The sequence below is a fragment of the Phoenix dactylifera genome, chromosome 15 (assembly GCF_009389715.1).
Source record: "Phoenix dactylifera cultivar Barhee BC4 chromosome 15, palm_55x_up_171113_PBpolish2nd_filt_p, whole genome shotgun sequence".
In the NCBI taxonomy this organism is placed as follows: Eukaryota; Viridiplantae; Streptophyta; class Magnoliopsida; order Arecales; family Arecaceae; genus Phoenix; species Phoenix dactylifera.
Window position 1 is genome coordinate 1,297,154 of NC_052406.1, and position 71,772 is coordinate 1,368,925.

The 71,772-nt window shown below is 38.6% G+C and overlaps 4 protein-coding genes, 1 long non-coding RNA gene and 1 pseudogene across 7 annotated transcripts; 2 read left to right on the forward strand and 4 right to left on the reverse strand.

Moving 5' to 3' along the window:
* Nucleotides 1–839: 839 nt before the first annotated feature.
* LOC103719785 (protein Dr1 homolog) lies at nt 840–9,208 on the reverse strand. The gene is made up of 5 exons (XM_008809179.4): nt 8,884–9,208; nt 6,944–7,033; nt 3,323–3,417; nt 1,345–1,413; nt 840–1,248 (listed from the first exon to the last, which is right to left on the reverse strand). The coding sequence occupies exons 1-5, from the start codon at nt 8,936–8,938 to the stop codon at nt 1,093–1,095; spliced, it is 465 nt and encodes a 154-aa protein (XP_008807401.1). The 5' UTR covers nt 8,939–9,208; the 3' UTR covers nt 840–1,092.
* A 10,912-nt stretch (nt 9,209–20,120) lies between these two features.
* Nucleotides 20,121–20,521, forward strand: LOC120113235. The gene is made up of 2 exons (XR_005515023.1): nt 20,121–20,199; nt 20,296–20,521. It is a non-coding gene; the product is annotated as an uncharacterized LOC120113235 (long non-coding RNA).
* A 15,223-nt stretch (nt 20,522–35,744) lies between these two features.
* Nucleotides 35,745–43,489, reverse strand: LOC103695865 (histone deacetylase 6). The gene is made up of 5 exons (XM_008777294.4): nt 43,388–43,489; nt 42,313–42,422; nt 42,092–42,219; nt 37,064–37,189; nt 35,745–36,984 (listed from the first exon to the last, which is right to left on the reverse strand). The coding sequence occupies exons 2-5, from the start codon at nt 42,343–42,345 to the stop codon at nt 36,807–36,809; spliced, it is 465 nt and encodes a 154-aa protein (XP_008775516.2). The 5' UTR covers nt 42,346–42,422; nt 43,388–43,489; the 3' UTR covers nt 35,745–36,806.
* A 7,951-nt stretch (nt 43,490–51,440) lies between these two features.
* On the forward strand, nt 51,441–56,156 carry LOC108511943 (40S ribosomal protein S29). Of its 3 annotated transcripts, none has more exons than XM_017847042.3 (3): nt 51,441–51,586; nt 52,398–52,497; nt 55,187–55,536. In XM_017847042.3, exons 1-3 carry the CDS (start codon nt 51,525–51,527, stop codon nt 55,193–55,195), a joined length of 171 nt encoding a protein of 56 aa, XP_017702531.1. In that variant the 5' UTR covers nt 51,441–51,524; the 3' UTR covers nt 55,196–55,536. The 3 variants fall into 3 exon arrangements, with proteins under 3 accessions (XP_017702531.1, XP_017702532.2, XP_038989966.1); XM_017847043.3 differs by lacking the exon at nt 55,187–55,536 and adding an exon at nt 55,812–56,156 and having other exon boundaries at nt 51,446–51,586; XM_039134038.1 differs by lacking the exon at nt 55,187–55,536 and adding an exon at nt 54,905–55,135 and having other exon boundaries at nt 51,446–51,586.
* Nucleotides 56,157–60,608: 4,452 nt separating this feature from the next.
* On the reverse strand, nt 60,609–64,382 carry LOC103695866 (scarecrow-like protein 32). Its single transcript, XM_026800689.2, has 2 exons — nt 62,727–64,382; nt 60,609–60,862 (listed from the first exon to the last, which is right to left on the reverse strand). Exon 1 carries the CDS (start codon nt 64,125–64,127, stop codon nt 62,757–62,759), a length of 1,371 nt encoding a protein of 456 aa, XP_026656490.1. The 5' UTR covers nt 64,128–64,382; the 3' UTR covers nt 60,609–60,862; nt 62,727–62,756.
* Nucleotides 64,383–70,907: 6,525 nt separating this feature from the next.
* On the reverse strand, nt 70,908–71,025 carry LOC120113368 (annotated as a pseudogene).
* Nucleotides 71,026–71,772: the final 747 nt, after the last annotated feature.

The window sequence follows — 71,772 nt, forward strand, 5'->3', positions numbered from 1 at the left end:
TTCAACCACCCCCAAACCCATTCAGACTTCATGTAGAGTGCCAGTTCTCTTGAATAATGCTGATCCTCTCCTGCCATTTAGTAGAGGAAACTTTTCATATACATGAAATAAACTCCCCTATTCTACGAGGACAAGATGACAAACATGTTTTATTAGACAAATTAATTACTTAGAGAGAATATGATGTCACAATCTTCAACAAACCTGGCTCTAATTATCATGTTACCTAACTAATGAATCCTCAAAGCTTGATCTTTTAAGAATAATAAGTCAGTGATGAGGGATAATCTATATATTTCGAAAACATAATCTTGAGAAGAAACATATGTTATATGCATATATAACATTATTTTTGTTCTCATGGGAAGAGTACTTGTTCAATAAGTAGACAGAACCCTACTCCTCTCAAAAGTTTTAAAAGCTCCCTGCCAGACCCCAACTACAGGGACATAGCTCAACACTTATAATGGACTTGACCACCGGTTTGATAGCTTTTTAGACTTGAATCAAGACCTTCAAGGGTGACGCAAGCTTCAGGATGTTGTCTCGCTGAACATATTGGCTGCAAGTGAAGGCCTTGAACTACACCAAGTAAATCAACTTGGATGTCCATGGAGGATACAATAACCTTGCCATGTAAGTGGAGCATATCTCATAAGAGGAGGAAAAGAAAAGGGAATATCGCACAATACCAACAGCCGATGATAGAGTGGATCAGCTAATTTTGATCGATCGCATCTTCCTGCACCGAATACATCTTAATCATGATTTTCTCTTTTCCAGCTTGCTCATTTGGAAGTTCAAATGTATCATACTGCTGATGACAGAAAGAGCATCACTGGAGAAAAAGGAGAAGAAAGTCCACCAAGCTCCCAGAATGGAGCAAAAAACAGAACATTACATGCATATATGTACTTTGAAAAAAGCAGTGTTCATGTCTTGGTGTATCTGAACGTACTGAGAGAGCATCCAATTTACCAAGTTCATAACTAGGAGCACAGAAGTGCAATCCAAAAGACAGGCACATACCAAGTTTCATCGAAGCTATGACCAAAACACTTGATAGACAATGTACAATGCTGGGGTTTAATATTAGCTGTCTAAACTGCGGTCTGAGTCTGACTGCCTCTGCACGCTAACTCCATTGTTCATTCTAGCACGAGCCTCAGCAAACATCCTTTGCTGCGCTGCCATTGCTTCTTCCTCGGTCATCTCTGATCCTCCAAATTTACCAACTTTTGGCGAGTCCTGCCAAACAAACATTCACAAAATGTGGAGAGACATTAATTGCAATATCATAAAGATCAGAAAAACTAAAGAAAGCTTGAATGGATGGACAGGTACCAAAGTGTCAAGCTTATGTTGTTCGTATGCTGCATAAACATCCTCAATGTAGTCCCCAAAACCGAGAACCTGGAGCCATCCCAAGTAACATCAAATATATTAGAGCTTACAGCATAGAGGGAATTATGGCTCAGCTAACTGAACCATACAAGACATGCTAAAACAGCCTTTTCTGCAACACAGCGCCCGAAATATATAAAATGTAAGCGGTCTACACTTAGGTTGTAACTTGCGGAAGAAAAAAGAGCTATGCACCCTTGTAGGATAGGGCACCTAAGCTGAATCAAAAATCTTATCATTTCTTGGAGGTAAAAAATATAAAAATATAATTTTATTTTCTATTTTTCATTTTGCAAGCAGGGGTGGGGTGAGTGCACATGTTGGAGTTATCTTCATTTTGGGTGTGCACCGAGGCAAGTATCGAGTTGAATCCCAGCAAGTTAAACAACAGCACAAAACAGAGAAAAGGATAATATGACAACCAAGGATGGCCATATCATATCGTATGCTTATATGCTCTCTGAGAAGTCCGGAGAAATAACAAACCAGGTCCAGGTTACCATCTTTCATCAATAAATTTAACAATTCCAAGAGGGCAAAATTGAATTTTTCTTTCTTTTCTCTTATTTTCTTTTGACAGATCTAAAAGAGATGAAAGTGCAGGCTCACACTTGGATCTTAGGGATAATAACGGGTTATGAAACCAACACTGCCAAAAGCCATTGAAGGTTTATATGAGATGGAAGAAGAGAAAAATATTGGGAGGAAGATAGCCATATCAGTACCAGAAACCCTGGCTCTGGCTGGGATTCACTCATTGATCCAAATTTTGCCAATCGGTGATCAGAGATAATAGAAAAGGTGTTTCCTTAGCAAACCTTCCAACATTGAGAAGATAATTATTGTTCCTCGCTACAACCAGCTTAGGTGATTGAAAAGATCGACGTCCCTGTGAAAGTTTTTTTTTTTTTACTATTGCTTAGAGAACTCTATTCTAGTTTGAAAATTAATTATAAGGACGTTAAGAAAAAAACATTTTTGAAAAAGGAACAGCTGTTCCAGTAGAGAAAACAGCTGCCAGATTATATAGAGAGACAGAACAAGAACAAATAACAAATCGAAGGAACGATCATAAGAAAATCATCTCATGAGTGCCCAAGGTTGTCAAGTAGCTCCCAAGCACACCAAAAATGGCAGGGTGGTGCCAAGGCAGACCACCTAGTGAATTATGCAGTCTATTTAAAGGAAACACTATAGATTTGTAATACCACCATATAGTCTGAACATGTGGGATGAACATGGCATAAGTTCAGTCAAAAATATTTTAGTAGCTTTCCCATAAATTTAACTGACTACAGCTTATTCACCAAAATTTTGAACTGAAAGCTAATTCTTATTGGAATTCCAACAACCTCTAATTATATTATTATGTTTTCAAAACTCAAATTTTCTTGAATTTCATCTTCTTCTCTCTCTCTCTCTCTCTCCAGCCTTGAAAATGTTTTTGCACACCAAAAACTCTTAATGGTTTCTTCTCCCTCTCCTCTCTTTCTTTCATGCGCTCTTACAGACATATAATCATTTCTTAAAACATGAAATAACAGCAGCCAAACTGTACTATTTATATACAGTAGGTATAGTTTTTTTTATTGTAAGAGATGAGAGTTTTGAGAATGAGGGGAACCTACCAACACTGTTTGAGAAAAAAAAATGTTCTTCAAGTGCCTGTTTTGTTAATTGTCAGCATAAAGTAGATAGTAAGGATTCCCTAAGTTGAACTCCCATGTCCTAATTTGGAATTTTAAAACCATTGATTGAAATCAGAAAACTGAAAAATAAGAGCATAAGGATAAAAATTGGCTTTGGAATACTAATGATGCTCAACAGATCATCTTGATCATACAAAACAGGAAAACACGTTGGCAAATAAAAATTTAACAAAATTATGATGCAGGCAAGTGAATTGTAGAAGCAAAACCTCTAGAGCCTTGAGAACATGCTCAGGGGCAATTGTTCTTTTTTCCTCTCGACTGCAGACTTCATTAGACTCGGAAGAAAGAAGGTTGATGAATTCTGCCAATATATGGTAAACAAAAGAAAGTCAGCAGCAATTCAATTGACAAGGCAGTAATGAAATGAAGGATCCAGTCTTTACTCTTTTTTTTTTAAAAAAAAGAAAAGAACAACTGCAACCTTAATGGAAGGAATAAACAAGAAAAAATAAAAATGGACATTAGAATTCTTTCTTATTACAGTAGAAACGTAAAATACAACAACTAGAAAATTGTTAGGAGCTGGAATATTATAAAGAGCATACTCAGAAAAAAAAAAGAATAGAAGTAAAATTTGTGAAAATCCTCCCAACAAATCTAGCAATGCAGAAATTCAACAGACAATGGAAACAGCAATGCTGTACTCCATCCAGATGCTCTTAACTAATACCTTAAGACACTCGCTGGAATTGATCGATCTCCTTAAATCTACGGATTTGAACTTTATAACTCAGCCAAAAAATGCCCTTAAATAAGCCAATCAGAACACTCTTTCTCCCTTCAGTTATTTTAGAACATTGTTTTGTTTAGAGACTGATAACCACAAAGTACCACACTTATAGAACTCGATCACATCTAATAATAAAAATGGAATGTAAAATCTACCTAGAAAAATTATCAACAAAACTTCTCTCGAAAGTTGCAACTAACCCCAATTTTTCACGTTTTGTTATTGGGCCAGATGAGAAATGGGCTAAGGTTTAAGATCAGGTCATAAAATCAACTGAACAATTTCTCTCCAAAGTTGACACCAACCCCAATTTTCCATGTCTATGCTAATTGGTGCACATCAAATGAGCTAGGGTTTGTACTTAAAACCCTGAATCATCTGCAATTATTTCCCTGACATAACACATTATGCCAGTACAAGCCTTCATTAGTTAAATCTTATTGAAGAAAACTCATCCTGGATTTCTGATGTGTAGATGTGGAGTGTTTTAGCCCTGGTAGAAAACTTAAGATATCTGGAGAGACAGGAATGTTAATATGATGTGTGCAAAGTGAAGCAATTTTTTAATATGCAGAATAGCACACACCTAATGACAGACCAAAATATGATAAAACAAGTTGAACTAACATGAGTTGAAGTAAAAGCATATCTAGGCAGCCTACAAAGGTCATACAAGTTTGGTGATTGTACATTTGTGATTGAATGAGCAAATACTACCAAGAAGCTTATAAGACTAAGTATCTGCACAGAATTGATGCTGATATCTAGGTCCCCAAGGATCAGATAATGAAGCTTGTAGAAGTATTCAAACTAAAGATATACCACCACTAGCAGTCTATCTTTTATGTTCCTAAGTAGAACATGTTTGCAGGAACTACTTATTGCTTAAATTAACTGTAGAAGAAAAAACCTACTAAAAACTTTCATGAATTGCTGTTTTTTTCTGTTGTGATCGAAGTCCTAGAAATTGAATTTCCAATAATAGGAGTTGCTACACTTTTATGGTTAACAAATTTCATCAGAACTCAGAGTATTCTTGGTTATATCAATGAGTAAAAGTCAGATGTCCTTTCTTTTTAACCTTCATTTTATTTACTGCACAAGTGCAAGGTCATTGAACTGTCTTTGATAAGAACTAAATGATTTTCCTTTCCTCAATGAATCTATATGACAAAGAAAGTGAAAAATATCCATATACAAGATTTACTTAACAACACATACCTCTCCAGCTTATTTAAGCCATGCCTTTTTTTTCAAAGAGATTATTGTGATGTTGTTTGCAGCACTACTATACTCCTTAGATGATGTTCTGATTTGATCCGTCATCAATTAATACAAATGCAAAGTTTCCTATTAGCCAAACAATCTGAATAATAGTTTCCATGAACAAAGTTATGCATGAAGTTTCTTGATTACTATTTATTAAACTCTCATCATCATATGAGAAGCCATTTTGTCCACAAAAAAGGATCATCTTGGTTCACATCAATTTCCTAATTCTCTCAAAAAGAATCAATTTCCTTAGATATTCTTCTCAAAAAGAGGAAGAAGAAGATTATCCTGAGTGATATCATGTTCTTTGAAATTAGATAAATGGTTCCCTGATTTTCAGCACGAGAAACCTAAATAGCAAATGATGTTAAAGTTATCATTGCTATGTGTAAAACATATAGAAGTCCCCAAATTTATTCCAATTTCCATTACAAGAAACAGAATCTATTCAAAGGGCTATGACCAATTTACTAGGCTACTCCATCTACATTTTCCACATCCCCAACCAAACTGAACCCACTGGCTAGTCACGGCTTCTCCACCTTGTTGTTGCACCTTGACTGTGCAGGTTGAATAGTCGCATCACAAGAAAGTAAAATATACTAGTTCAGCTGGCCCTCAATCTCAGTAGCTAGAAATTTGACATGTTAATTCAACTCAAAAGAATATTAACATTGACTTTCAGACCTGAAGAATCTATTTCTGAAGGGCGCCTGACTGTTTAAAATCATTGGATGTGCTAATATAATAAAAATTCTGAAAGCCACATAGATGATGCACTTGCAGGCAAAAATTCCCAAGTCCTGCAAAGCACGTTGCCACTCAACGAGCTTCAAGGAAGGCAAGTGGCTCGACCTTCTAAATTCACAGCAAGGATGTGACTTAAAAATACAGGGAAGTTCCTTTGCAAGAAAATGGTTAAAAAAAGGTGGTTACTTCCTAGTAGATGTCTCTTTTGAGAAGCTGTAGAAAAATGCATGATAATTTATTACTGAGGTGAGAACTAACAGGAATACTGGAGTTGGAAGTGACAGTTTGAACTTGATTTCGTTAGTTGTAGCCCTATCAGTAGGCTTGTTGGATACCGCTGCTGGTTTTTATTCTAATATTTTTCTTTTTCTAAATAAAAAGAAGGGAAATCAGGGAAAAGGATCTTTGAATATGAAAAGCTAGAATTTTTAGTAGTTAAGAACATGCCAATAAATAACCTGATACTGTGTCAATAATTGGCACTCTCCTCTACCTAAAATATGGCAGGAAAATTATCAACGTAAGAGAGATAATGGCATTTAATGATCACGGAATCAATAAAAATAACAACAAGCTTCTGGAGAAGATCCTATGGATCTTTACAACGAAGAAAAATCTTCAAGATCGTTTTATTTAAATTATAAGAGACTTCTTCCTCTGAAAGCCCATTCACTGATTACATTTTAGATTTTCTTCTAGAAAGGTTGCTAAAAGATTCTGACTGGGTCAGAATGGGTTTGATTGTTTGTCAATTCCTTACAAGTTTACCCGGAAAGGACAGGAAAAAAAAAAAACTTTGTTAGATAAAATATGCATGTATATTAAGAAACTGCACACAAATGGTCATTTTCCATACAAAATTGAGGATAAATTATCCAAGAGATTATGCTAATATTAGTAAGGCATTTTTATTATACAAAACATGATTTCTTAACAATGAGAACACAGAAAACCTTGTCTAACATTTACAGATAAAGAAGCTATACAAGAAGGACAAGGTCCACTTGAATAACATGGATGAAATCAAATGCAACTTAACAACAAAGGTATATGTATGTTCATTATGGATTATTACCTACGCAACACTCAACAAGAAGGTCCTGAGCATCTCTTGCTACACGAACATCAGGTGGCAGCATTTCTTTAATAATCTTAAACATGGTTGCTGTAAAAGTATCAAGAAATATATGTGAGTAGGATACCATAGTAAAATCACTTTAAAAAAAGAACTAGAAAATTTCTTCACCCTATCTAACAAAGGGTGTTCTTGAGTTGCAACTTGCAAGCATATAGCTAAGGTTGTGGTCTTGAATGTATACTAAGATATTTATTTTGAATGTATGCTAAGAGATTTACTTCAAAATTGCCAATAGAATCCAATTAGTATAATACCCTGGTTTTTGTTAGCATAGGTCTCATGCATAAATACATGCAACTTCGTAAATTATAAGATTCTGAAAAAAGAATCTCTATAACAAGAATTTTTACTGAAAAAAAAGAGAGAATCTAATTCATGCACTAAAAATGCAATCTGCATAAGAGGATAATGTCTCAGAGGGTGGTGGACAGCTGGGGTATTGCTAGAGGGTAGCAATGGATGGTACATTTCAATTGTCCTTCATATCTCTTAGCTTCAAGCTTGAACTTGAAATTAAGGTGTCAGTGGAATTATATCTAAATTTGAATCCACAGTTTTAAAACATTTGGATACATGTTGACATCAACATAATCAAGAAAAAACAACTTGGGCTGGACTACTCTCAGTGTTACCCAGGAAGTTTTACTACTACTTGTTAATTCGGTTTTCCCATCAAAGTTTAAGCTGCAAAGAGCAAATTTTACTGCGATGATTTCTAACAGGTTAATTTGTTAAAGAAATTAACATGCATTAAGTATAGAACATCAAATATCCATATATTATCGCATGGATGGAACCTACTGATGTCACACAATCTAGTAGAAAATAGAAATTATACCAGTAAAAATAGCAGCTTTATACTAATGAATTGATAAGATCAAAATTTTTTAATATAACAAACAATTCACCTATTTATATTGCTTTTATTCAACCAAATGCACAGATTTTAGGTCTCTCAATCTTTATTTCTTCTTCCAGAAATTTAATCATTTATAAACGAATGATCATTTGTTACTTGTTAGCAACCAAATGCTTCAAACTAAAGGAATCAAAATTACAAGATAAACATATAAATATCCTTTGAAATGTGAACATCACCATTCTTCATCTCTAAATTGTCTTAATGATGTTATACAGAAATCATGTAAACCCTGCCTAAAATACCTAGTTATCTGCTCATTTTCGGAACATGTCCATTAACCCCAGTTTGGTTAATTTCAACCCAAATGAAGTTCACCACTCACCAAAAATTTGATCCACTTTTGATATTCAGCCATCAACATGACCAAACCAAGAAATCATGTGTAGAATACACCTTTCTGCTATGAGATTGATATGCAATAGCAAAGCATACAAGATAGTGATAACCCTAAAGCAATAGATATATACCACCAAAACATGGCAATACAAGAATGTCATCACGAACTTTCGTATAGATGAGCTTAAGCACTCACTCAATATAGTGATAATGCCAATATACTTCGTAAAAAAGTTGCAACAGAAGTGTTAAATTAGCCCTTCAGACTTCCAGTATCAAAATCTAAGCATGTATCATTCAATCAAAATGAGTTTCCAATTGAAGTGTAGGATGACAAGATATGTTTTTTCGTGCCAAAGTTGAAATTTTCACATAGACCTAAGTCTGACAACTACAACAGGATTCAAACACTGCAAGTTAGAAAATACCAATCATATCAAAGAAAAAGAATCCAAGCTTTTTCCTTCATAAAAGACCAAGATGTTCAATGTATAACAGCACAGTAAGTAAAATCAACCATAGAAATTAAGAACAACAAAACTATCAAACTCTTGGAATAAATCAACCAACTGATATGTTCATTTGAGGTTCGCCAGGAAATAAAGAAAAAAAATTACACCTTTAGGAAGCGAGACGTCGTCTTTTGACTTCCCGACGATGTCCATCGGATCCATCTCCGAGATCGATCCAATAGAGATTGAATCCTAAACAGTTTACGGATCTCGATCAAGTCAAGACGGCAGATGCGAAACTACTCAAGGAAACAATAGGAAGCGCCGATCGAGAAGGCAATTCGGAAACTTTGGGGGTTCCAAAGGTTCGAAATCGATCGGAAAAACGGCGGATTCGAACGAAGTGAAGAGATAATGAGACAATATCCAGAAAGACGAAGAGATGTCGGATTAGGGCAAGAGAAGGAAAGGAGAGAGACGGAGAAAGACGCGAAGATGAGGCAAAATTACAAAAAACACCTTGGACAATTGCGGTTCCTTTCGGAGTCCTCTTTGCAGATAAACCCTAGCAAAATACTATTTTAGATTAGCCTGTCACTTTTTAGAATTTGTTAAAAAAATTATTAACATTCCTAAGGAGCTTTCTGTAAACGAACACCAGTAAAATATTACCAAGTTCTCTGCTTCTACTAATTCAGTTATTCTTTTCTCCTCATTTTAGTTGGAAAAGGTAAGAAGTACCTCCTTGTGAGTTTGAAACCTTTGGACCTCTTCAAAAACAGCTCTTAAGAAAGGGGTGTTAATGAAGTTGAACTAACATTTGTTGGTCTTCTCATGTAGATGTTTAATCTATAAAACATATTTTATATTTACTTATTAAGGATAATAAATGAATATTTTTGTAGAATAAGAGGTTTCTTGTATTTTGTTACATTCTTTCTTTCCTTCTTTTTTTTTTTAATAATGGTGTGAACTTAGTGGAGATACTATTGACGACATGATCGAAAGATGCGGACAAGCTAATTACATGATTAGAGTAGTAAAACAAGTAATTTCTGCCGTAGTTGTTTCTAGCTAGTAATTTCAAATTGGATCATTCAAAGATGTGAAATAGCCATGCACAAAAACAATAAGTAACAGAATACTATTATACAAATTAAGAGAATAACTTTGTAAGTGATTAATGAAGCAACTTGTAATCTTTAGCAAGTACCATGTTGTTAGAAGACGCAAAAGAAAAGTGGAACCTAGTCTTGCATGAAAGAGGCTTCCTTTGCTTTCAATTGGTTTTCTTGCTTCTTAAGAGACATTGCATTTATGTTTTGTTATTTGCACGAAAACTAACTTCAGAGATGTACGACACATATATCAACATGCTATGTAGAATACTAGTTTTCGTTTTACTTCTTTGTATTTCAACTTGTTCTTGTTAACAATTACTTTAGTCAATTATATTCCTTCTGATCATAATTGGGGTGGCAAACTGATTAGTAATTTCCATAAATGCATTATATCATTGTCAAATTCATCGACTAACATTATGAATACTTGATATGTCATCACCCACCCTCCATATGCCGACTTGTTCAAAAGTTGCCCACTAAAATCACAAATCTAGTGGGGACTCTATAAACCATAAAGAAGGAAATTAAATTTCTATTGTCTAGCATTCAGATGTTAGCAAAAGCAATTACTGATACACTCATTGGTAGGCAAGTAACTTACCTACAAAAATGAAACATCTGAAATTAAGAGAAAAACCAACCTTGTGTGAAGAAAATGGACTTAAAGAGCATTATGCAGAAGTAGATGATCTTGTTTAGCCAAAATAGAGCACATAAAAGTGCAGTGACTCTTCCTGTGCAAAGGGATCGGTGCTCATTATTAGTGAGCATATGACTAAAGGATTTGAAAAGGCTAAAAGATCTAAATACTAATAAGAAATTGACCTCCAGTTCATATCTAAACTAATGGCATACTCAGAAATTGCGCAGGTTCATCGGGTAAGCTTCAGACTATACAAGAGATCTTTCTATCAGATCTATATCCAAATCAAGATACATTTTGGGTATAATTGCAGATCGACTAAAGCCCAATTGAGGGAGGCCCCTTCATAGATATGTTCTCAATATTTTTTTCATTAGAGCTAGCTATTTTCCTTTTCACCAACTTGTTAAAGTTTGCTAAGCTATAAGTAAAAATAGTTTGAGATGACATAAAATCTAGTCTGGCTTGAGGATTGGAAAGGTGCTATTGAGGATTATGTTTTTTTCTATCATTCTCAAGTTCAAATTCATCGAGTCATTGAGAATATCGAATTGCATTGGGATTCACTAAAAAGATCATTAGAATGAATTAAAAGCAAAGCTATTGTAAGCAATCCAAGAAGCTAGAGAAAAATCTTCATTTCTCATTATCTGCTACCTAACAAAAATAAATTTCTTTTTGTATCAGAGCACATATTAAGGGATACACTCCAGTCTACTGATACTAAAATTAAGTCAACTATGCTCGAAAAAACTTATGTTTTGATGAGGCTTTGCTATTGGATATTCTGCTGTCTAATTGATATCACAAACCAGTGAGAGGCAAATGTTGCTTGTCCTCGTATAAAACATGTCATTGGTTATAGGATGCTCCTCGTAATTGTGAAGTCAATTAGTAAAGCATTAGGGCAAACCAATGATAAAACAACAACTATTTTTTCAAGCAATGGACAAATATGGATTGATACCCAGCAAACTTGGTTTTGCATATTGAGGAAAAGAAACAGCTATTCTCTATTATTTTTAATTTAGGTGAATGACAAACAATTTTTTCTTTTACTAAATTTTCATAACAAAGATAAAGCATACTTGAAGAATAGAATTGGAAAAGAAAAGGAGAGAAAATTGAAATGTCCCAAGCCACCTAAACTAGCATAGACACTTTATTATGGCTAACAAAGAACATGCCTTAAAAAATAGATCATATAGGTAATAAATCATTATATATGTCATGTCTACAGATGACTAAGGCAGAAGCTTAGTTTCCATCATACCCTGTTAATTATATCAAGCGTGACTAAATAAAATTTGGCATATTAAAATCCAACCACATTTTTTCAGAGATCAAAACATTGTAAATAATGTCATTGCCACGTATTATTGTTTTGGCTAGACTTTTGTCCAATTAGCCATCAATATTAGCATATATATCAGCTACTTTATTTCATTGAAACTGTTATCCCGAACTTTGTTGGCCCTCCTTTTCTGCCCCATTCCGGATGAACCAGAAAACTTGCAATCCTAGGGAAGCATTGGATGATGCATGCACGGGCATGCCATTGGTGTTGGATCCATTGGACGAATGATGATCTGAAGGGAGGATATATATTAGTACTGGTCCAGATGCCTTAATCTTTAAAGGCTTTCGTTACCGTCACACTACCATTCGAAGAAGATAGATCTGGATAGAAATGTAGCAGGAGACTATGGTAAAAATGTAAATAGAATATCCTTGATATACCTTCTCTAATTGCTTTTCCATTATACTAATATTGTTCAGCCCACAGCTGTCCTAAATATGGCAAGTGTATATGTATAGTAATAGCTAATTGTAACATTTTCCAAACTAGCTCTTGGTAGAGCTGCTTGTATTCTTTATAATGGAACGATCCCCAATAAATAAGATTGAAGAAGATTGATCTTTTTTCCTCATATATCCACTTCATATCTATTCTCATGGTATCAGAGTCAGGTTCTAATCTCTCTCGTCAAATCAGCTGGTTCTTATTCGGCATCATATTTTGGTAATTTGTGGCTGTCTTGAGCATGGTTTTCTCATCTTATGGTCTCTCCTTTTGTTGATTTGTACTCGACGTTGCTTTCGTTTGCGGTGAATTTCCTCCTTTCATCTTTTTTTTTCTCTTTTTCAATGAAGAATCATCGTTATGCTGTTAAGCTAGATGGTGAAAATTACTTCTTATGGTCTTCCTATTTTCAAAACTTCTTGGAAGGACAAGAACTATGGGGCTATGTTGATGGAAGTATCACAAAACCAAAAGATGGATCTATTTCAAAATGGGTGATGAATAATGCTAGAATAAAGACATGGATTATGAAATCTATAGAAAGTTCTATTGTTGTAAACTTGAGTCCTTTAGCTATTGCAAAAGATATGTGGGAGTATCTTAAATTAATTTTTCAGCAAAGTAATGGGCTTAATTATATCAACTCGATCAAGAATTGAGTTCTATTACTCAAAGTTCTAAAAGTGTGCAGAAATTCTATTCTGCAATGATGCTGATCTGGAATGAGATAGATATGATTAATGCTGATATTCCTGAAGCTGTTGTCGAAACTATTTGCATATTACGACATCGTTCTCGTTCTCATCAGTTTCTGATGAAAATGAGACCATAGTTTGAGCATGTCTGGGCATCCATACTCAATCGTGGAGGAAGTGCTGACTTTTATAAAATAGTTGTTGAATTACTTGCAGAAGAGACTTGTTTGAAATCTTTTTCCTCTGTTTTGCCTAAGATGCATCTCTTGATGCTGCTCTTATCGCCAGTACACACAAAGGGAAGGAGCGTGACATGAGCAAGGTTGAATACTACTCTTGTCATGAATTGGGGCACTTAGCAAGTCATTGCAAGAAGAGAGTTACAAATATCAACACTAATCTCTTCTATAAGTATTGCAAAGAGAAAGGATATTTGATTGAACAATGCAAGAAACGGCCTCTATGCAAAGAACCATCCAAAGTATATGCTGCCTTTTCAACTTCAAGTATTGATCCATATGCTCAAACTACTTCATTCGAGGTCTCATCTTACCCTTCCAATCAGTCTCCACTCACACCAGATTTTCTCCAATAAGTCATACAAGTTGTTCATTCTTCTGGTTTTGGTAAGCTTAATACTAAAACTTTTTGGATCTTAGACTCCGGTGGTACACATCACATAACTAAAAATTTAGATCTATTCAAGAAAACAGTGCCAAATGATAAAGATGAGAGAATCCTTGTTGCCAATAGACAATCCCTTGATGTTAAAAAAATTGGTTCATTATCAATTCCTCTTTCCGACTCATCTCCATTATTTCTTTTCCATGTATTATATGTGCCCAAGTTATCTGCTAATTTGATTTCAATTAGTTAACTTGTGAAACAAAATTACCATGTCTCATTTTCTTTCATTGGTTGTGTAATACAGGACCCGCAGACCGGAAAGGTGATTGGGAGAGGCTGTAAAAATGGAAAACTTTTTGTGTTGGACTTCGAAACATCATCAACTCCTCTTAAATGCTTTCTTGCTCCTTCTAGTTCTGAAATAAATTCTGCAAATAAACTTTGGAGGCTCTGTGTTGCCCAAAGAGACAACCCAAGGGGGGGGGGGGTTGAATTGGGTTTGGATTAATTCTCGACCAATTAAAAACTTGATTAGTAAATAATTAAATCTAATGCAAGCAAGTTAATTAAGCTTCTTGATGAGGAGATTGGAAGAGACAAATAGCCAATGCAAACACAAAAAGATTTTATAGTGGTTCGGAGCCAACCCTTGTTCCTATGTCCACTCCCCAAGCTTCACTTGGGAGTTCACTATAATCCCTTGGATTACAGCCGGTTGTTTTACAAGTTCACAACCCAACTTGTTGTTTTCGCGAGATCTCAACGAACTCGGTCGGTTTTCATAGGCTCACCAACTAGAACCATCCGATTGTTTTTCCGGGATCACAATCAAACCCTTACACCGTTGGTTTTAACTTTGGCTCACCAACAAACTTTACAACCCTTGATTCAATCCTTGATTGAATCAAGTAAGAAAAGTAGTGTTTGGGATTTCACATAGAAAGCTTCTAAACAAGCAGATGTGGAAACAATAAATGCAAAGTAAAGGTTAGAAGCCCTCAAATAGATTTTGGAATGGAAAGTAGGGACTTCTCGATTTCTGGATCTCCTCTGGAAAGTACTGGAGATTTGAGGACAGTAGGAGAGCCTCGAAAGTGAAGGAAGTGCTTGTCGGATGGAGTTGAATGCACCTCTTTCTTCTTTTGTTTGTATTTACTCTTGAGAACTCTTGGTAGGTGGAAATACCTTTTTACTTGAATGGAATAGCTCTCTACTTATCTACTACTATTTACTCTGGCTATTTAAACAGTCTCTTTTGAAAAATAGCCGTTAGACATTGATTTATGGCCGTTCTGCACAGTCTGCTTCTCCTGACAATGTATCCATTGGGGTCGTAGTCGACTCGGCTGTTGCTGGAGTCGACTCATGCTTTACTGAAGATGACTCGCCCACTTTCAGGATTTGAATTAAAGTGACGTCCCAACCTGGAGTCGACTCGGTTCAACCCTGGAGTCGACTCGCCAAGATCTGAAGATGACTCGGCATTTTGGAGACGGCTCATTCTCAGGATTCCAGAGATCTATTTTTCTGCATTTCTCTCTCGAGTCGACTCGGATCCTCTTGGAGTCGACTCGGCTCTCAGAGCCCGAAAAACCGATCCTCTGTCTATTGATCTGAGCTGCCTCGGAGTCGACTCGCACTTTCCTAGAGTCGACTCGGCTGACTTGGGGTCGACTTCCAATTCTCGGGGTCGACTCGTTCACAGGGTCACTGAGTTTGGTTTTCTGCCTTTCAGTCCGCTTTCCTATAAGAGTCGACTCTGGCATGTTTAGGAGTCGACTCGCCAAACGTTGGAGTCGACTCGCATCCTTCTGGAGGCGACTCGGTAACAGGGTCTAGAAAACACTTCTCTGTCTTTCTGTCTGTTACTTCTTAGAGTCGACTCGGAACCGTCGGGAGTCGACTCGGCAAGCATCGGAGTCGACTCGAAGCCTTCTGGAGTCGACTCGGTGATAGGGTCTGAAGTTCATCTTTCTGTCCTTCTGTCTGTTCTCAGTCGGAGTCGACTCGTAGTGTACCGAAGTCGACTCGAACTTGTGCCAGAACCTCTGAAATACTTAGAGTCGACTCGCAATCTTCCGGAGTCGACTCGAGATTCAGACTTTGGCTTAATTGAGTTCAACACTTAGCCAAAATTCTTTGAACCAAAGCTCGATGCTCTTAAAGATAAATTCACAGATATTTGCCTGAAACACTAGATTGAATTCATTAGTACAACATGAAATATACTCAAATGTTTTGAGCTCATCAAAATCAAAAGGGGTATAATCAATCACTCCACAATCTTCCCCTTTTTGATGATGACAAAATATTGAGTAATTGTAAAGTGAATTGCCCAACTAAGAGGTGATTTATAGTAAAGTTTTGAAATGAATTCAAATGTCTAGTCATTTAAAATTGAAAGGTATGAAACAGTAAATCCTGAAATTAAAGCTCCCTCTTTCATTTGGAATTATATAAGCCTTCAAATCATGCAATCAATTGTTTGGCTTATATGTGATTAATGAATTTGCTTTCTTAAGATTTCAGATTCTCTCCCTCAACATGTGCATTCAATTTTGTTTAAGTTTTCTGAATTCACTACCAGAAAATACGCGTATAGTGACGGAAAATTCGTGGCGGACCGTTATCAGTCACTATTTGTAACTGATTAGTGACTGACAGAAATTTGGTCACCGTGGTATAAAATTAGTGACCGATTAGTAACAGACCGGTCACAGAATGCGCGGATAGGATGGGCGCCAAAACTTAATGACCATCATAGTGACGGGGTATCTGTCAGCAATATGATAACCAAAATTGCAACCAGACAGTGACAAATTCAGCCGTCACAAATATCATAACCCAAGTATTTATAAATTTTTAAAAATTATTTTTGGCGGTGACAGGTTATTAACAAAAATTTCCATCACCAAATTTAATTTTTAATTCCAAAAATATTAAAAATATTATTTTTGAGTAAATCTAAATTAAAAAAAAGATAAAAGGAGGAAAATCCAAAATGAAACTAAGTGTGCCCGCCGTCCCGCCCAAATTTCTTCGATAACCCAAATTCCAATCGCTCTCCAGAAAACTCAAATTTCTTCTTCTCATTTTCATATCTCATGGTGTCGGCCATGACTCATTTGCACCCCTATTGCAACTTTCCTGCAATCGGATTGGATTTTGGAAGAAGGTCTGGAATTTTTTTACCATGCTTTATAGTTCAAAAATATTTTTTCCTTCGTCCAATTAGCCTTATAGATAAAAAATAGTTTGATATGAAATTTGGCTTGCAAACCGACTTAGCCCAATCAGCCTTATAGATAAAAAATACTTTAATATGAAATTTGGCTTGCAGACCGACTTAGTGGAGTCCCGAGTTAGGGATTTGGCATCGCGGCTTCCCATCTCCTCTCCTCTCCTCCACCTCCGGCCTCTCCTCTCCGGCTCCCCCTTGCCGACCATTTTTGCCTCCCCTCCGGCTTCCCATCTCCTCTCCTCTCCTCCACCTCCGGCCTCTCCTCTCCTCCACCTCCGGCCTCTCCCTCTCCTCTTCGGCTACATCATGCCTCCCGATCGCGGCTACATCACCTCGTCGACGCCCCCCTCCTTCTTGCTCGTCGGCTAGGGTTTTCAGAACCCACAACTGGGCTTCCCGGAGGTAAACCCTAACCTACCGAGGGTTTCATTATCTCTTTGCTCGGCGCCTGTGTTCATCTCCTTCTCACCCGGGACCAAACTTGTGGCTACATCACCCCGTCGGCGCCCCCCTCTTTCTTGCTCGTCGGCTAGGGTTTTCAGAACCCTAAACTGGTTCTTCCCGGAGGTAAACCCTAACCCCATTTTCTTTTACCCCATGATAACAAAGTAAAAGAAACGAAGGTGTTCATCTCCGCCTGTGTTTGCATCTCTTTGTGTTCATCTTCATCTAGTCATTATCTGGCATAGCAACTGACATAGTTCATCTTAAGAATGCAAAGGTGTTCATCTCCGCCTGTGGATCCGTCGGCGCCCCCCTCCCATTTTAATATGCTGGGATTATTCTTGATGCAACTCGAGTTGTATTGCAAGCATTATTGTTCAATCTTAAACCCATTTGTTAAGCTCTGTTATTATTGTTAAGCTCTGTTTAAGCTCTGTTATTGTTCAATCATGGTCTGTGTAAGCTTTGTTTGCAACTCGCTTGAATCAGTAGATTATTATAGACCCATTTGCAGCCCAACTTGCTTGCAACTCGAGTGGAGAGACTTGTCTAAAATAAGCTCTGTTTAAAAAATCTTAAACCCATTTGCCAGCTCTGTTGTAATTTCATATGAAAATAAGCTCATGGATTTTAGTGATTTGATGGTTTCTTCTGTCAGCTCTGTTGTAATCTTAAAATAAGCTCATGGATTTTAGACCTTTGATGTCTAAAATAAACCCATTTGCTAGCTCTGTTGTAATCTTAAAATAAGCTCTGTTGAAAAATAAGCTGTTGTAATTTTGAGGGTTGATGGGTTGGGACTCTGTAAAGTTCGTGGATTTTAATTTCTTCATCATGTTATTCATTACTACAATCATTGTTCATCTACAAGGAAAAATGGAAAGTGGTGGAAAGTGGTGTTGCTTCATGGTTGTGACTTATTTCCAGTGTGCAATCAAGAAGCTGGTCAAAAGGCTTGCTAAGAAGTACCATGCTTTCCTAGCATCAGAGGCGATCATGTATATTGACATTTGTTCTATGTGAAGCAGATAGTATTCCATATGTAAATTTGGATGATTTGACTTGTATTTCTTGTCTTTGTAAAGATTAAATGCTTTTTGAATATTGCTGGTATTAGATGAATGAACAGATAACGTGTAAAGATTAATTTCTTATGTTCAGCTTTTTGTAAAGATTGAATGCTTTTTCAATGTCAATGATGCTGGGACAAGATTAAATGACTTATTTTTGTCATGCTTATGATAACTTCTCATTTTCATAAATATCATACCAGTTTTTGTTTCTTTTACATTTTTTATGATCTTGCCTTTCATGTTTTTAATGATCCAGTTTTTCTTATGTTGTTTTCTTTTTTAATCATCTCTCTAATATTTTCTAGGCTTTCTTATGTTGTTTTATTTTTTTGATTTTTAGAGGAACTATGTCAGTTGATCGTAATTGGATGTACCACCGACTTAGTGAAAATGGTTATATAAGAGCTGAGTTCTGTGATGGAGTTAAAGGGTTCCTTGAGTTTGCATTTACTCAGTTAGAGTATTGTAGTGGTGATAAGATTAGATGCCCTTGTATAAGATGTGACAACCAGAAATTTCTTAACTGTGATACGGTCAATATTCATCTGTTGAGAAAGGGGTTTACACCGGGGTATTCAACATGGTTTGCACATGGGGAGTTACTTAGTGCAGTTGCTCCTATAAGTACAAGTGCAGTAGAAGCATCGACATCAATGGATGTTGGTTATGAACATGGTCAGCAATATAGAACCATGGTGATGGAAGCTATGGGTCCAGAAGAGGAACTTCATTTGAGGAGTGCACTTGAAGTTAATCATGAGGAAGAGCCAAACAAGGATGCTGCAGATTTTTATTCTTTGTTGAAAGATGCAGAAGTACCTTTGTGGGAAGGGTGTAAAAAACACTCTAAGTTATCTGCTATTAGTCAATTATTAAATTGCAAGTCTGAATTTAATATGAGTATATCTTGCTATGATCGAATCATGAAAATAGTGAAGAATATGTTGCCGGAAAGTGAGAAGCTGCCCTCTGATTTCTATCAATCAAAGAAGATGCTTCGGAAGTTGGGATTGGAGTATACAAGTATTGATGTTTGTGAGAATAATTGTATGCTATTCTATAAGAAAACAGAGAATTTGATTGAGTGTACTATTTGTGGTCATCCTCGATATAAACTTAGAAGAAATAATGGTGGTGGTAGGAGAAAAGATATTCCTTATAGAAGGTTGCGATATCTTCTAATAACACCAAGACTTCAGAGGCTTTTTATGTCAAGCAGAACAGCTGAAAACATGTCATGGCATGTGAAGGAAGGTGATTCAGATGAGATGGTGCATCCTGCTTGTGGGGAGGCTTGGAAGCACTTTGACCGCATTCATCCATCTTTTTCTACCGAGCCTCGTAATGTGAGACTTGGGTTATGTCGGATGGTTTTAACCCTTTTAGCCAAGCAGCTCGTCCTTATTCTTGTTGGCCAGTTTTCGTAACAGTTTACAATCTTCCACCATCAATATGTATAAAACGACCCTACATTTTTCTAAGTTTAGTCATTTCTGGACCTAAGAGCCCCGGCAAAAGAATCGAAGACAGAGCAATGGCCGAGAGCCAACCCTTAAAGCCCCTGTTGATGCAAATGGAAAAGTGATTGTTAGGTGCACAAGAGGAATGTATGAAAATATCACTTTCTTCTATCACTAATTTGAATTTATATGTTTGTTGCATTTATAGTATTTAATTTATTTTCTAGTGAATATTTTTTAAATTGCAGGTTTCTTGATTATGAGGTCAGTCATAAAGCTATTGCTATAATGCGCCAATTTTTCAATGGTCCGTGGTTGTCATGGAGGGAGGTCCCTACACATGCTAAAGTTGGAATGTGGAACAAATTTGAGGTGATGTAATTAATTTATATTTCTTATCATTAACTTTTGCCCTTGTTACACATGCCAATTAGTAAGTCTGATTACTTGCGACCTATATATTGTTAGGAGATACACACAATTCTTCCAGGACAATTGCATCATGTGCATCAAGTTTGGAACAAGCATTGCCAGCGACGGTTGACAACCTCATTAGGGAGGGTCAGAAGCCAAAAGCTTCTGGAAGCAAAAGGAGATTTAAATAGAGCCCGTGATAAACCCCCTAATTGGATCTCTAGAGAAAATTGGAATAAGCTAATTGACATTTGGATCTCCCCAAAATGGAAGAAGAAATTAGAAGCCAACAAAAACAATAGAAACACCATGAAGAATGGTAGCATCTCTAAACACTGTGGAGGATTAATTGCATTTGTCAATCATGACGAACGACTGGTACACATCTTTATTCAATTAGATTTCTATAATAATTTTTATATTATTGTTCAATCATCTCAAATCATCCCATTATATGTTAATGAATTTTTTCTTTTCTCTTTTGTAGAAATTAAAGTTAGGTAGGGAGCCAACAATAGTTGAATCTTTTAATCGGATGCATAAGACAAAGCAAGGCATGGGAGGATATGTAGATAAGAGAAGTGAAGCTGTCATGGTAAGTATAATTTTTTTATGATTCATAAATATTATTGAGCTTGCTCATGTTTATCTCTTGTTTGATCCACCATAATGTTTTTCTCTTCTTTTAAATCAACTGGCAGGCAAAGTATTCAGCTGAATACTCCAAAAAATATGGTGATGCCTCCACCTCAGATGCTCCTCCACGTGATTATGACTTGTGGTTTGAGGCAACTGGTGTCCCAACTCATGGCCATATCTATGGCTTTAGTCCCCTAGAGGATCTCACTGGAATTATTGGGCAATCATCATCCTCTTCCACCTCTACAAGTCAAGCTCCAGAGCTATACACTCATGAAGACCTTCTACGTATTCTTGAGTAGGAAAAGAAAAAATGGCAAGAGGAGGTTCTTCAAAAGATGAGAGAAGAGATTGGCTTTGGACCAAGGCATGCAGATCGGGGGAGTAATGGTGATTCTGGTTCTGCTGATCATGCTTCATTATGATTGTTTTTGCCTTAGATGATAGGTCTTTGCATTCCTAGGAGGAATGAAATCTCTGTTGATCTCTATGACATATTTTTAGACTTTGATTTAGATGGATTTAGAACATGTTGATGCCTATTTTGATTGATAATTTAAATGCTTTTTGCGTTATGTTGAATGCCTTTGCTGTTAATGATATTATTATTATTATTATTATTATTATTATTATTATTATGAGCCAATCAATGTACCAAATATACCAGGTTATTAGATTGTGATCAGTGACCAAATTTTGGTTACTAAATTGTTTACCAATTATTGTGACAGCAGTCGTAAACTTAGTGACAGGATTTTGGTTAATAAAAATTGATTTTGCTCAGAGCGTTTGTAACAAATTAGTGACGGTAACCTTGTCTTGAGAGTCAGTGATGGGATTAATGACAAATGTAGTGACAAAATGTGTGACCATGTTTGTGACGATTAAATCTGTCACTGAAGGTTGTGACAGATTAGTGACCAAACTTGTGACCATATTCTGTAACAAAATCAGTGGCCAAGTTACCTTCATCACTAACGCCGCAACTGGATAGTGACGGAAAATACGTAATTTTTTAAATATTTAATTCTTGAATTTGTAACGGCTTAGTGACGGCGGTTCTGTCACAAAGGGTAGTGACGGAAATCGCCGCCGTCACTGAGAATTTAGTAACGCATGTTTTTGTAACCAATTCGGTGACGGGAGCTCCGGTCACAAATTCCGTATTAGTAACCAGAAACACGGTATAGTGACGGGAATCTCCGTCACTATACGCGTGTTTTCTGGTAGTGATTTACTTTAAATGTTTTGAAACTTTTGAGCTTAAATTCTTACTTTCAGAGGAAAAATCTGACAATTTGTTCTTGAGTATGATTCAACTATTCTCCGAATATTCCTTGAATAGATTCTGGAGATTACTCCTTGAGGAGCCCCAACAGAGAGATAATGAGCCTCAAGGTATTGAATCCACTAAGAACAAATTATATTTTGCTTTAAGAATTTTCTTTTTAGTGATTTTCTTTACACACTAAGAACAAATTACATTTTGCTTTAAGAATTTTCTTTTTAGTGATTTCCTTTATATTTCAATTCATCATATTTTCTCCCCCTTTTTGTCATCATAGCAAAAAGGCACAAAACACAGAAAAAGATAAGAAGTCAATTTGCACAGTTTTGAAAGAAAATTTCTATTCATTGTATTAAAGTCAAATTGAGTACAAATATGAGTACATATCAGAAAAGTCCTCAAGGGACCGTACATCATAAAATCAAAAATACACTACGATCTTTTAGTAGTGGAGGATGTGGCTCTCGTACTCAGTCTAGCATGTTTCATGACCAAGCTTATCCCCTCAGATACATTCCCTAGTTGTGCGATGATCTCAGAGGTGGCCCTAGATTGTATCTCAGTTAGCTGGGTCACACTCTCCTGAATAGTGTCCAGCTTGAAGATTAAGGCATTTGCAAGCCGTTCCGCACCTTGACTCTGGCTTGCCAGCTCTTCTCTGACGCTGTCTCGCATCTTCCTTGTGTCATCCTTTATGTCGCTAAGGCTCCAGTATTGACCTTGGACTAGGCTCCTTATGTTGTACATTTCCTCCTTAAGGTCTGCTATCATCTTGGACACCGCTGCTAAGGAGGGAACGACGTCAGTGGAGGGAGCACTCAGTGGACCTCGCAGCTCTCTCAATATATCATCTCTCAGCTCCCTCACTATCTCCTGTCTTATCTTCCGGAGCTGCTCAGTGCTGATCCGGACTTCTAGAGGTAGCTGAGGTGGTGGAGCTGTAGATGGTCCCGCTGAAGTAGATGGGAATGAAGGACCAGAAGTTGAAGAAAAAGTGGGAGGAGCTGTGTAGTGGTCTTGGTCATGGTCAGGACTAGGTGAATGGTGAGTAGTAGGGTCAGATGGTGTGGATGAAGATGTTCTCCTAACCCAAACTCCCTCCACCTTGTGGAAACCCATTCAGTGGAGAGTCCCCCCACCCATGTGGTCAGTGTGTCTGAGGGAGCGAGAGGGTTCTCCCTTAGGGATAGGGACTTCTAACTCCCTAAAGATGAGTGTGAAAAGCATGCCATACGGGAGACTCAACCTAGATTTATCTAGGGGTTCACAGATATATCTATAAATGAGTTTGGAGAAATTCAGGGGGATGTCCTGTAGAATGTGGAACATCAATCCTAGGTCTCTCTCAGAAATGAAGTCAAACCTCCCGGTCTTAGGAAAGAGAGTCCTAGAGATGATACTTAGGAGGAGTCGCATTTCAGCTGAAAGCTGATTTGCAGACACCTCCTCTATGGGGGATTGAGGTGGGCTCCCTAAAATGGCCGTAAGGGCCTCAGTCCTATCGGATGGATATGTGGGAGCAATCCCCTCTCGGAAGAGATGGAGGACTCGAGCAATGAAGTCCTCCGAAATGAAAATAGGGACTCCTGCTACAGTCCTTTAGATACCACCGCCACCCCGTGTGACGGTCCCATAAAATTCTCTAACTAACCCTGGGTATGTAGGGAGGTCAAGGGAACAAAAGAACTCTAAGCCCTGGGCCCTAAGACGATGCCCTAGGGTGAACCCTTCCCGGAAGAGGAAGTCAAAGTTGACTTTCCTCCCGATAGAGACAACCCTCCCGGCGCACGGACGTGAGGGAACCGGCCTAGGCGGGGAAGGAACCGGAGGTGGTGGCCTCACGGGTTCGTTCCGTGCCTTGGACCGTCGCTCGGCGCCGCTTGCGGTGAGAGGTCTCTTCCGGCTCGGGACAACGGCTTTCCTAGGCATTTTGACCTAAAAACCGAGGGAAGGACAAGAAAAATAAGAGAAAACACGAGAGAGAAGGCCAAAACTAGGTCGGGGACGAGGTAGGAGACGACTCTAGGGCTTTTGAACAGTGGCGGCTGAAAATAGAAGTGAAGAGAAAAACATTCCGCTTAGGGTTAAAAGTCGGATTTCCGACCTCAAGTCGACTCCGGTAAGTCGCGAGTCGACTCGACCTCGAGTCGACTCCTAAATATGCGCGAGTCGACTCGCCCACGAGTCGACTCCTAAATATGCGCGAGTCGACTCTAAAATCTATTCGAGTCAACTCGAACTCTGGCACATGACCAAAAAACTCAGTTAATTCCGTGCCAACGGAGAGAGATATAGAAATCTTTAGAACTTAAGGAATGATTTGATGACCATATACGAGAAATCCTATATCCAATATAAGCTAATCATCAAAATCAATGAATTATAGGGGAGTATCACAAGAATGGATCAATCACTCCTAACCCTCTTCTAAGAATACAAAATCGATCTTTACTCAAGGGTTTTGTGAAGATATCACCAAGTTGATCATCAGTACAAATAAATTCAAGCATCACATCATCATTTAACACATGATCTCTTATGAAGTGATGTCTTATCTCAATATGTTTAGTTATTGAGTGTTGAATTGAATTTTTAGTTAGATTTATGACACTTGTATTATCACAATTTATGGGAATCTTATCTTGTTTAATGTCATAATCTTCAAGTTGTTGCTTGATCCATAAAATTTGAGCACAACAACTCCCGGCAGCAACATATTCGGCTTCAGCCATAGATAGTGCAACCGAGTTTTGTTTCTTGCTAAACCATGAAATTAAGTTTTCTCCTAAAAATTGACAAGACCCGCTGGTGCTTTTTCTATCAAGTTTACAACCAGCGAAGTCTGAATCAGTGTACCCTATTAAGTTTAAGTTTGATTTTTTAGAGTACCATAGACCTATATTTTTTGTTCCTATGAGATATTTAAAAATTCTCTTAACTGCAATTAGGTGTGATTCCTTATGATTAGATTGATATCTAGATTGATATCTAGCACACATGCATACACTAAATATGATATCAGGTCTACTTGCTGTAAGATATAGTAAAGATCCTATCATACCTCTATACAGCTTTTGATCTACTGATTTATCTGATTCATCTTTGTCTAGTTTGCATGATGAGCTCATTGTTTCCATCTATATCAAACTTCTTTAGCATTTTCTTGATGTATTTAGCTTGATTGATGAAAATTCCTTTCTTGGATTGTTTGATTTGAAGTCCGAGGAAGTAGTTCAATTTTTCCATCATGCTCATCTCAAATTCACTCTGCATTAATTCAGCAAACTCTTCGTAAAGACGATTGTTAGTAGCACCGAAAATAATATCTACATTAATCTGCACTACTAACATATTTCTGTTTTTCTTTTTCAAAAATAGGGTTGTATCAACATTTCCTCTAGAAAATTCATGGTCTAATAGAAATTTGCTAAGTCTTTCATACCATGCTCTAGGAGCTTGTTTTAGACCATAAAGTGCTTTATTTAGTTTATAAACATGATTGGGGTATTGATGATTCTCAAAACCAGGAGGTTGTTCTACATAAATCTTCTCATTAATATACCCATTCAAGAAGGCACTTTTTACATCCATTTGGAATAATTTGAAATCTTTTTTATATGCAAATGCTAGTAACAATCTAATTGCCTCAAGTCTAGCTACAGGAGCAAAAGTCTCATCAAAGTCTATACCTTCTTCTTGATTATAGCCCTTTGCTACTAGTCTAGCCTTGTTCCTAACCACAACTCCATTTTCATCAAGTTTATTTTTGTATATCTATTTAGTTCCTATTATTGAGTATTCAGTGGGTCTTTCAACTAAGTTCCATACTTTATTTCTTGTAAATTAGTTAAGTTCCTCTTGCATAGTATTTATCCAATTTACATCACTTTCATCTTCTTCAATGTTTTTAGGTTCTAAATGTGAAACAAATGCAAGATGATTATTTAAGTTTCTAAGAAAGACTCTAGTTCTAACAGGTTGAGATGGATCATCTAAGATTAATTTTTTAGGATGACCGTGAGCATACCTCCAAGCCTTTGTAAGCCCATGTTCGGCAATTACATCTTGGCTTGTTGTAGTTTCTTCAACTCGCTTGGGTTCATCCTCTAGTAGAGTAATGTGATCCATCTTTTCTTCAATTATTCCTGCATCATCATCAAATACTACTCTGTTGCTGGAGAAAGCATCATTAGACTCATCAAAAACAACATGGATGGATTCTTCAATAACAAGGGTTCTTTTGTTGAAGACCCTATAAGCCTTACTTGATGTAGAATATTCCAAAAAGATACCTTCATCAGATTTGGAATCAAATTTACCTAAGTTATCTTTGCTATTATTATGAATAAAACACCTACATCCAAATACATGAAAGTAGTTTACTTTGGGCTTTCTATCTCTCCAAAGTTCGTAAGGTGTTTTCTTTATAATTGGTCTTAATAGAACTCTATTTAATATATGACATGATGTGTTAATGGCTTTTCTCCAAAAATACTTTGGAAGGTCACTTTCACACAACATGGTCCTAGCCATTTTCTTTAGGGTTCTATTCTTTCTTTCCACAACTCCATTTTGTTGTGGTGTTCTAGGTGCAGAGAAATTATGAGTTATTCCATTTTTACTACATAATTCATCAAATAGATGATTTTCAAATTCCGTTTCATGATCACTCCTAATAGCGATAACTGAAGCATTTCTCGAGTTAGTTCCTTCCTTATGAAATTTCTTAAATACTGAAAATGCTTCATCTTTATGAGCTAAAAATATGACCCATGTGTATTTAGAAAAATCATCTACAATGACAAGACCATACTTATTTCCACCAAGGCTTGTGGTTCTAGTTGGTCCAAACAGATCCATGTGAAGTAGTTCAAGGGGTCTAGTAGTAGAGACACAATTTATGGATTTAAAGGAACTTCTACATTGTTTGCCATATTGATATGCTTCACAAATTTTATTTTTATCAAATTTTAGCTTTGGCAAACCAATCACAGAATCTCTTTTAACTAATTTTGATATTATATCCATATTTGCATGACCTAATTTACGGTGCCATAACCAACTTGCATTATTGACTTTAGAATCACTAGCTACTAAGCAACGACTATTTTTGGCGAGATCTTCAAGATTTACTAGATAAACATTGCCACGTCTTATTCCTTTGAATACTAAGCTATTGTCAATTGAGTTGGTTACAATGCATAAAGATGGCTTAAACAGAATATCAAAACCTCTATCACATAATTGACTAACGCTAAGTAAGTTATGCTTAAGATCATCTACAAACCGCACATTATCAATGAAGGTTGAAGGGGTGATTTGTATTTTACCTATACCAATGATGTGACCTTGGTTGTTGTCTCCAAAAATCACCGCACCTTCCTCTTTAGGCTCTAGGGTGAAGAATTGCTCCTTGTCACCCGTCATGTGTCTTGAGCAGCCACTATCCAAGTACCAACAGTGTTTGTTGACCTTGGCTGCAAGACACTCCTACACAAGGAAATCATACAGTTTTAGGTACCCAAGTTTTCTTGGGTCCTTCAAGGTTAGTAATGTTGGTTCCTTTTGAAATCCAAATCTTTTTAATCATTCTTTTAACTTCAGTTTTTTTGTGGTTACATACATTTGCTATATGTCCTACTTTACCACAGCAAAAACAAATTACATTTTTGGTTTTACTTTCTCCGGCTTTTACAAAAAAGTTTTAAAAAAATTTTTGCTTGTTGTTAGGCTTATATCCTAAACCGGCTTTATTAAATACAGCTCTTTGATTATTAAGAATCATTTCTAGTTTTTCAGAACTAAAGGTAAACTTCTCAACTATAGGTTTATATTTTTCAAGTTCTTTTGTTAAATTCAGTTTTTCTATTTTTAGTAAATTTAGATCTTCTGTAAAGTTATCTTTTAGAGTTTGGTTACTATTTTTAATTTCTGAAACTTCCTTAGTCAGTCTTTCGTTATCTTTAATTAAAGTATTAGTTTTTTGAGTTAGCAATTGGTTGCTTATTTTAAGTTCTAAGTTTTCTTTGATGATAGAGTCCTTATCTTTACTTAATTTAGCGTACTTATGAGTGTAAGATTGATTAGTTAGTTTCAATTCTTTATTTTTAAGGTTTATTGTCTTATATTCATCCATTAGTTCATTAAAAGCATCATACAATTCATCAAAGGTAAAATCTAAATATATTTCAGATATTACCTCATTTTCGTTCGCCATAAAACAAAAATTTACTTTTTCCTCTTGTTCCTCATCCGATGATGATGATGATTGATCGGAGTCGGTCAAAGTAGAGACAAGAACTTTCTTCTTCTTGTATTTGCTGCCCTTCTTCAGCAAGGGACAGTCGATTCTGAAATGTCCCGGCTTCTTGCATTCATAGCATCCGATTTCCTCACTTTTTCTTTCCTTACCTTTATCCTTATTGTAGGAACTTGAGGAACCTCTCTTCTGATGAAAGGACTTCTTCCGGTTGATGAATCTTCTGAACTTTCGCACGAGAAGAGCCTCATCTTCATCTCCCTCATTGTCTTCTTCTTTACTGCTGCTACTGCAAGAGGGATCTTTGTTAGAAGAAGTGGACTTAAGGGCAATTACTTTTTTCTTGTGGGAGGACTCTTCTTCACTGTGTTGCTTCATTGTGAGCTCATGTGTCATCAACGATCCAAGGAGCTCCTCGAGTGGCAGCTTGTTCAAGTCTTTAGCTTCTTGGATCGCCGTTACTTTGCTTTCCATGACCTTGGTAAAGATCGAAGAATTTTCCTGACAAGATCACTGTTAGTATAACTTTTGCCAAGACTTTTTAAATCGTTGACAATATCAGTAAATCTAGTGAACATGCAAGTGATGGTTTCATTAGATTCCATTTTAAACAATTCATACTTATGAACTAGCATGTTTATTTTAGATTCCTTGACTTGATTCGTGCCCTCGTGGGTCACTTCAAGTCTATCCCATATCTCTTTTGCAGAATTGCAAGTAGAGATTCTATTGAATTCATTATGATCTAAGGCACAAAAAGTACATTCATTGCTTTGACATTTAGTTGTGTCTTCCTTCTATCACTATCATCCCAATCTTTTTCAAGTTTGGGTATAGTAATGTTATCTACATAGATAGAAGAAATACATGGTCCATTAACTATGATGCTCCAAACATCATAGTCTTGGACTTGGATAAATATCCTCATTCTAGCCTTTCAATAGGTATAGTTAGTTCCATTGAAGAACGGAGGCCTATTGGTGGATTGTCCCTCACTAAGAGAAGATCCAAAAGGGGTTGTTATTTTGATCTTTTACTTTTTTAATATAAGAGCTCCGGCTCTGATACCACTTGTTGCCCAAAGAGACAACCCAAGAGGGGGGGTGAATTGGGTTTGGATTAATTCTCGAACAATTAAAAACTTGATTAGTAAATAATTAAATCTAATGCAAGCAAGTTAATTAAGCTTCTTAATGAGGAGATTGGAAGAGACAAATAGCTAATGCAAACACAAGGAGATTTTATAGTGGTTCGGAGCCAACCCTTGCTCCTACATCCACTCCCCAAGCTTCACTTGGGAGTTCACTATAATTCCTTGAATTACAGCCGATTGTTTTATAAGTTCACAATCCAACTTGTTGTTTTCGCGAGATCACAACGAACTCGGTCGGTTTTCACAGGCTCACTGACTAGAACCATCCGATTGTTTTTCCGGGATGACAATCAAACCCTTACACCGTTGGTTTTAACTTAGGCTCACTAACAAACCTTACAACCCTTGATTCAATCCCCTGATTGAATCAAATAAGAAAAGTAGTGTTTGGGATTTCACAGAGAAAGCTTCTAAACAAGCAGATGTGAAAACAATAAATGCAAAGTAAAGGTTAGAAGCCCTCAAACAGATTTTGGAATGAGAAGTAGGGACTTTTCGATTTCTGGGTCTCCTTTGGAAAGTACTGAAGATTTGAGAACAGTAGGAGAGCCTTGAAAGTGAAGGAAGTGCTTGTCGGATGGAGTTGAATGCACCTCTTCCTTCTTTTGCTTATATTTACTCTTGAGAACTCTTGGTTGGTGGAAATACCTTTTTACTTGAATGGAATAGCTCTCTACTTATCTACTACTGTTTACTCTGGCTATTTAAACAGTCTCTTTTGAAAAATAGCCGTTAGACATTGATTTGTGGCCGTTTTGCACAGTCTGTATCTTCTGACAATGTATCCGTAGGGGTCGGAGTCGACTCGGCTGTTGCTGGAGTCGACTCATGCTTTACTGGAGACGACTCGCCCACTATTCAGAATTTGAATTAAAGTGACGTCCCAACCTGGAGTCGACTCGGTTCAACCCTGGAGTCGACTCGCTAAGATCTGGAGATGACTCGGCATTTTGGAGACAGCTCGTTCTCAGAATTCTAGAGATCTATTTTTCTGCATTTCTTTCTCGAGTCGACTTGGATCCTCTTGGAGTCGACTCGGCTCTCAGAGCCCGAAAAACCGATCCTCTATCTGTTGATCTAAGCTGCCTCGGAGTCGACTTGCACTTTTTTGGAGTCGACTCGGCTGACTTGGGGTCGACTCCCGAATTATCAAAGTCGACTCGTTCACAGGGTCACTGAGTTTGGTTTTCTGCCTTTCAGTCCGCTTTCCTCTGAGAGTCGACTCTGGCATGTTTAGGAGTCGACTCGCCAAACGTTGGAGTCGACTCGCATCCTTCTGGAGTCGACTCGGTAACAGGGTCTAGAAAACACTTCTTTGTCTTTCTGTTTGTTACTTCTTGGAGTCGACTCGGAACCGTCGGGAGTCGACTCGGCAAGCATCGGAGTCGACTCGAAGCCTTCTGGAGTTGACTCGGTGACAGGATTTGAAGTTCATCTTTCTGTCCTTCTATCTGTTCTCAGTCGGAGTCGACTCGTAGTGTACCGGAGTCGACTCGAGCTTGTGCCAGAACCTCTGAAACACTTAGAGTTGACTCGCAATCTTCCGGAGTCGACTCGAGATTCAGACTTTGGCTTAATTGAGTTCAACACTTAGCCAAAATTTTTTGAACCAAAGCTCGATGCTCTTAAAGATAAATTCACATATATTTGCCTGAAACACTAGATTAAATTCATTAGTACAACATGAAATATACTCAAATGTTTTGAGCTCATCAAAATCAAATAGGGGTATAATCAATCACTCCACACTCTGGCATTATCATCTTGGCCATCCTCATGCTTTAAGTTTGAATTTCTTATTTTCATCTGGTGTTTTACCTGATACACTTACTCACAAATCTGAAATTAATAAAACTTATGATGATTGTGCCCTTGCAAAAGCTCATACATTGCCTTTTACTAGAGAACCAAATTGCTTCTGCATTTGATCTTATTCATTCCGATGTTTGGAGACCTACTCGTGTTGGCTCATTATCTGAAAAATACTATTATGTATTATTTGTTGACGATTGGTCGATTTTCATAGGTATATTTTTTGTGGCAAAAATCTAAAGTTATGCAGGTGTTCAAGTATTTTCACGCCATGGTACATACATAATTTAATAAGAGAATCAAAATTCTATGCTTCGACTCAGGGGGTGAGTACATGTCAAAAGATTTTATTGAATATCTAGCTACTAAAGGAATTACTCATCAGGAGAGTTGTCCTCATAAACCCCAACAAAATGGAGTTGTAGAGCGAAAGCACCGGCACATCGTGAAAACTGCATGTGCATTGCATCTCCATGCTTCTCTACTAATGATATATTGGATGGAAAGTATTTCGATTATTGTTTACTTGATCAATTGATTAGCTACTACTATGTTGGATAATATTTCTCCATTAGAAAAATTATTTGGGCATTCTCCAAATTACAAATTGCTCAAAATTTTTGGGTGCACCTGTTATGTGCTGCTTCCTATCCTCTGAATATTCGAAATTGGATGCCAAATCAATTAAGTGCATATTTCTTGGATATTAGGAAACATAAAAGGGATATCGTTGCTTTGATTGGGTGAACAAAAAATGGAGAATTTTCATAAATGTAGTCTTCTTCAAAAGTACCTCATACCTTTCTCAGTTTTCTACTTCTACTTCATCTGATTCTTTAATTGCTCTACTTCTACTTCTACTTTAATTGCTCCCTGTCATCATTTTCTAACACCATGCAAAATTTTGAAACATCTGAAAGAAGCAATGCAGTTTTCCTTGATATGCCTCCCCCAACATCAACTCACGATGTAGGTACTACTTTTTCAATTGATCCTCCACCATAAATACATTTTCCGTCACTGCTTTACCACTTCAGCATTCATGTCGGAATGTTAAACCACCAGATTATCTTTCACTATTTTCTATTCTAGATCCAATTTCCATTCCTAGATCCTACAATCATGCATCAGAAAGTATGGAGTGGAATCAAGCTATGAAGCAAGAGATAGAAGCATTAGAAGCCAATCACACATGGGACATGGTTCCTGCTCCTCTAAATCACCCTATCATAGGCAGCAAGTGGGTCTATTCAATCAAGCTTATATCTGATGGCTCTCTCAATCGTTACAAAGCACGGCTTGTCGTCCAAGGTTTCAATCAAGAACATGGAATTGACTATGATGAGGTCTTTGCTCCGATTGCTAAAATGACCACCATTCATACTTTAATTGCTATTGTAGCAACCTCTAATTGGGACATCTATCAAATGGATATCAGGAATGCATTTCTTAATGGTGAGCTCTCCGAAACTATTTATATGCAAGTTGAAGAAGGCATTGTATGGCTTAAAACAAGCACCATAGGCATGGTTTTCTAAATTAAAAGCAGTTCTTCATAGTGCTGGATATAAGCAAAGCTGCAATGATTATTCTTTATTCTATTCCAAAACCACTCACGGAAAAGTTTTCATTTTGGTCTATGCAGATGATATATCGATAACATGAGATAATCATCAAGCTATTAAGAATATAAAAGACATTCTTCACTAATCTTTTCAAATGAAAGATTTTGGGTTAGCTACCTATTTTCTTGGGCTAGAAATTTCTTAATGTCCCCATGGATATTTTCTTAGCCAAGGCAAATACACAAGAGATATTATCAATCTAGTTCGGCTCACAGATGATAAAATTGCAGACACTTCTCTGGAGCTAAATGTCAGATATGAGAGGACTGATGGAGATGCCATTGCTGATCCTACACTCTATAGGAAGGTAGTTGGTAGTCTTGTGTATTTTACAGTGACACGTCCTAATATTGCTCATGTCGTGCATATTGTAAGTTAATTTGTTTCAGATCCTCGCCAGTTGCACTTAACAACAATCCATCAAATTATTCAGTATCTTCGTTCTACACCAACCTTAGGTTTATCCTATTTAAAATCATCCTTTTTTGAGTTGCGAGTATTCTCGGATGCAGATTATGCCGGTTGCCCAGATATGAGACGATCAACTATTGACTATTGTACTTTTCTTGGTTGCTCATTACTTTCTTGGAAATCAAAAAGGCAGGCCACAGTTTTGAAGTCCTCCATAGAATCAGAGTATCGAGCAATGTCTTCTACGTGTAGTGAAATCTTCTGGCTTCGACGACTCCTTGGTGATTTTGGAGATGCTTCTACTTCTCCCACTCCACTATTTTGCAACAATGAAAGTGCCATAAAAATTGCCAACAATCCCGTTTTTCATGAAAGGACAAAACATATAGAGGTGGATTGTCATTTTGTTCGTAAAAAATTTGAACAAGGCATTGTTTCACTACCACATGTTTTTTCAAATGAACAAATTGCCGATATCCTTATGAAGATGCAACCAGAGAATCATCATAACTACTTGCTTAGCAACTAATGATGAGCCACCATTGGTTTGAGGGGGAGTGTAAATAGAATATCCTTAATATACCTTCTGTAATTGTTTTTCCATTATGCTAATATTGTATAGCTCACACTTTCTTATTTGTTGTCCTAAACATGGCAAGTGTATATGTATAGTAATAGCTAATTGCAACATTTTCCAAATTGGCTTTTGGTAGAGCTGCTTGTATTCTTTATAATGGGACGATCCCCAATGAATAAGATTGAAGAAGATTGATCCCTTTTCCTCATATATCCACTTCATATCTATTCTCAAAAAAGTTGTAGTATGGGGCTATGGTAAGGATGTAGTGTGGAGCTGCGGTAGAAAGACTAAGTTACGGTTACTCTTATGATAAAAGATAAAAGTAAACATAAAATGAATGAAATGGATTAATTGATTGTCGAAGGGTCGAAGAGTCTCAATATAGAGCACAATTCTAGTACTTATACTACTATAAGTTAACTACCCACAAATATGATAATTCTTTACTTTAACGGTTGCTTCCCACGTTTGATCTCCATCTCTGGTAGTTCTGGTAATTGTTGTCAACTGTCTTCTAACTACACTTAAGCACGATCATTCTGCAACTAACTATCAGACTGGTAGTCATACCTTATTAGCCTTAACGTAGTTTGTGTTAGTCGTCTTCATTTATTCGGCCTACAATATAGTCTTTTGTTCTTGAGAATCTAAGATTGGTATTTTTTTCTCAATTTTCTATTAGACTGACTCGAAACTTAATTATTAAACCTAGTTTTCTTTTTTGTGGCTGAATTATATCTGTTCAACCTAGTTCATACCTTTAGTTGAACTTTATTTAGTTTTAGCAAGAGTCACGCGACTCATATGTTCTGATTCTATCAACTAGATTTACATGACACTTGCTTCTGGCTTTATCAGTCATTGTCTAGACGTTTGTCCTCGTATAATTTGGCTTTTAGAATCTGCATCAATGAATCTTTTTTAGCATTCCTAGCTGGCTTCCTAATAATGGATTCAATGTGAAAAGCATCCATGAATGTCCACATTTCATCAAATCATCTCCAGACCATACTCAACATTATACCGAAACACGCATCTAACCAATGCTAAAAAGCGTTAAAATGCATCTAATTCCATGGAAAAGCTTCCAATAGCCGGCCATTATTCCCTTACCTCATGCTACAATTATTCAAGCCAGCTTTGTTCTCTGGGTTTTGAATCTAATTCCATGCTTGGCATGGGGCTTTGCTATAAATACCACTCCCCTGGCAGTGACAAACCCAAGCCAAGCACCACTTCTAAGAGCTTTTCTTACCTTCTGTTGTGTGAGAGAAGAACTGCGAGCGGAATGGCATCCTTGAAGGCCGAGAAGCCTGCTGGGCTCACGTCGCAGCCCAAGGCAGGAGAGAGTGCACCCAAGGCTCCGGCCTCAAAGCAGGCCCCCAAAAAGGCCGAGCGTAAGCCCCGGGAGCCCAAGAAGAAGGTAACCCGGATTTCATTGCTTGCATCTCTCCTTCCAAAACCAAGGTTTTTAACAGTCTTATAGGACTCAGAAGGCAACCTCATGATATGTTTAACGGCAAAGTTTTAAAGGGAATATTGTTTCACTTAATATTTAGGTAGATGGCTAGAAATAGGAGTTTGTTTCTATGATGTAGTTCTAATCATTTTGATTTTAATCTCAAGCAGGCCAAGAGTGGCAAGCCAGGAGCCAAGAATTAGTGGCAGCAACTAGGAAGTTGGACATCCCACATGCACTCGAGTTATATCGAGATGATACTTTGTATTTCTTTTCCTTATACATGTGTGTGTCTTCCCTTGTTTGGCTTTCTTATTATTGTACTGATGTTTGTGTCCTGAACTCTTATGGTTGGATGATTACCAGAAAAAAGACGAATAGTAGTTGTATGACCATGCTATGAACGAATAAACTGGTAATTTATTACAGAGTTTGGCTCTGCTCTGGATTGATTTGATTGGGTAACAGAATATTTTGACTCAGTGATTATGAGATTTAATCGAATCGATTCATTTGAAGTTATGAAACCAAGTACACTACCGGATCTTAAAATGTTAAACCATTAATTTAATTATGAACCGGAATGCACCCAAACAAACCCCACAGGCTGAATGATGCTTTTTATCATATTCTAATCACATTCAATGGTGTCAAATATATCACAATTTCTGGGTTGATTGGGGAGGGGAGGCAGAATAAAGCACAGAATCGGAACGATATGGTGGCCAGGCAAACATGCAACCTCTCAAGAATCTTGTATTACAATTAGCCAGGAGTTAGATGAAGCAGTATAAACCAAGCCAAGGGGAAAAAGGGCAACCAGCAAGAAAAAGTATCAGGGTACGATGGAACCACCGTTTTAGCCATCAAATATAGGCACCTCAAAAGATTGATTGCAAACTGAGAGGACAAAAGACAAACAATTGGCCAACTTGTAACCAATTAGCTGAAAGGCTGATAAGCATATACTAGAGAAATATGAGCTCCAGTAGTCCTTCCGCAGGGCAATCGTCTCAGGAAGAAATTTCAATTCAAACATGGGGAATGAAACTAGTGGCTTCACTCGTTTAAGGGTTGCACTATCAATTTACCGTCACCGACAAAGCAAAAACACAAGAAAAGAAGAAACAAATCTAGAGTTCAGTTGCTGGCATCTCCGTTCGAACAGAACTCAAATTGTCTGCTATTTCTAACATCTTTCTGTCACCCCACAGTCTGGTATAGTTCTGGAATAAAAACACCATAAATCCCTGTTTTAACGGAAGACGGATGAAGACATGGATGGAACCCACTTTTCTCTTCACCTCAACAGGAGCCGTGGCAGCTACATACCGGAAAATTAAGATCTTGAGGAGGAACTTTCACTTTGAGTGCTTAACTGCAGGCTTTCAAGGGCACGAAAAGGTGGGCTCTGTCCAAATTTTAACAGATGGGCAACTTCATAAACAGGTCGCAACTGCCAAATCATCTGAACATCAAGATATGCTTCACAAGCAAAACACCATACTGACAGATCACTGTCACAAGTTCAGAGAAACAATATGAATGTTTACTGAAATCAATTTAGCATAGAAAAGAAATGCTGATATAATATACCTGAAGCTGAGAGCTAGGCAGTGCCCTGTTTCTTGATGATGACTGAGCATGTGTTTGTTGATAAAGCGGCAACATAGAACATCCTTACAGCTTAAACACAGCCAGTTTTCAGCAGGGTGGTGGCATCTGAAATGCATAAGATGCTTCAGTTAGAAATTTAACCTAAGCTTGATGCAGTTCGAGTTTTTTAGTTCAGGTGTATGGGTTTATAGACTCACACGCATGCATGCACTCTCCCACCCGTCAAACCACTGACACATGCACATGTGCAAGCAAATTGAGATTACCAAACATCTGAGAAATAAATGGTGCATACATCTACAGTTTGCTTTGTCAGTTAGTTTCTGCATAGACCTTAAAATGGCTACTGATTTGAACAGTCAGAAATTCACCGCCAGAAGGCTAATTGACGATCATTAACCAGGCATATGAACGGGTTCACTGTCGAAGGACAACAAACCGGACAAATATGATGGTTGATAAAAGAACAGTGAGAATTGGAACTTAGCTACTGCAATCAAATCTTTACGCTGCATGATGAACAATGTCCCCTGCCAAAACTTACACCTAAAACAGCGAGTGATCAATGATCCATAAGGGACTTGGAGGCATTTGAAATTCTAGCCAGCATGCAACCCATGAACTACATTATTGTTTGACAAAATGACATAGCAGTAACCAAACTCTGGATTGATGAGCTAATGGCATCAGTGCATTTGAAGGAGATGGACACATTATTTTTTCACAAGTAATATGGGTAAAGCTTACCTGTATTCAAGTCATTATGGAGGATAAGCATATTTCTGGAATGAGACATTTTATGATTTAAAACTTGAACTGGTTATTTAACCCAAATAGGAAAAAACATTCTCATAATATAGCATTTAAGTAAGTAAGATTTTCAATGGCTAAAACAAATACGTAGATCAAACAGAAAATCGATTTTATTTTCAACCTAATTCTTAAGATTTATAGAGACACGCACAAGACTAACATCGATGACTAAAACAAATACAGAGATCAAACAGAAAATCAATTTTATTTCTAACCAAATTTCTTATATACACATGCACATATACACACACAAGATTAATTTTTTCAACGACTCAAACAATTTGTAGATCAAAATGAAAATCAATTTTATGTTTAACCTGATTCTTATAGACATATAAGGCTTGAATTTTACATATATAAGGCTAGAATTGCAGACCATGTAAATATTTCACATATAGTTTTGGATTTATTTTGAAAGTTTTGGAAAGCATTAGAATAGTCAAAATAACTATATTCTTCAAACTAAAATTTTCCCTCTATTTTTATTTATTTTTGTAAATTAGTATTATTAAAGTGCATGCCTCGGTTTTACTTGACTATAATTTTCTGGAACTTTTTCATGGGATTAATTTGTAAAATTTAAAATTTGTTTAATCATCTAGATAAATTCTATCAAACAAAGATAATTATAGCTTTCCTTTTAGAGCTAATATCAGTTTTGTGTAATTAATTTGGTCAAATACAACTAATTTTCTTAGAGATGACATAAATTTATGCCTATGCGATCTACTTTCTTCTGCATTGCCTATGCCCATACTCTCTCACTTGTTTCTGCATAGCACTATGGAAACCATATTTACGAAATTTAATGTTGGACATTTCCCAATGAAACTTGTTTAACCATAGATGAGGGTTAAGTTTGATGAAACAAATTTACTAGTTCCAACTTACCCGTTGGACGAAGAAAGATGAGGAAATGAATGCAATACAACAATAATAAGGAGCTTGGAGACCGAGAGGGAAAGTATGTAACGATCTACAATTAACTTGATAATTGAGCAATTACAAAGGTTAACAATGAAGGCTGTTTTCTTACTTAGGAAATTGATAAACAATATAAATAAAAAGAAAAATGTTTACCCATGGTTCTCATTGACTTACACAAAGCTTATGATAGGCTACCAAGAAAGGTAATTAAGTAGAAGACTATGGAGGATATGTATGTCGGTTTGCATTGACAAGGGCTGGAGTTGTTTGTATTGTCACTCACAAGAGGCTTGCACCAACAATTACACTAGCATCACAGATTTTTAAACTAATCATAATGAATTTATGGTTAATTAAACACTCCAATCTCAAGAAATGGTATTGTATAGATGGCCAGCCAATATGGTATGATCTTTGATACAAGAGCAATATGCCTTGATACACCTTGCTCCAAATGAGCAGACATTTTTTCAACAGGAAAAGAAAGCAAACCGATCAGTATTAGGTCCGCGAGATGCCAATATGCCTTGAGTCAGTGCAAGACAAACCCAGTTTTCCCATTGTAAGTGTGTATGTCCCCAACCTTATTGGTTCATGGCTAGTACGATATGTAACAACAGATGTCAGGCTAATATATACAAGGTTTCAACAGCTGCTGTTATTACTGAGAAACTGTGCCGTGGTATCTGTTATATGCAGGGTATTAATTGATGATTAAAGCACATGACTAAATGTTAAATTCTATTTATGGAAGAAAGATTTAAACATGAGAGCTCAAAATCAGCAGAATGAAAATAGAGCATATTGGACACAAGTTTATTTAAAATAGAAATGAAGACGAGGCAGCAATTAAGATTGATGGACAAGAGATATCGCGAAGTGAATTTTCTTATTATATAGGATCTACGATACAAAATAATGGAGAGGTTACTTATACAAAATAATGTTGGTTATAGCTATGGTATGCAAAATAGAGAAAAGATAAATAAAACATATCGAGGGGTCAGTGCAGTTTGTGAAGTCATTGGGGGTTAGAACCAATGACCAGGACTCAAGTCCTGCCCTCATTCAATTTTGGTTGGATTTACCCTTGTCCTGCAACTCAACTCAACTCAACCAAGCCTTAATTCCAAATTAGTTGAGATTGACGAGCAGCATAAAACTATAGTCACATCATATGAGAGAGAGAAAATATAAGAGAATTATAACTGGTTGGGTGAGGTGAGGAAGTGCCTCTCAGGAGCTATATGATCAACTCATAGTCGCATATCATGGTGACTTAAAGGAAAATTGATCAAATAGAAATAAGGGTGGCAATGTTATATGGCTTTAAATACTGAACAATAAAGAAAGTTTATAAACATAAGTTGAATGTAGTAAAAATGAGAATATTGGGAAAATTGTGTGGTAAACTAGAAAGGAAACAGCGAGATAAGAGTAGATAGAGAGCCATATCAGTTCCAAAATCAAAGATAAAATGACAGAGAAACAATCAAGATACTATGGGCATGTATAATGAAGATCTTAGAGGAATCCAATAAAAGGGGTTAATTTTTGTTAAAGGATTGAAAAAAAGAAGGAGAGTGCCTAAGGTAACACGGATGGAGATTGTAAAAAGGGATATTAAAAAAAAAAAGCTTGAAATAGTAAGCTAACAATGCTGGGCAAATGAGGATCCATAAAGCTGATCCAAAATAGATGGAACAAGATTGGATGATTATGGTTATGAGATTATTGCATGAACTAGTGTATCATGTTGGGCTAGTCTAGTTGACAAGATTCAAGCATGAAACAAAGGTATCTTCCTATTATGAAAAAGTTATTTTTCAGCATGCCTTCTGATGGCACTATGTTTTTTTGTCAGCATGAATGCCCAAAGTACAGAATTCTAGTCACCGAACTCCAAATTATCTTTAATATGGATCTGGCTAGAGATATTAAAATGCATGGAGCCAAGGGAAGAGGGCTTATACTGTCATACACCATGTTGAATGAAAGCATAGCATCACATGTTCGTGAGGCAAAGGTGCAACATCAAAGTAGAGATGATTAAAACAAATAATAGAAAGGAAAATGGATTTGGTTGCACGTGACGATAAAAGGCACAAGAATTGCAATCAATGAAGCATGGTTCCAGTGTTATCCATTGGGGATATATGAATTATGTGGCATTTGGTACGCTAGGATGAACTTCAGACAGAAGTTATTGAAATGAAGCAGACTTCCATCATTAACAAATGGACTTGGAGTTTTAACCTTTTGTCTTGCAGCAAAATATTCTTAGAAGAGACACGTAGCAGGGAACAACATGTGTCTATGATGTCCAACTAAAAAGCAAAGAAATGGAAGTCCACCTCTTTTGTGTCATTTAGGAGCATTAAGAGTTTGGGTGTTGGATGAGTAACAATAAATGCATGAATATCCATAAAATAAAGTTGTCACCATAGTCGGCAGACTTACCCATTTAAAGATATTTTGCTAGCATTCATTAAAGATCCTTAAGCTGGTGGTCAGTACATGATTTTGGCCCATAACCTCTCCCTTTACTTTATTATCACTGATATATTTTTTTAGAAAAAGAGAAAGAAAAATGGAAAAAATCACCCTTTATTTTCATAATATAGGATAACTAACACTAGAATTTGGAATTAACAGGCATGCTTGTAACTCTGCATTGTGTTTTAGATGATATGATGAAAACTTATCGGTCCATCTTTCTGACCATTCCATGTCTGATATTTTTAAAAACGAGAAGAAAAAGAAAAGAAAACTTTGCATTATATTAGTGGTTGAGTAATCCTCTTTTTAATCCATAGTATACAAAACTCTTTTTGTATCTTCACAATTCAATTACCAGCCTTTTCTACTAAAAGGCCACAAGCAACCATAACTTACAAGGATTTGTTACCAGTCCATCCAGCACTCAAATCATTTCTAAACATACATAATCCAGTGCTCATGAGTAAGATCTATGCAAACAACAAAAAGTATAAAGTAGAAGACACCTTTAACCATAAGAATCAAGTCTCCAAATTACTGGACAGAGGACAAACCAAATACTAACCGTTAAGGCAGATCTCTGTCATCATTATTAGTAACAAAAATTCATTTTTTCCCACAAAGTTTCCACATACAGTGACCTCCCATGCCTAATTCATGATCTATCACAGGTTCTTAGTAATTCTCTTCGATCTACTTCGAGTTAGGTTAGCCAAAAAGAGGAACCAAATAAAAAACACCGACCAGGGTTTGGAGACGAACGCTAACCTGGTGCAAGGAGAATCGGGGACAGGGATGTGAGAGAGGTCAGAAGACAACGAAGGCAAATGATCACACGATGTTCGAGCTTCCACCCATCCGGACTCGGCCCCATAGAGCTCCTCTGCCTCTGCATCCTGAGAAGCAACAGGAAGGTGGTGGTTTTAGAATCTTTAGAGAGAGAAGAACACGAAGAAGGTGAAGGAAGTAGAGATGGACCCGTTTCTTACCCACCCCGATGCCGAGCAGCCCTTCTCTGCCATCAATGGTGGAAGCTGTAGATAACGCTTTGAAAAACGGATAGCTGATCGAACTGGAAAAGTGACCGAGCCACGAATTACTGGTTAAATCAAAAGAAAATAAGAGATATCATCATAATCGCATACTAAATATATTATATAAAAATATTTATTAATATTCTTCTAGACTCCCTTGCAATCCTTCTTAATATTAAATAATTACTGAAATAATAGTCATGATAACGGTGTTATAATGAAAAAAATTGACAATAATAAAACAAAATAACAGCATTATTTTAACCTTCACTTCTCAAAAACAAAATAATAATATTTTCAAAGCTATAATCATTTTTGGTGAGAATTTTATGATAAAAATTTGAATTTTTTGAAAATTTATTTTATTTGAAAGAATAAGTAAAGTCAATGATCATTGTTTATATTATAACGATTCATTGCAAGAAAAAATAATGACCTTCATATTTTTTTTTCGCGCTATTTATCTCAATATAATAACAGGGATGGCCGAAATCATTATAACAACCATTAATAATAGTCATAACACACCGTTATCTGAAATCATCCTCTTTGCTGCTGCTAAAAAGTTAAAAACAAGAAAAATATATACATCGGATTTTCTATTGACATGTCCATCACGTAATAAAGGCTTGCAAGGGAAAAAAATCCCTAACATCAAAGAAGATAGAGCACATCTACTCAGCAAAAAAAAAAAGCAAAAAAATAAAAAAGAGACAATAAGTAATGGACGAGGGTATCAAGAAGCCGTGAAGGGGAAAGGGAGCACAGCCTTGCAAGGGGGAGGGGGTTGGGGAATCCCGACATCCAAGTAAACAATATCTGCTCATCCAACAAGAAAAGGGGAAGAAACAGGAGCAAACCTGAGAAGTTAGGGATCAGGAGACCGTGAGGGAGGCACGGAGGAAGGGAGAGGGTCTGATTGCCAAGCTCCGGCAGCCAAAGCTCGAGCTCGAGGTCGGCCTAGAGAGAGAATATCCCAGTGGCCGAGGGCAAGAGGCCAGAGAGAAGGGAGGGAGAGGAGGGGGCATACCTGGAAGCCGCCGTAAGCCGTCTAGATCAAAGCTGCCGGATATCGTGGAGCGGTGGAGGAAAAGAAAATGGAAACGAAGAACCAGAACGCTGACTCTTCCGAATCGATCAGATTGGGAAAACTTCGCATTTTAATAGCGGCCGGTTTATATGAACCACAATAAGGGTTCGAATGTATTACCGGTTTAATCGACGGTTCGAGCGGCATTGAGCCTTTGACAAATAAAGCCGGTTTTAGCGAAAATGGTTTAAGTGGCCCGAAGTAGCGGGTTTTCTGATAAACCGGGAGTTTAGCAGCTGACGGGGAGATTATTTCCGTAGCGGTGCATCAAAAATATATTTGATGAATAAAACATACCCAAATGAGCGGCCGTGATTGGTGGTATGCACAACCACATAATGATAAATTTGCTTGGAATAACCATAATTAAGTTGTAATCTTAGGCTGAAAAGAGAGGAGCTGGTCTCTTCCATCCCATTAGGATTTCCTCCCACTCCGTTCCCCTTAGGCTGGGTTGGTTTGGGTTGAACACAAGTTGGATCGGATGTAGGCTGGGTCAAAATTTTATTAAGTCGAAGCGTCGAACCCTACTTCTCTATTAAATAAGTAGCTTGGTCTGATACGCATAATCTATTTACTAAATGAGTCGAAGTAGATTAAATATACTAATATGCAAATAATTTTTAATGGGTTAAATGGATTTATATTACTTAAACAAACCGCGTTGGTCAGTTTAAGGGATATAAATGGTTTAAAAGATCTTGAAAAAGGTTAAATAGGTCAAGTCATAACCTAATTAATTATTAAATTGGTAAAAATATGTTAAATAGGTCAAAGATCTAGATCTTAATTTGAATCGTTTAATAAACAGATCTAAATAGTTAATAGGTTGGACTATTTATGATCTAAACTCATTTATGTTAAATCTGATCATGCTTAAAATGGATTAGATACAAATAGGTCCGATTATAAATTGCCATTCTTGGATTATGGAGACTGTGCTGCAAAATTCCAGAACTAAAAGATTATAAAATCATAAACAAATTTTAAATAATTTTATAAAGAAAATATATCAATATTTAAACTTCATTTAACATTTATCATATGCTTAAAATTTTATTAGCCACATGCATTTGCACATGAATTATTAGCGGTCATTCTTAATAGTACTACAATATTAAAAATCTGGGTTGGCATAAAGCCCTCCTAAAGAAAACACAAATAGTAGATGTTAGAAATAGATAGATCTTGGTTAACAGAGGCACAAGTCTAGTAGACACCAAGAAGGGAAACCTAGTGTGACCAACTGGGGTTCTACTTTAATTTTCATGTGGTGATTGGGGCTTTCTTTCGAACGGGTGCTGAGGGAAGAAAGATGGGCAATTGAAGATGTGATATTGGTGGAATTCTTCAGCAGTGAGGATCGACGATTGAGACCTGCCAAAGGCCTGTCTGGCAGCGGGGATCGGTCCCTCCCGGCAGCCAGTGTGGACCAGTCACAAGATCTCAAAGGAGAAGCTTGACAACCTCCAACGACACTTCTCAGAGGTTCTCGAGTTGCCGGCGGAGCAAGTGGAAAGCATCCAAGAAGGCACGGGAATCGACGATGATCATCGTTTGCAGCCTTGGCCGAAGAGTTTCAGCAGAGTGTGTTGCCTGAGAGTTGAAGTTGAAGGAAAAACTCGACTATGATGTTGAATCTTTTCCGATGGCGAAGGATCATCATGCGTTCTGATTTAAGAGCGAGGAGGATTGAAATATGACCTTGGTCAGCGGCCCTTGGCTTGTGGCAGGCCAGTTACTAGCAATGGAGCAATGGGTGTCAGATTTTGTTCCGAGCACGAATGTGGTGAACAGAGTCGTGGTCTAGCTTTGCCTTCTTGTCTTCCCCAGGAGTATTGGGAGAAGGAGCCAATCTTAGATACTGTGGCAGCGACTATTTGGCCATTACCCTAGATGGCTTCATGGATCAGCAACAGAAGCTCGGATTGCTAGGGTTAAGGTGGAGATAAACGCTCATGATCCACTTAAGCCGAGGGTCCTAATCAGGGGGAGATCACGGATGTTCTGGCAAGCATTTGTGTTCGAGAATCTGTCGGCCTTCTACTACTTATGTGATAGAATCAACCATAAAGAAAAAGAGTGTTGGTTTCCTCATCCCGTGACGACATCGATGGAGAGGGCGTCAAGGAGGGAGGCACTGACCCCGATAGTGGTGAAGGCTATTCAGGATGCCTCAGATCAGGCAGAGGAGGAGATGGTCGACGGGGAGCGATGCCCGATTTTTGGCTTCTGGCTAGCCATACCTAAAATCCGACAGCCTAGGGTTTCCAAGGCTGAGGTGCATCCATAGAAGATGGCTGAGTCCACCCCTAAGACGACATCTCGGTCAACTTCCTCCTAGTCGGGCCTGAGTTCCCTATGGAACACGCTAAGCTCGCCTGGATCACCGCCAGATTCAGACAGCTAGCAAAAGCCAACTAAGGTGTCGTGACAAAGATCACCAGAGAAGGGGATTTAGGTGGGAGACTCGGTGCAAATCATTGAAGGGGCGAGTCAACCGAGCATCAGCCCTAAGTCAAGCCCTGAGCCGCGTAGCGACATGGGCCGGTCCCAAGTAGTAAAACTGGCAAGCTAAGCTAAAGGGCAGCAAGCCTATGCCGTCATGGTGGAGGCCGAGTCTAGTTCTATCCCAATTAAGTAGGCCAGGAGCCTATTATCCGGGCAAGGTTGCGCTAGGCCAGTGAAGTCTGGGCTCTCATAATCTCGTCTCGGCTCCCCTCCCAGGTTCTGGATTCTCACCAGTGAAGGGGGTAGCGATTCTCATCGATGCAAGTCCACCCCACTATCTCAGACAGCTGATCGCAGGGGTTCAGGGGCCTTGGAAGGAGGTGTCGCCCCTGGCCAGGAGGTCGTGGCTAGCGAAGCTCCATCTTTGCTTCTGATACCTGCTCCATTGTCAGCGGCTGATTCAAGGACACCAAAGCCTTTCCATGGAGCTCTGGTTACCAGCAAAGATGCTTCGGAGCATGATATGGGCAGCTAAGTCAGGAAGGTGCAAGGCCATCTTACCCCCAAATATTGCAGTCATTGGTGGGCCGTCAACGGGTGCGGATGACATGAAGGGTGTGGTGATGCGGACAAGCTCTCGTGCCATGAGGGATGAATTGGACCTGACCAGGGGTCCGCCGGTTGAAAATGGCGATGCTGGGCTCGAATTTGAGAGATGAGTTATGGGAGGATGTGGTGGTGGGTAAGCCACAGATGAAGGTCGATGGAGAGGCCTGTGGCAAGCTTCGTTCTGTAGAACGAAGATCTTATTGTGGAACTGTAGGGGGGTTGAGAAACCCTCATGTGTCTTCAGAACTACATCTGCATGAGCCTGAAGTGTGTGTATTATTGGAGACTTGCCTCTCGGGCTTGAGTCTTCAACGCATCAGGTGTTCATCCTTCCTCTTGGGCCTTCTATGCAGTGGAGTCTCAAGATTTGTCGGATGGTATTGTTGTGGTTTGGAGATTAGGTAGTTGTAACTTTAACATCTTCCAAAATTATAACCAACAAGTTATCATGGTGATTTCTGAAGAAAATGGGCCTCCTGGGATTTTGTCTGCTATTTATGCTAGCACTGACTATAGAGAGCGCCAGATGCTATGGGGTGAGGTGGCCAACCTGGTTCATCTGGGCTTTCTTGCTGTAGTGGCAGGTAACTTCAACTACATAGATAGTCCCCAAGAGAAATGCGAGGGGGAGGCAAGCCTTTTACTAGCAAGATTGAGGTTAAAGATTTTTAGGACTTCATCATAGCTAATAGCCTAGTTGATATTGGTTTCATAAGGCCGAGATTCATTTGGTGTAATAATCAAATGGGCTGAGCAAGAGTCTTGGAGAGGATAGATATGGTTTTCGCCACAATTGGGTGGGTTCATCTCTTTTAGGACAATCATATGTGCTACTTTTCATGCATCGCTTCGGCCATTGCCCCATTTTGGTTAGTACTTCGTCCTCTACCCCATATCGGAGTCCTTTTCAGATTGAGAAGATTTGGCTCTCCTATCCGCAGTCTTGGGATATTGTGCAGGAGGCCTGGCGTATAGCGGTGGCCCAAGCGCTGACTGTGGAAGTGGAATCAAGCGGCGGTGGGCAACATTTTCGGAGGATGGAGGAGACAAAAGCTTCTATCGTTAACCTCCAATATATAGAGGACTAGAGTGGTGGCCCGTCTGAGGAGGAATTGGTGGAGATTAAGACAGTTAGCCATGCATCACTCGCTTCTTCGTCAGTAGCAGGTCTTATAGCTGAAGGAATCAAGGGTGCAGTGGATTGCGAAGGGGGACCAAAACACCAAATTTTTTTACCAATCGATGATTACGAGGAGACAGAGAAATAGAATCAGAAGCCTCACAAATAGTAGAGGTCAGATGGCAGACAACTCTGGTACTATCAGCTAAGAGTTTCTACAGTTTTTTGAGCTTGGTAGTAGTGGGTCGTTTTTCGGGCTAGCACCAACGGAGAGAGTGCCAGGGGAGAAAACACCATTCTTGTAATCCAATTATGGCTAGGGAAGTCTAGAAAGCTATTTAGTCCTTGGCTGAGGACAAGGCCTCAGGACTAGATGGATTTCCTCTAGTTTTTTTCAGGGGATATTGGTTTATTATTCGACAAGAGGTGACTGCAGCCATCCAGCAGTTTTTTGGGACGACCTCGATGCCTAGGGCCAGAAAGTGGATCTTCATCACTTTAATCCCGAAGAGGTAGGACGCTACAGAGCTGGGCCATTATGGACCGATCAGTCTATGCACCACACGATATAAGGCCACTGCGAAGATCCTGGTGTCCAGATTGAGGGGACTCCTACCCCGGCTCATCAACTTTGAGCGTGGTGCCTTTATTAGGGGTTGTAGTATCTCCGACAATGTCCTTTTACCTAAAAGTTCATGTATGATCTCCAGAGAGTTCCGTACTGAAGGAGTTTGATGGGAGTCAAGCTTGATATAGAGAGGGCCTACGATTGTCTAAGTTGGTGCTTCTTGATTGACTCCTTGTAGAGCTTCGGTTTTCATAAGTTATGGATTAGATGGATTATGGGTTGTGTTTAGGCTTTATCCTTCACCATATTGGCGAACGTCACGCTCACGCTTTTCTTCAAATCTACGGTCGGGTTTCGATAAGGTTGTCCACTATCTCCATTTCTCTTCATCATCTGTGCTAGCGCCTTATACGGAGCCCTCTGGGAAGCTTCACTGTCTCAAGTCTTGGAGGCCTATAGGCCTGTGCCAACTTCCATCCCGATTTAACACCTTCTTTTTGCTGATGATTGTATGCTTCTAGCCCGGGCTATGAGGTAGACTACATGGGTGATCCGGAGGATCTTGAGGGAGTATTGTACAGCTTTTGAGCAATAGGTCAATCTGGCTAAGTTAGCCATTTGCTTTAGTCCAAAGATCCAACTGTGTCTCAAGACTACCATTAAGAAATTGTTGGGTGTGGGAGAGTAAAAAGGTACCTTGAGATATCTGGGGGTGCCCATCACCAGTCGACGCCTCCGCAAGTCAGATTGCACTACCATTGAACAAAGCATCAGGTAAAGGCTCGAGGGGTGGCAGTTAGATGCTCTCTCTATGATGGGTAGAGTCACCTTGGTGCGGTTTGCCCTTACCTCGATTCCAGTATACTTGTTGTCCAATACTATTGCGCCAAAGGCACCGTTGAAGATCTTGGAGTAGATGCTTAGGAGCTTCATCTGAGGCAAACGGGAGAGTAGAAGTGGAGTTCACCTGGGGGATTGGGAGGTGGTTTGTCAGCTTCTTAATAGCGGAGGGTTGGGAATTCACTTCTTGCTTCTAAGGCGAGAGCTCTTTGCTGCTAGACATGTTGCTAGGTATCTTCTCGAGCCTGAGAGTCTTTAGAGTACCTCGATGTGGGCCAAATATGGCATGTGGACCTCTGCACTCGATTTCCAAACTGGGCAACATAGCTCATTAGGGAGATCTATGCTCATGCCTCGGTGGTGCTCTCTAGCATTAGATGGTTTATGGGAGATGGCTAGTCAATTGATATGATGGATGATAGAAGGATGACATAGTAACTGCTTAGTCTATGGTCTACCATGATCAATCTAGAGAGCATGGCTAGCCTCAGAGTTTGTGACTTGTTCATCCTAGGGGAGAGGAGATGGAATGAGGCTATCATCCGACGAGTCTTTGAGGTGCAGTTGGCCGAGAGTGCCCTGATTTTATCGATTCCCATTGGGGGGGTTGCGGACTGGAGGGTCTGGAGATCGACCGTCAGGTTAAAGGTGACTGCTTGAGACCTTTATAACTTGGTCAGTGTTGAGGAGGCTCGGCGGATAGATGGAGGCTAGATCTGGAGGCTTTGCATTTACCCTGTGTTGCTCTATTTATTTGGAAGGTGATATGGGGCTGCTTACCGATAAAGAACATATTGGCCAGACGGAGGTTGAGGTTCAGTCTTACCTATGATGGATGCCTAGAGGTCGAGGAGTCCATCGTCTATGTCCTGTTTGGCTACCTACGGGGTTCAGGTTTGGAGGGGGGTTCGGGTTATCTCGAGCTTTTTGCAGTCCACGTCCCTAGTTGAAGCCTTCTTTGGCTACCTGAAGGAATCTCTGAGGAGCCACACTGCTGTATCTCAGGTGTCAAGTGTGTTTATGTGGCTTACCACATCTGGCTGGACAGAACTCCTTCGTCTTTGAAAACAGAAGGCTGCATCAAAGATCGTGGTAGATAGGGCACTTGCTGAAATCACTTAGCCTCCTTCTTCTGCTACACTTGGGATGGCAAAAGATATCTGGGACTCCTATTTAATTTTTACAGTGACCCAAGTGGTTTTTATCTCCTAGGACTCTCTACCTTCGAGCTTTCTCAAGGTGAATTTCAACGGCAGTGTGACTGATGGCGGCAACAGAGGAGAAGTTGGGTTTTGTGATTAGGTGTCATAATTCTAGACTCGTCGCAGCTGGGAGTCGATACATTTATGATACGTCTATCCTTAGAGTGGAGCTGAGAGCCGCTTGGGAAGACCTTAACTATGCGAGGGTCGTCTTGGGGGTGGATAGCATGCATCTTGAAAGGGACTCCGCCATGATGATCGAGTGGATTTAGAGCCATCACAGGTCCGACGATGAGCACTTGCTACTGCAAGACATCTGTAAGCTGACGAGGGTTTGTGGTGTATTTTAGGCCGCTCATGTCTACCGGAATGCAAACAAGGTTACTGACTGGGCTGTCTCCTTGGTTGCTCAGCACTAGGTGGGATCCTCTGGCAGACCCATGAGGCTGCCCCTATTTTTTTATAATAACTTTTTTTCCCGACTTTTTGGGTTGTACTTATATTAAATTAGTATAATTCACCGTAAACAAAAAGAAAGCACAGGTCTACCGCGGGCCGTCGATTGAATGTTGTTGATTAAAAAAACCTAGGTCACGACGGAAACTTATTGTGCTTAGGTTTGGGTATCTCTGAGTCTTAAGCTAGACCTGATCATGGTTATGGAACCGCCAGTTCCACAAAAACCTAGAACCTTAACCATAACCGAAAATAGTCAGTTCGGTTCCGGTTCTAGAACCGCCGGTTCCGGTTCTAAACGGTTTCGATTTCGATTTTTCAACATAAATTATAAAATTTTGAAAAAAAATAGATTGTGTAATTAATTTGGAAAAAAATTATAAATACAAATAGATTATATAATTAATACAAAATGATAATTTGTACCTCATTTTATTATTAACTATCAAAGTAAATTTTAATAATACAGCTAGATAAAATTATAAAAAATAATAAGTTACATTAAATAAATTTGGAACTAATTTATTTTATTATAAATGAAAAAAAAGAAAAAAATAGGCTTCGGTTCCGGTTCGGTTCCATCAAACCTAGAACCTTAACCGAACCGTATTCCTCAAGGTTCCGGTTCGGTTAAGAATCATGAGACATGGTTCCGGTTCTGGTCCGGTTCTTTTCGGTTCGGTTTTCCGGTTAGAACCGAACCGTGGTCAGGTCTATCTTAAGCCGGCTACAATTAGGGTTCTAAGAATGCTATAAAAACCCTACCTTTCTACATAATTGACGGCACTTCCGTTCCTCGCGTGCGATCTGAGAGCTAGCGGCGCGGGAGAGATGGGGCATTCTAATGTCTGGAATTCCCATCCCAAGAACTATGGTCCTGGATCTCGGGCTTGGTGAGCGATTCCTCTTCTCCGTTTTTATTCTTTCCAAAATTAGTTCTTCCTCCCCCCAAATCCAGTGAAAACCGCGAAAATGTTAAGTTTTAGAGAAGATGAAACCCTTAACAAGGATTTTGGCTATTTTACAGCCTTTTTTCCCCCTAATATTTGATGTTTGATTATTGTATCGGAGATTGTTTAGAATCCAAAGTTGAGATCTTTCGAGTGGTATGCTCATTGGATCTTCTAAACGGGGGACTGGGTGGTGAGGCATACTCTTTTTTTTTTTACAATGTTGTCCTTCTTAAATTGCGTTCTTCAATTATTCAGGCCAATGCTACGAGTTATATTATGCTCATTGATTTCGATGGAGATGTTTGAACTCTAAATATATGAATATTAGTTGGAAATTACTGTAGTTACTGAATTTCTGAATTCTATCGTCAATTTGTAGCCGTCTTCAGGATTGAGTTTTGCAGAGGTGAGAGGTTTGGACTTTCAGTAATCCTTACGAGAAACATATTTGAATGCCATAGGCCGCTATAAAAGTTGGCTTTTCTCTCTCTGAGGCTGCCATTCATATATGAACATCATAACAATTAATTCATTAATATGATGCATCTTTTTGACATTCATCATTACGACTATGCCGAAAACCCCTAATAAGAAACAGGAATAAGAAGAAAGTTGATAGTTTTAAGAAACGAAATTGTTATCTGGATGTGACCGATCTTATATTTTTCATTTTTCAAATATTGGAGGTTCTAAATGATGGTCATCATGCTAAATTTTATTATAACTTTTAGTCTTGTACTGTTTGTTGCAGCCGAGTTTGTGGGAACCCTCATGGACTGATCCGAAAATATGGATTGATGTGCTGCAGGCAGTGCTTCCGCAGCAATGCCAAAGATATTGGCTTTATCAAGGTAAGGGCTTATCTCATGTTCATCCCTTGTTCTGTGGAGGTTTTAGGATAGCTATGATATCTTACGATATTAAGTGACATGGAGTCTTTATACGTTCTCACTTCTCTCTCTCTCTCTATAATTTGTTTTTCTTTGTCGGAGTACCAATTTAATCTAGATTACTACGAATAGACAAAGTATCAGGGGCCTTAAGCTCTCTGCACCTTTTGCCTCCTCTCTCCTCTACCATCCTCTTCTCATAATCATGGCTTTGCCCAACCAAGGTTATCGGTAACAATCATACCTGTCGATACTGGGTGTTCCATACTGTATTGGTAGGGAAGATAATAGTGCCTAGTACCATCCCCTGTTTTAAGTGTCAATACCAATAAATGTGTCATACCAACACTTGGTATGGGTGTATTGTTTGGGTATCAGTATGGGTACTGACACATGCCCAATTGTCATCGTCGTCATTAGCTCACCTCATCCATGTGATAGTTGCTAAGGAACCATCCTTTCAAGATGTGCTTGACCACTCTCTTGAGTTGCATGGCCACCTAGCCTTGACGCTACCTCCCTACAATCGTTGAGTGTCCCCAGCATTGACCACCACGTACTACTATCCTCGAGCCCTACCTTCGCCTAGCTATCTTGCCCAGCAGGCCTAAGTGCTTTGCCTTCCTTTCGCCCATTTTCTTCCTTCTTCACTTTCAATTTTTCATTTTGCACTATATTCTAGTGATCCGAATGAATGGGTTGGGTTAATGGTCAATATATTTGACTTGCCAATGGGTTTGGGTGTGGCATTGATTGACTCACTTGTGGGTCGAGCTGGTTCTAGGTTGATATCAAATTGGGTTTACGCTCAAGCATATCTTTAGGCTAGGCCATGTTTGGCCAACCGGTGAATAGATGTCAAGAATAAACATGCTAGTTCTAGTCCATCTTGGTCCAATCTTAGGCCTAGCTTCTGTAGCTTGAAGCCAACTATCATTAAAATGTGGGTCCAAATCTTCCCAGATTTGACCTAACAAAGCGCTATATCCCATCAATTTGTCACATTAAGAGGGAGGATTTGAGGAAGGAAAAATGAGCCTTTTGGGGTTGGTGAGGGGTAATACTTGTTGCTGGGAGGTTGTAGCAGTGTGATGAATTGGGATGGAGACTTAGACGTAGGAGCTGGGTGTGGCGTAGCAGGTTGGAACCATTGAATTGGCAGTATGTGGTGGTGGTCCACCCCACTATGTGGCTCAGCAAGGGAGAGAGGGGATTAAGGGCTCCGCCTCTCTAGGCATGGACTGGGGCTAGTGAGAGGGAGAGAGGAGGAAGGTGGAGGGAAAGGTCCTGATTAGATCTGAGGTTCTTCCTCTCAAGGATGGATTAGATAGTGAGAGAGGTGGGAAGCCGGGAGCAGATAGGTCCAATGCTTTGCAGCTCTGAGTGGGTAGGGTCGGAAAATTAACTTATATAGTACATACATTTTTTAATAATTTTCGGTTTTTGTTGATGAGGCCAGGCTAGTATAATTTTAAGTGAGCTTGAGCCCAACCAGAACTCTGATTCGACCTTGAAATATGGATTCTGCCCAATCTGGTCGGCCATAAATCCTTCGTTAGGCCTGCCTAAAATTGTTCTGGGCGGATCAGGCTGATTTTGCACTGGTTTATTTGGCTTAATAGTGGTGGTCTACCTGACTGGAACTGATACCTTGCCATCCCTATCCAGTATTAGTCCTAATGCATGTACATGTACCTGTACACATCAAATTGATATATAGAAAATTGCTGATCAAGTTGTATGTTCATAGTTTGGAGAGACTTCAAAATTTCTGACCTAGTGTTGGTACTAGTATCCAAGCCATATGGACTATAAATATTCTGGAGTCATTAATCAGAATCTTAGCACAAGCATTTTCAGTCTGACTTAAACCTATATTCATTTTGTCACATCTTCATAACTTAATTTCACTCAAAAAAATTGTGAACCCTTTAAATACTATTCTGACTCGACTGGTTGGACATAAGAGACTACTGCTTGTGCTTTAATTTTTGAAATATATGTCTGGTTCTTAATTTTAAAATTATTCTTTAGTATTAGAACTTTCTGAAAAGTAGATTATGGCGTTCACTCAAATACAAATATTCATTACTGACCATGGAATTTATGTGATCCGGTGAAAAATGTGAGATTTGTCTTCTTCTAGTCATTCTTCTTACTGTGGGGCATGTGTCCTAGGACATTCTCCAGTAATTCTATCGTATTGAGAAAGTACCACAGTGTTATCTGATTCTTAACCTGTATGGTACTATCTGTTGAAGCAAAGTAACTTCAAAATTCAGGACCTTTGATCTATACCTTTTAGTGGTCTGGCCAAGAAAATATGCTCCTTTGTTATATATTGAGATGATTTGAATTATTTATTCAGCTGGGCAAGCTACAGGCTGGTTTGAATAATTGCATTCTGCTGGGTGCCTAAACTGAAACATTGTTCATTCGGCCTGGATTCAGGGGTCCTCAAAATAGCATGGTTATTCCAAGTAATAATCACATTTAGCTTCTCCATTGGTGCTGTTCTCCTGTCCCTTTTTCCCTACAAATGTCTAACTAATATAGTACTGAGCTATGATGCTTTTTCTTATTTCTTTAGACAATTAATCTCCATCTTTTCTTTATCTCTCTCTCTTTGCTTTTTTGTTTTTGTTAACAGTATCGCTAAAGATGTTATATCCCCAATGGGGACTGGACTTATGAAGCTGCCACGTTTCTGAAGAAAGTCTTTTTTGCTATAATGTATCAATGTGATATGCTTCATCTGTTCACCTGGTAAACTTCATGGTTTAGCAAATTAGGTAGTGAACTGAGTTTTGAAAGATTGGTGATTGGTCTTATTCTCAATTTGCTTTTTTATGTGGTCCTTTCTTTAAATTACTGCAATAATTGTGCACATTATATATGCTAAAATCAAACACCTCAGTCACTTCAGATAGCCTTTTAGTAACCATGGAAAGGACTGGTTTCTAAGTGGCATGGATGTGAATGATGGTAGTGATAGATTAACTGGCTTCCCATTTTGAATGCATGTTGTGCCGTAGAATTTGAATCAGCATCACCACTCTTATGAATGTGATCCCGCGAGTACTGGTTTCTTGTTTTGCGTCATAATTATTCAGCTCTTCACCTCGGAAAACATGCAATGTGATAGTTCAGTAGACATGCTGAACATTACAGGCTCTGATCCAGATAACTAGATGTCATGGTTTATGCTGTGTGAAAGCAAAAGATTCCAGTAAGGTTATTATTGTTTAAATGGTATCGTTTGTTTACTTGATCAGGGATTATGGATAGATGCTGATGTTTTAATTGATGCTGTCGTGTGCTATGCTGCCATCCTTAGGACTTTCTGTAGTCAGACTATGGATGCCATAGCGTGCTTTAAGACATGAAGCAAATGCCAAGGGAGCTAAGCTTCTGCTTGTACGGTGGGCAGTTGACAACAGAACTACACTGCAGGCTTTCAGGATTGGAAGAAGCCATGGACAAAACTATATTAACTTTGTTTAATGAATCATAAAAATAGGCGTGGATTGGATTAGTTTGTGATATTGTTCAGTCCAACGAGAGATGTGAGAAGGATTCTATAAAGATTCAGGCTAATTTTACATTATTTTATCTTGGTATTCCCCGAGAAACATAGGCCATTTTGTTAATTAGCGATATGGAATTTAAAATTTCCATTGTTGTTTTGGATTTTTTTGAAAACAGATTTTGTGTCCTGCTCAATTAAAATTAGGGGCGGTAATTTATGATCCGACCTGTTAATCTGACATGCAACGATCTACTCTAAGCAGGTTTGAATTTGACATAAATGATTTTGGATTGTAAATAGATCAACTTGTTTGAAATTGTTTATTAAATAGGGTAGGTAGGTGTAAACTTTTGACAAATTTAACTCATTTAGTAATTGGGTTGGATTATGATTGGACTCGTTTAATTTGTTTAAAATTTAGGAACGGTAATTTATGACCCGATTCGTTAATCTGACCTTTAAGCAGGTTTGAATTTGATATAAATGAGTTTGTGTTGTACATAGGTCAATTCGTTTAAAATTGTTTATTAAATAGGGTGGGCAAGTTTGACCTATTTAATCCATTTAATAATTGGGTTAGATTATGATCCAACTCGTTTAATTTATTTAAAACTTGTTTTATGTGTTTAAAATCTGCTGAACTTATTTTCGACCTATTTAACATCATTCACTTAACCTATTTAAATTCATTTAACCTATTAAAAATATGTTCATTTAACCTATTAAAAATCTATTTAACTTGTTTAATATGTTTTGACTTGTTTAATAAATGGGTTGCGTACGTTAGGTCGGATTACCTATTTAATAAACTATTTGGATTCAGATTTAAAATTTTGATTTGTTTAATAAACAAGTCGGATTTGGATTGATGAATTTTTGATATCTAACCCGACCTCATCCAGTTACCATCCCTAATTAGAACTTCAACCGGATGGAATGTTCGGAGTTTGTAGTTAAAACGGGATAGAAGTGGGAGGGATTGGGTGATCCACTGGAACTATTAATCCTGATTTTACGAAATCATGTAAACAGTTTGAAACGTGTTGTAACATACCTAAACATTGGGATGAGAGAATTGAAGGTTTCCGATTCCGTGGAAGCCCCTCTCTGTCTTCTATACTTGGGCATCTGAACTAGAAGGAGATGGCCCAATGATTATTTAGGGGCACTGCATTATGGATGGGATTATTTAGGATTAGAATCTCCGGTGACGCCCACATATGGAACAAGGCATTGGAAACTGATGCATGGTTTGGAAAGAATTGCAGCATCATGGATCAGTGGCCTCTCTATCATGCCCATTCTTCAGTTTTCATTTGCATTTAAAAGTCGATGAGCTCATTTGTATATATCTATTTAATATATAAAGCAAAATTCTCAGGCATGGGTGTCCTTTTGTCAAGACAATCAAATGATATATCCCTAGGATACCATCAGGAAGGTAAATTAGAGCCTTGTTAAAAAGAGATGGAAATAGAGGGGTGGCGGTTTTTTTTTACATCACATCCACACCTATGATTGTAATCGTAGATCGATTAATAATATATCTCTGGTCATATAATATAGATTATGAGTGGTAGGTCTTCAAAAAGAACATCTTGCACAGGCCAACTGAGGTTCTAAAAGAATGTCAGCCTTTGATCAAGTACTGAGATGCAAATAAAAAATTTGATCAGCAGGCTAAAGTACTCGATTAGTAGGCCATAGTAGCCAATAGGCTAAAATACACAACTAGCAGGCCAAATACTACTAGAAGCATGCTAATTTCGGACCGAGCACCAGAGAAATAGATAGTAGGGGTGTAGGCTGAAATACTAGAGGTGTAGGCTAAAATATGAAGTGTGTAGGTTGATGCATCAAGATGTAGATTGAGTACGCAGACCGAGCGGAACGAGGGCTATTGGCTTAGGACGTGGCCTTTAGAAGAGCAGAGCCGAGGGGGTGGCTATTTAGCAGTTTTCACTATCTAGAATATAGGAGTAATGGAAGGTAATTAACATGCATGGCAAATGTGGTTTACATAATGCAAACCGGCAAGGTTAAGTATCAAAACTAAGCAGTGACACTTATCTTACCACTACCTATAGCCTGCCTAGCACAAACGGGCAGGACAAGCGTCAAAATAGAATAGTGTGATATCTATCCTAGTAGTTAATAGAAGCCACTTATAAATATCAAATTACAAATTTTAAGAAGAAGCCTTTCACCAATCAAATGGCCATTACTTTATTTTATCTTTCAATTATTTTTCTTTATCTTTAGTTATCCTTCAGCTCATAATTGTTAGTGTAGTGTCATAGTTACCCTCCTTTTATGAGAAGGTGGCACCCTAGAACTAAGATAGGAATATATACTTTGTTTAAATAAATATATACTTTGTTTAAATAAATATAACCTATCATATACACTCAAATAGTATGAATATCAATCAGCATGCAAACTAAGATAGGAAATACACGTATCTGATCTGTTGTAATCTCTTTTGATAGATATAGTCATAGCAGTCTTCTATCTGAGGCACCTTCTTATTGAATAAATCATGTGCATTGCACAAGATAAACTAGTGCATATCAAGGAGGAATGAACTAATCTTAGCCATTGAAACAGCATAAAGCATGCATCACCATGGTTAATTAAGTCACCCGAGCCAATAATGTGTACTTCGATATATTCTTTTAATCTCCAAAAGATATCTTTTAACTCTCGTTTTTTTGACATACTTCAGCAACGAAATTTTTTACATGTATGATAACAAATAATACAATTTCATACATCCAACTTGATGATACTAAACAATATAGTTCCTGACAAATTTTTCTTCCCGTATATTTTATCTGCCTCAAATCTAGTGTTGTCTTAGAACCATTGCTTGATTTTGTTCTACGTAAAAATCTAGCTATATGTCTAGTCCTCACAATAACTGCAATGATTTCACAAAACAACTGGAAGTGATAATTGCTTACATACATTACAAGGCAGGGCTAGTTTTAGATATGTACCTGGTAATAGGCTTGGGAATAAAGTAGGCATAAGACTTGGAATAAGCTTTTCACGTTCTAGGAAACTTTTTATAAGGCAGGGCTAGTTTTAGATCTATACTTGGTGATAATTCGGGATAAAGTAAGCATAAGACTTGGAATAAGCTTTTTACTTTTGAGGCAGCTTTAAGAAAATAAGAACAACTAAAAAACAATTATTCTAGTCAAACCTGCTCATACCAGGAATAACTATCCGAATAAATGGCATAAATTATTCCTAGCATAAGGACTTCACATATTCCTGACTCCTTTTTCTTATGGATAAAAGCATCCTCAGCATAGAATTATTCCTGAAATTTAGCCAAATAGAAGTAGGAATAGCTATTCCTATCCACTTTGCTTATTTAGGTAATAACATGCGCCAAGGGGCTCTTACGCCATCCTTTTTATGATCTTGCAAAGATTATTAAAAGCTTTTCCTCTTGACTCTCTTGTGAATTATCCTTCAAATGTTAAATACTAGAACTATGACAAAGTTTGCAAACTTCTCTGCAACTTGGTTTCTTTCCTGGATATTAGATAATCCGATCAAGAAGAAGAAAATAATTCCGTTAACTTTCTCAACTTGATTTTCTTAAAAAATTTAGAAAATAAAAAATAATGAAAGTAGGGTTTTGATTTTTTTAATTAATAAATAAAAAATTAAGTTATAAAGTTTGTATTTATACTAGTGAGATTGGCCCAGTTAAGACAAAATCTTACACTCATCTGCTGTTCCTAATGGATGAGTTTACCCTTAATTTCTTTGGGTATGATTACTAAGAGTAAATGGTGGTCAACCTGTGCACCATTATGGAAACATCATTTGTCCAATTTGATTTTGAAAATCTTTTACTACATGTAACATGCTTTTACACGATCATGTTAGTTTCATGTTGTTCCTCTCTCTGACACTATTATGGGAGATATGACTTGTAAGATGCCTTTTTCTTCCATCTCCTAGGTTCATCATGAGGAACCAATTTGGCTTTCACAAGCGCTTGAAGTTTCTGATCTTGCTGAAGACTTTTGAGGAATGTAGAGCTGTAGACAAACATACAAATTTTTAGCAAAGTTGGTAGCTAAACATGGGAGTCAGCCAATTTTGATGGCTATTATTAGTGTAATTGATCTAAAAAACTTGACAGACATTGTTTGTTGAACCCATACCATCTACAAACAGAATGACCACTCTTTTCCAAATTAGATTGAAGGTCATATTAAACCGTCTTCAATTGGTTTTTATCAAAGATCTCCTACAACTTTAACTTTCTTTGGTTCATCAGCTATTATCTCAATGCAATGCCAACATTGATTTAATAAGCTGTTTAAGCAAAATCGTAGTTGGATGAAGTTCTATTATTGCAATTTTGTAAAGCTTCCCTCCTCTATTACGTATAGTTCCAAGATAAATCCATTTGTGAGCTTTTCTTATTTGTATCAACTCAGTCCAGATGGCAAAAAATAGTACAGGGTGTTGCCTCATGGATACTTCGAACAAAAATAAACTAACACAGCAGAAGAAATTAAGGAATGAGATAGATACATTGAATTGAAGAGTGGGATTTGTTGAATCTATCATTAGTATCATAACAAGCATAACCATAAAGATATGTCAAAGTCTTTAGAAAATCGCCTACCACCCACCTTTGAAAGTTCATGTTGTTTTCCAACAAAACGAAAGTAAAAATAACAATCCATTGAATTATATCTCGACAATTTGATTGCTCAACATATCCTCCATAAGTTTTGACGTCGATCAAGGTTCCTAAAATGATGCCTGCAAATGTCGAAAAAAAATCTTTTAAATGAGTAGAATATCATCAAAATTGGATATCAGAAGACAAAATATCCCATCTTAGAAGATCGCTAGGGCATTGTGAACTGCAACATATTTAAGTTGTAGTCTTATGGATCTTTAGTTTTGCCGTACCTCCTTGATAAAAATAAATAGTATATATTGTAGCTCCATGAACTTTACATCCCACTTTTAGCTATCCATAATATGGTCAAGAATTCATTTGTTCAGGCAAGATATGCGCATTAGAAGCCTTCAAATAGTCTCGTTCTTCTTCTTCTTCAAAAAAAAAAAAAAACAAAAAAGAAGAAGAAGAAGAAGAAGAAAAAAAAAAACTAGTTCTAAGAGTTGTAGGCAGTAAGACATAGTTTCAATGTGTTGATTTAAATCCTTGTTGAGTGCATAATCTATTATACAACATTCGTGGTTGCGTTGGGAATAAATCGAACATCATGATCATTGCATTCTTTTCATGAAGTAGAAAAGGTATTGATTCTTTACCGTGACTATTTTGCTTGTATTTTGCCTTTATAGTTATTGTGTTGAAGATTACCCTCAAGTATCCCCACAACCATCTTCATTAAAGAGATGCATCCTTTAATTCTTCCCTTGATAAGCGTGTTGCATAGATTTCAGGTGAAGGTTCCACTTATTCTAGTGCTTCATCTGAGTATATTTTATTATGTCTTTTCTAGTATTTCACTTCTACGAGAGGCATTTTATTCTCATGTTGCTACTGATCTTTTGAATTCTTTGCTTATGTCAATTTCTCTTAAATAAAAATTGAGTGCTTTTGATCCTACTAGCATTCAAAGATCTCTTCCTAATTAAAGAAAAAGATATAAATGGGCGATTTAATTTTTGTCTCCACGTCTCCACAGAGCCAAATCTCCTATATCCTTAAGGAATGAGAATGAAAATTTATATGGATTTCATCCATCTAAACAATTTTACCTGAGCCTTCTTTTTTCTTGCAAGGACTTCAAGTCTCAGTACATCTTTTGCTAATATTCAGCTATTGAAAGTAGTTGAGATGGAGCTTTGCAAAGATTTTGAGAAGAGGAGACGAGCTCCACCTGGAGAAGGGCCTCTGAAGTAAACTATTTGGCTGAACAAGATTGTCCAGTATTAGATATCAACTTTATGCTCATCATTTCAACCATATCCTTGGTCTCGGAATTCCTGATTCTATGCTCTTTCGCTCCAGCAGCAAGTATAATATATGCTATAAAGCAAGCATCGTTATTAAGGTTTTTTGTTATATATACGAGGTGGGAAACAAATAGTTACCAATAAAGAAAATAAGAAAGATGGGGCACTCAAGATCAAACAAGCACGCGCGAAGAAACAAAAAGAAGAAACAAACAATTTATATATTCTCTTTATAATCTTGAACCATATCCACAAAATGATGAAGACAAACAAATCTTTTTTTCTTTTTTTCTTTTTTTGAAGGACGTAGAAGTTCTAGATTTCATAATCATAGTAGATAAGACTCCATGATACATTTCTTAAAAAAGTGGATTAGCATAGTTTGGTTTTCACTTTCGTTTTACCAGACTCCAATAATAACTAGGTTATGCTCATGTAATCCTGAAGTGCTCAAATGGACCCTTGCCCAGAAGAATTGTCCTTAAATGAAAAACCTAAGTAGAAATTTGGAAGAAACGGGATCCTCTTTCATGCATGCCTTCCCCACCCACTGCCAGTGCTTAGAATGGAAACTATGTATCCAAAAGTGGAGAGAGAGAGAGAGAGAGAGAGAGAGAGAGAGAGAGATCCATTCTATAACAGATACTAAACTTAAAACGTAACAAAAGAATCAACAACGCTGAAAAGCACTTACAAAAGCTTGATCCATGTAGCCAATATATCCTCATGAAGGAACCCAAGCAGTAGCAAACACCACGTTGTGGCCCTTCCAAGTGAGAACCAAGTCTTCCTCTTCCCTCTTCAGCCCCCACCCCGCCGAGTGCTCGTCAAGCATCGCCTTCACCTCCCCCACCGCCTCCTCGCCGAAACCCACCCCACGAAACCCCGCCGCCCTCACCCTCTGCGCCCACCTCCCCTTGGGCTCCTGCCGCTCCACCCTCTCCAAGCCCTCATGGGCGATCACGTTCTCTATCTTCCAGCGCACCCCGGCCTCGTACCACCGCCGCTGCTCACTCCCCTTGGGAAGAAACGTATCCACAGCATCATATGGTATCCACAGATAGTTGAATGCTGCTCTTAGCCTCCCAACCACGTCGCTCGCCGTGAAGTCAGCGTCCTCATCCACAAGTGTAACCAAGGTCGGCTCGAGACTGCGTAGCGCCTTGAGGAACACTGTTCGAAGGGATATCGACGAGGGCATGCTCATGGTGGAAGAGATTGCGCAGGCGGTCTCGTCCGGGATGTAATGCAGCATCATCTGACAGTTGACGATGAGGGCCTCGCCTTCAGAGACTAGCTGTTGAACTCTCAATTGCTCTATTAGGGTGTCGAAGGCGTCGGCCGGATTCGAAGGGATGACTTGGAATTCCATTGCTACGTTCTTGGACCTTGCGAAATTGAGCAGCCTTGCACCGAGTTCATCATAAGAGAGGCCTAGAATAGGCGGCGGCAGGGCGGTGGTAGCTGTAGGGCTCGGGATGGTGATCCTGAGGATCGGCGGGCCTTCGGGGCGGCTGGCCAGTAGATCGATGAGGGTGGGGATCTGCATGCAGTATGTCGTGCCGAGGTCGACGATGTGGACGGCGGGGAAACCCTCAACAGCTTCGGCGATGGCTGCGTTGGCCGCGGAGTAGCCGAATCGGTGCCACGGAGTGAGGTCGATGAAGCTCGCAAGGTCGACGGCGGAGAAGCGGTGGGTGTGGAGGGAAAGGTCGGCATCGGCACGAGCAGCGGCGACGGTGAGCATCTTGCAGGAGCCCGTCCTGGAGGCGCGGGTGATGAGGGCGTGGAGGCAGGCGGCGCTGAGGCGCTGGCTGGAGTCGCCGTCGGGTGGTGCGATGTTGTGGAGGACCCACAGCAGCTGCTGGGCGAGGGTGGCGTCGTTGGCCTCCACGGCGTTGGCGCAGTGGACCAGCAGCTGCTCCATGCAGCCGGCGGCGTTGAAGCTGCCGAGTGACTTGGCGGAGGTCGGGAAGCCGGGCCACGGCCGGGGCCGGTGGAGGGGGGCTCTGGGTGCGGTCAGGTCGAGGCACAGGCCTAGACCACTGAGGTTGAGTGGGGGTGGGGGTGGTGCACTCTCAGTGAACTGCATCATGGGAGATAAGAGAGAGAGAGATAGAGGGGGCACAAGTACAACTACAAGACTAGCTCCAGATGTGTGGATTTGGTATTTGTACCGAGAATATATGGAGGCGTGTGCATGTTGGGATCTCTTGTTCTTGTTCCAATGGAGGAGAGAAGCGGAAGGGAATGGTACATCCCAAAGCCCCCAAGTGGGTAGTGTTGTCTTTGAGTGAAGGAACCCAATAAATGACCCTCGGTACAAGATTAGCTTATTGGAGAAATAACATAGCACAAGGGGGCTTGGTGCTTAGCTGTTCATGTGTGTGTGAATGAGAGAGTGTTCAACAGATGACCCTTGATTTAGAGGAGGACTGAATGGAAGAAAAGCCACAACATAAACCTAGTTAAAGTTGGCTCGGGAACAGTAAAGGCCCCTTTTTTTTTTTTTTTTTTGTACATCGGCGGTTTACACTAGAAAAGTGTGAAGATGACCAACAAAATCAGAAAACAAAATGTTGCGCAAAAGCATAGGCATAGTCCTGTGTAGTCTATGTAGAAAAAGCCTCCCGAGTAATGAGCCGTGAAGGAAGTAACCCAATCGATCTGCATCACCGTTCGCCTTCCGATATACGTGCATGGCCTGGTAGGAGTCAGCCTCCCTCAAAGCCCTGCGGATATCGTGGAGCAGCGGTCGGTTCTTAACTGAGTACTCCTATTTTCGGATCCACTCGATCACCGTGGTCGAGTCTCCTTCGAGAAGGATGCGACTCGCACATAGTACCTGCCTTGCATAGAAGACACCCTCTCAGGCTGCCCGAAGCTCCGCGGTCACCACTGACGAATCAAAAATTTTCCGCCCACCTGTTGCCACAAGTCTGGTGTCATGATTTCTGATAATAAATCCCACATCTCCGTAGCTCCCTTCTGCTGCTATACTATCATTGAAGTTCATCTTGAGAAAGCTAAGGAGTGGGGGCACCCAGGATACCAGTATCGTCCTAGATGCTGCAAGAGCAGAATGGGGGCCTCAGATATTACTGATCAATCTAGTAGGTGAAGTCTCAATAGTGCCGATGATCTCTGCTGATAGAATAGAAGATAAGAGAATGCGGCAGAGAAAGTTGAGGCTGAGCGAGAGCTGGGGGGGAGGAGATTGGGATTGGTTGTTGGGGGAGGCGTCTTTTGTTGGGAAAATGGCTCCTATATTGGCACAAAAATAGCAAGAGACTAGTCCGGTGTGGACTTGGCACTTGGGCCCCACGTTAATACTATGAGGTGAGATGCCTTCTCTAGTTGAGAAAGGACGGTGGGGCGTGTGGTAATTAAACGAGGCTCGGCTCCAGGCATTGGTGGAGAGAGGAGAAAAAGAGAGAGAACAAGGAAAAAAAGAAGAAGAAGAAAAGAAGAGAGAGAGAGAGAGAGGAGAAGACATAATGAAGAAAAGCAAAATATTCTTAGATCCCGACATCTTGGCAGTTTCTCAACGACGTGTTTTTCTTTGCTACATTAATCGATAATTATATATATATATATATATTCTTTTTCTGGATTATTTTCTCTCGGTAAACATTTTTAAATGACCTTTATGATAGTGAAACTCTGGCTTTCCTCGTAGACTTAATGACTTCAACACCTTCGAAAGTATGGGCACTTGTGGTGATGCTTTTCTTTTTTGGACTCTGGTGGGTCTCACTATGTTTGCTCCGAGAGATTGGTTTTATTCCTTTTAAGGCAAAGGAAGGTACTGTTCAGTTGGCCAATGATTCAGTTTGTAAGAAGGTATAGTCGATCTCTTATCTCTGCTCGACATATCTCAGATTTCCGATGAACCATATTAAGTCTTGATATATCGTGCTAATCTTATTTTCTATTATAATTTGTTATTTTATTTAACAATTTTTGGGACTTGAACATATTTATTTTCGGTCTTTAAAGGCAAATGATATTTTATACTGCATGCATCACATGACCGTGCATTATATCTTTATGAACTTTATTTATCATGAGCTAAATAATTAGTCCATAGCAAGGGGATGAGCTGATCGGTATACTTGTAACAATCCAATACCTCATCTAAAATGGCTAGCCAAAAGTTATTATTTGGGTTCCTTGATTCTGCATAAGTACCTAACATCTACCCAGCGAATAACCGATTTGAAACTAAATACACGCCCGCACGAGTCTTCACATACTCTCCCCGTTCAAACTCTGACGTCATCGTCAGGCTAAGGGTTCAAATCCATTTAAATCTAATCACAAACACCACGATCGGTTCGTGGTCAGCCCCAATGGATCCATGTTGTAGTATCCCTTAGTCCACATAGGTTTTGGACCGGATCTGCTCTGATACTATTTATAACAACCCAGAACCTTACTCAAAATAGCTAGTCGGAAGTTATTATTTGAGTTCTTTGATCCTGTATAAGTATCGAAGATCTACCCAGCGAATAGCTGATGTGGAATTAAACGCACGCCCGTATGGATCCTCATAATAGTATATGGCTATATTGGTGCATGCAGTGTAGAATATAATTTTTAGTCTTACTTGCATATGAGGTTGCGGATTGTCCGGTAGGGAGAGAGACTCACGAGCCACATCATAATGAAATCATTTGGTCAGTTCAGTTGGGTCCATAGCTAGATCGGAGTTGGTACCATTAGTGAGTCACCCATTTTTCTTTGTTGGTGTCGACAACGACTTTTTGTTATTATCTACGCAACTTCCAATATCTATCTATCCTTTATCCCCACACTTCGCTCTCCTTCCACTAAATAGCAATCACTCTATCTCATGTACCTGACGCCAATGCATTTCTTCCTGCCATACAGCCTAGGATACCAAGTTGGATGTGCCAATGCCCCGCATCATCAGGCTACACCATTTATGTGAATTGCAGCTCTGTGGAGAGATGGTCCTGAATAGGAGTTAAAAGATTTGAAAAATTACGGAGGGTGGCATAAATGATTAGTTGAATCAGATCCATTGTTGAGCTGGTAAACTAGTTCAATCATGAAGCAACATGCATAAACGTGCATATACTGCCCATTTTTTCATTAATAGTTTTGTATGTGCGGTTTTACGGATGGACTGATCCACTGGCTGAGCGGTGGATCTGGTCCAACTAATCAGCACATCCATAAGGGCATGAGTGCTACTTAATGTCATATAATTACATTTAATTAGTTTTGGTTGAGAATTTTTTTTAGCTTGGCACTAGTTTATAAAAGATTATATGCATTTAATTAGTTTTGGTTGAGATTTTTTTTTTTTTTTTTGGCTTGGCACCATTATTTGTTAAATCATCTTTCTCTATCACTAATTATAATGACACCAAATATACTCTCAAAGAAATAAAGAAAAAAAATAGTATTATTATTGTTGGTTGAGAACTTGGACTTATAATATTACTAAAGTGCTAGAAATATAACCAACAACAAAATAGCACAATAGGTTTGATTTTTTTTTTATTTGAATGTGTGACTAATAGGCATTTCTAGCCACATCAGTTGAGATATGAAACTGATAAAAAGGATGCAACCATATTATATCAGCTCTAAATGTCTAACCATATTTAAAAGATGATCCACTCGTATTAAGATATCAAGCTACTAGATCTAAACTGCCTATTTAGGCTGGCCATTTTTCAAGCCGCCAGTCTTAACTTTGATATCCATTTCTATTATCAGATTTAGGTAGAAAATGAGTCCGATATCAGTAATATCTATATCAATTTCAATTTTTAGTCGACCAATATGGATACAAATACAGCTTAATCAACTAAGCCCCTTCAGTAGATTGCATGAATTGACATATCTTAAAGATTCTCAGTCATGCCATTGTATCACGACTATGACCTTTGTGCCTAGACAGGAGGGCATGCAATTATTCTTATGACCATCTCATGGTATTTTGAGTTGTATAGTTTGTGTTCTTCTAGGCTTTTGCGCACAGAATACATTTCATCTGTTGACGAACCATGAAATGGTTTGGTTATATGCTTTATACCAAGCAATTTTGCGTTCCCAAAGACTCCTTAGATTCCTTGCCTGCCTCTCTCTATCTATCTATTTGGTGCGCTGCCCCCATGACAAGTTCTTCCCATACTCATTTGACATTTCCTGCTCTCAAACCATTTCAAGTCCATACCCATTCATGAAGCCTTCTTGCATGCTATAAAACACCAACAGCACCACACGACTCCCAACTACGGCATTCTCTCTCCTACTAATCGTACCTCCTCTATTTCTCTCTTTCCCTCTCTACAACCAGCCTTGCATGCTTTTTCACCACAACCTATATCGTCTCCTAACTGATCTCCCTCCCCCCCCTCTCTCTCTCTCTCTATTTTCCTTCCATCATAAGGAATTTGAGCAGGGAATTTTAGGCCTTGTCTTGCTCTTCTGTCTCAGTTTCTTTTCTACCCTTTGCTCTTTTCGTGGCCGAGGGCCGGTGGGTTCTTTGAGCTTACAAATTCCTATCTACAAGCATGAGCTTGTAAAATGGCCTTGATATAGAGGCTTACATGCAAATAATCCAAAACCCAAAGGCAAGTTAACCATACCAACCATCATCTTTTTTTTTATAATGTATTATTTTATCACGATAAATCTCCACTCTCCTTAATTTCCAAATTATAAGTTTCAATTTTCACATATCAGTCCTTTTTCATAACCAAATCCCAAAAAGGTTCATCTTTCTAAACATACATCCAGCACTTAATTTTTCTTACAAACTTTCTGGGAAGGGATCCACTCTTCAACTCTCTCTTTTCTAATTGTATGCATATATAATTTTTTGTTGTGTCTAACACGATCTACGGAACCAACGAGAAGTCGGTGGACAAGACATGGAATTTATGTCGACATCACCCAGAGTGCTCCCCAGCTAATATTGTCATTCATTTGGAATGGACATAACCATGCGGACAACACCTGCTCCTGGATACGAGGCTTTCTAAATTATTCAGCTCCTAGTAATCAGATCTTGCGTTCAATCTTGCTCTTTTTCCATTACTCATGTTTTTGAGAAAAAACAAATAACAAGGTGGTCATCGAGCACTGCACAGCACTCTACATATGTAATAACTCAGGATCTCGTCCAAAAAAAGCTAGCCAAAAAAATATTATTTGGGTTTCTTGATCCTGTATAAGTATCTAAGATATGTTCGGCGAATAACCGATGTAGGACTAAACATATACCTACATGGATCACATACTTCTCCGATTCAAGTCCTAACATCCTCGTCAGGCTAAGGATTCAAATCTAATCCCAAGTACCATGATCGGCCCGCAGTCAGCCTTCATGAATCCGTGCTGCAGTGTCCCCTAGTTTACATAGGTTATAGGCCGGATCCGCTCTGATACCATTTGTAATAACCAAAGACCTCACCCAAAAAGACTAGCCGCAAGATATTATTTGGGTTCCTTGATCCTGTATAAGTACCCAAGATCTTCTCGACGAATAACCGATGCGGAACTAAACAAACACCCACATATGTCCTCATAACAGAGGATCCTTGGATCCCATCCACTCTCTCTCTCTCTCATATCTCATCTAGGCTGAGGTTCAGGATATCATAGAAAAAATTCTGTCTTCTAATTTGATTTTGCCACTGTGAGGACTCGTGTGGGCATGTGTTTAGTCCCACATCAGTTATTCGCTTGGTAGATTTTGGATACTTATACAGGATTAAGAAACTCAAATAATACCTTCCAGCTAGCCATTTTGAGTAAGATCCTAGGTTGTTACAAATGGTATCAGAGCCAGAACTGCTTTGATACCATTTGCAACAATCCAAGGCATCATCCAAAATGGCTAGCCGGAAGGTATTATTTGAATTTTTTCAAAATCTACTGCCACTTGGAAATGCCAATATTGTCTACGTCCTCCACTGCCCCAACTTCCAGCATGTGGGGAGATACACTGGATCTTTTTGTTCGTGCGGGAGAGGACATCTTGCTCAAAGCATGGTCTCCAAGTGGGACGATTCTGGTGTGCCAGTTCTCGTGGTCCATGCGGCTGTAAAAATTATGTCACTACTATAGCTGTTCTTGTTCTTTTGTGGTACCCACAGCAGTTGTTCAACAATTTTTCCTGACACAAGTGCTCGAGCAAAAGTTTAGACCTAGGGAAAAAGACGAGGCTGAAGAAGAAATTTGTGACTTGTCTCATAATATCATAAGATTTATCGGATATGGATTTTATTCACCGCTTGATGAAACTTTTGTGATACACCGATTAGCCTAATGTTCCTGTATTTTCTAGAAAATTTAATAGGGGACCTTAAATAGTTGGAAAAAGGCTAAGTAGCTAGTTATGATTTGCTATCAAGTGCGCTGGAAAATTAATGACCAAGGATAAAAGAAACAAAACCTCGTATCATTTTACGTAAGTCTGTTATAGTCAAGCTTATATATACATCCTATGCATACTATTGTATACGAGAAATTCATACTCAAATCGAAAGATTTCATCATCTTCTTCTCTTCTTTACTTTCTCTTATTGGTCACGATGTTGCTAGAGAGAGTGGGAGATCCCAACTTGTGCTTTTCTCATCCTTCAAATCAAAAAAAGTTTATGGTCCTTTGATTCTCAAATGGTTATATGATGCAACTTTATATTTTTAAGAAAGAGGCATTAAGCCTGAAAATTGTGTGTGCATATATAACAACTCAGGACCTCATCTAAATAGCTAGTCGAAAGGTATTATTTGGGTTCCTTGATTCTGTATAAGTACCCAAGATCTACCCAGTGGATAACCGATGTGGGACTAAACACACGCCCGCACAGATCCTTACATAAAAATAAAAAGGGTGCAACACGAGGCCTTCCCGGGGGTTACTTGTCCTAGTATTACTCTCGTCCAAGTACGCTTAACTGCGGAGTTCTAATAGGATCCGATGCATTAGTGCTGGTATGATTGCACCATTAACCTATACCTCTCAATTTAGCCAGAGAGCCTGTGAGCAGCCCTAGTAGCAAGGCAAACCCTCGACCTACTCAGATGAGCCTCCAGGAGCCAAGCAGTTTCAAAAGGATGCTTCTGGCTCTTGTACTGGCATCATCCACCTCCAAACCTTCTTGCATGAACAAGTTACCTCACATTTTACTCACACAATATACCCAAGTTCAATGGCCATAGTTATGCGACACATCCCCTCGTTGCATGATGGTCCCCAAACCATCACCCATCTTATTGTTTGCTTCATGTGCCACAGTGGTCACCTCCAATTATCTGTCCTCTATATTTCTCAATGAATAAGAGGAAGAGATCATGGCCTGTGCCATATTGGGAGACACATCCCCTCATCGCATGATGGTCCCGAAACCATCATCCATCTTATTGTTTGCTTCATGTGCCACAGTGGAAGAAATTAAGAGATCATGGCTTATGCCACATTGCTCCCACCAAACCTTCTCGCATGAGAACAATGGCTTGTGAACATACCTTGTGAATCAAAATCTCCTAGTCAAACTTTCACAAGGCAGAAAAAGTTGAAGCCCGTTGGTTTCTGCGTTGGTTTGAAGTGATGAGAGTCTAAAAAAGGGGAAGCCCCCCGCCCCACTAAGGGTACAATAAAGCAGCCTTTGCATGGAAAGCTGGCTACTTTGTTATTATAATTCCATGATATGGTGCATGATTTGCAGGGACTTGAAGGACACGGAGACCAAGAA

Bases quoted from the DNA above. Each gene is read 5' to 3' on its own strand.
- LOC103719785 (XM_008809179.4), bottom strand. From the start codon at position 8,938: ATGGATCCGATGGACATCGTCGGGAAGTCAAAAGACGACGTCTCGCTT. The intron at 7,034-8,883 runs GTGTAATTTTTT...ATACTTTTACAG, and splicing joins CGACGTCTCGCTTCCTAAAG to CAACCATGTTTAAGATTATT. The intron at 3,418-6,943 runs GTAATAATCCAT...ATATATTGGCAG, and splicing joins TCTTGTTGAGTGTTGCGTAG to AATTCATCAACCTTCTTTCT.
- LOC103695865 (XM_008777294.4), bottom strand. From the start codon at position 42,345: ATGGCAGAGAAGGGCTGCTCGGCATCGGGGTGG. The intron at 42,220-42,312 runs GTAAGAAACGGG...GTTGCTTCTCAG, and splicing joins GCTGCTCGGCATCGGGGTGG to GATGCAGAGGCAGAGGAGCT. The intron at 37,190-42,091 runs GTTAGCGTTCGT...TATGCATTTCAG, and splicing joins CCCGATTCTCCTTGCACCAG to ATGCCACCACCCTGCTGAAA.
- LOC108511943 (XM_017847043.3), top strand. From the start codon at position 51,525: ATGGGGCATTCTAATGTCTGGAATTCCCATCCCAAGAACTATGGTCCT. The intron at 51,587-52,397 runs GTGAGCGATTCC...TGTTTGTTGCAG, and splicing joins GGTCCTGGATCTCGGGCTTG to CCGAGTTTGTGGGAACCCTC. The intron at 52,498-55,811 runs GTAAGGGCTTAT...TTACTTGATCAG, and splicing joins AAGATATTGGCTTTATCAAG to GGATTATGGATAGATGCTGA.
- LOC103695866 (XM_026800689.2), bottom strand. From the start codon at position 64,127: ATGATGCAGTTCACTGAGAGTGCACCACCCCCACCCCCACTCAACCTC.